Source organism: Carassius auratus, linkage group LG44F (genome assembly GCF_003368295.1).
Source record: "Carassius auratus strain Wakin linkage group LG44F, ASM336829v1, whole genome shotgun sequence".
Classification (NCBI taxonomy): Eukaryota; Metazoa; Chordata; class Actinopteri; order Cypriniformes; family Cyprinidae; genus Carassius; species Carassius auratus.
The window spans coordinates 2,906,370-2,978,458 of NC_039298.1; the positions used below are offsets into that span (position 1 = coordinate 2,906,370).

Below are 72,089 nucleotides of genomic sequence, written 5' to 3' on the forward strand. Positions count from 1 at the left end.
TAAAACCTTACAGATAATAATACAGTCACAACATGTATAAACGTATGATATTGGTATTATATAGAACATTATTATTATTTTTAAACAACAAAAGCTGAATCGGTAACCCGTGCATGTAACTCCTCATCAGTTGTCAAACGAAAGAACTACAAATCCTACAATCCTCAGCAGCGTCCGGTAATTACCCAGAGTTCCCTGCGACTGGGCAAAATGCATGTCTTTGACTGCCTGTTATGGTGACATGGAAAATAAAGGACAATGTTATTGCAAATTAAAAAATAAAATAAAAAAGTATGTCTTGCATGCGTGTGTTTGGAGCGGATGAATAGATCATGAATGCATGGATAAAACTAAAATACAAAGAAAAAATAAAATATATGTGTGTTTGAGCGTAGAGTATGTATAGAAATTAAACTATAAATCTGAAAGGTTTAGGAGACTGGAGATTTGAATGAATTTTGTCACATTGAATGTTATTTTAATAACACCTGGACTCCATCTGGATGTGGTTAAAGGAGACAAATGAATAGAGGTAAGACTGTTAAATGAGCAGTAATTGAAATTATTGTTATGATCCATGAATTTTGAGCTGGTGCATTTGTTTCCCCTTCATGTTAATATATATATTCTGAGACAGCAAGTGTTGGAAAATGAACACGGTTCCCTTGAGCATGGGAAGACCAAGAAATATTTCATAACTAATTGTAATTGTTACTTCCTAGGCTTGTGTAAGTTATAGAAATAAATAATCTATATGTGTGTGTGTATATACAGTATATAAATGTTCAGTGGGGCTCGAAAGTTTGGGCACCCTTTGCAGAATCTGTGAAAATATGAGTAATTTTCAAAAAATAAGAGAGATCATACTAAATGCATGTTATATTTTATTTAGTACTGTCCTGAGTAAGATATTGTACATAAAAGATATTAACATTTAGTCCACAAGACAAAAAAAAAAAAAAAAAGAAATGCTGAAATTATTAAAATAACCCCCATAAATAAAATATAACATTTAGTATGATCTCTCTTATTTTTTGAAAATTACTCGCATTTTCACAGATTCTGCAAAGGGTGCCCAAACTTTATATATATATATAGAGTAGATGTTGTTTGTTCACAGTTTCACAAAAATATAAAGCAGCACAGCAAATATGTGTATTAGAATGAATTCTGAAGACTGAGTAATGATGCTGAAACGCTTCAGAAACATGGAGCAGACGGCTCTTGTTTCCTGTTAAGGTACGATCATTGACCTGCTCTTTTCTGCTGCTCTGTTTGCTTGTTTTAGCACGTCACCATTGATTTTGTTGGATTTGAGAACAGCCTGTCTCTCAACACAATTTAAGTTGTTTGTTGTATGGCTCGCAAACAGGAAACTGTTTAACGCCGGAGTAATGGCTTCTAAAAAGCTTCCTCGTAGTCTGACTCCTCATATCTGACTCCTGATGTAAAGGAGCTTAGATGTCTTTAGGACTCTGACTTGCTTTTCATGCCACCAAGGACAGCAACAGAAAAAACACATTTGATTTTTTTGAATTACTGTAAAACAGAAGAAGAGAATCGGATTGGATGAAAGCCAAGGAGGCGTGGCCTGGCAAAAAGCCCACCCCCTCTCTGCTGATTTACTTAAACAACACGGCCAAACTATGACAGATATGTTTGGTAGTTCATTTGAAGTTATTGGTTCCAAACGACATATTTACGTCAAACGTAATCAAGATTTTGGACGCGTACTTCAAATACTTAACACTTACTGTTACATGCTGAGACTTTGCCGTTTGAGAAGCTGCAGCATCTGAAGTTGACACTTTAATCTGTGATTCGGCGAGAGTGAATATCACAAAGAAATATTCGGTTTATATTTCACCATAAAATCAAACTGAAATGAGATTTTGCATAAGTAATGGAGCCTTTTTTTTTGCATTATAACATTATTTTCATGACAAGATTACACATTAATGGAATGGAAATCGATTTAGAGATTATTATTATTATTTAATTGTATATCATTGAATAAAATTATAATAATAATGGTAATAAAAGGAGTACAACAAAAACTGGCATGATGTAAAAACACTTTTTAATTTTCATTAGTGTGAATGTGTAAAAATATTGTTAATAAAATAATGTCATAATGAAATTAATCTTGGTAACACTTTACAGAAAGGCGCCGTTAGCATATTTGAACTTAACTAAGATAGATAATATGCTGTGTAAGTGTTTTTCTTTGTTATTTCAGATTAACTGATGTAGGTAACTAGATGAACTCTTATTGTGAAGTGTTACCTGAAGTGTAATGGTATTCATTTTTCTTTTTTCATGCTAAATCTGATATGTTCTTGTGGAGATGTACAGCTACAGACAGAAAGCTTGGCGTGTATTCAGCAGATCTGAGTGGGTGGTTTGGGGAAATGTGTTCTCACTCTGGTTAAACATACCAGCTGGTTGTTTTCAGCAGGTAACACTGTGCAGCAAACACAGCAACGAGTGTTTAATACACAGATTTAGCTTTGAGAGCGTATTCCCTGGACAAAACCACAACAGAATTGTCAACTGTACTTTAATGTAAGGTTGTTTTTAAAAAGACGTTTTCGTATTACGTATCTTAAGTTCAAATAAAACCAAATGAACGTTTTAAAACTAATTCCATATAAAAAAAAATAAAAAAAATTGGAGTTTGAGAAAAGTTTGGAAAAGTTGGAGCAATGTGTTTAAAAAGATTGAAAACCATAAACTAAATCATTTAGAAATCGTGATAGCACTTTAACCATAATTTAAGGTATCTTGTAACTTTCCTGCAATGATTGAGACATTTCGTTTTGAATGACCCAACACTCTTCAGGATGACATTTATGAGTGTGAACAGCTGAAATCCATAAAAGAGAGAGAGAGAGAGAGAGAGAGAGAGAGTGTGTGTGTGTGTGTGTGTGTGTGTGTGTGTGTGTGTGTGTGTGTGTGTGTGTGTGTGTGATGTTCGTCCACTAGAGGGTAGTGTGTGACAGCTGTCTCTTTGGGCTTCTCTGTGGGCATGTGCCAAGATGTGGGAACGAACTGCATGTGGAAAGACCTTTTATAGATGTTGACCAGATGAATCCATCAATTCAAATCATATTTCAATATGAAGAAGAAGAAAAAACATGTTTCTATGCAAACATTTCTAGGTAACGTCTAATTAGCGTTTGGTTCAGCGATATATGCAGGGAGACCGCGATTCTCTGGGACTCAGCAGCGGCCGCTCGTTGTTTCGGGAGGGTGTCTCTGTGTCCTGCCAGGGGTCTCTATGACGCCACTGTCTCACTGGCGCGCGGATAAATGGCACCTCATTAATCAAATGTGCATGAGTTAACTCAGGTTGCCATGGCAATAATTATCAGAGCTGGCTAATTAACTTTCTCAATTGCTTAATGATATACGACCCTGTGAACTCCCCTCTGTTTCTTCCCTCTCTATATAAATCAGGCTGGGATTTTCATTTTTTTTCCCCTTTCTCTTCATTTTTTATTCTTTCGATTCTCGCTGTTAACCCATGACCACCATCTTCTGAGAATAAAACAGAACAGATTGGCAGCAACACTGATGTTAAAGCTGAGTCTGCTCCAGCTCGGTCTCTGCTACAACAGGTGGAGAAATACAGATAAAAAGAAGAAATCTATACTGTACATATCTGCAAATTACATATCTACCGAAGACTGGGGCTATGAACTGCCATTATCATTATTGTTAGTATGTACTGTTCTCTGATGTCAACTTATATTATTTACTTAATGTTAACTTAATGTTATTAAGATTTTTACATTAAAAAACAAAAAACAAAAAGATCATAATACAGAAGTAAGTGGCTATTTTCTGGCCTGTTTTGACCCCTCATCTGTACGCTCTGTTTGTAACCGCCCACACAGCTATGATTACAGTTGTGTATGTTTGAAAGCTACATCCTTCATTGATGGATGCATAATTACTCAGTTCATATCAAACGGTCTGTCCATACAGAGCAATACTGAGCACGTAACAAAACCAGTAACTCACACTTGTGTGGTGTGACATTACTGTCAGATCCAGTTGCACAGCATCATCTTTTAGTTTCAATCTTTCTGAAAATCCTGCGTCGGATTGTGCCTTGCTTGTTAATGAATCCAAGCTGAAATTAAGTGAGCAAAGGACCGAGTTCTTACTGACTTGCGTCAGGATCTGGATCTTCATTAAAAATAAACAGGCAGTGATGTAGAATCGGAAGGCGGAGCTAAACATGCAGTGATGTAGAATCGGAGGGCGGAGCTAAACATGCAGTGATGTAGAATCGGAGGGCGGAGCTAAACAGGCAGTGATGTAGAATCGGTGGGCGGAGCTAAACAGACAGTGATGTAGAATCGGTGGGCGGAGCTAAACAGGCAGTGATATAGAATCGGAGGGCGGGGCTAAACAGGCAGTGATGTAGAATCGGAGGGCGGGGCAAACCATGTAGTGATGTAGAATTGGAGGGCGGGGCTAAACAGGCAGTGATGTAGAATCGGTGGGTGGAGCTAAACAGGCAGTGATGTAGAATCTGTGGCAGGAGCTAAACAGACAGTGATGTAGAATCGGAGGGCGGGGCTAAACAGGCAGTGATGTAGAATCGGAGGGCGAGGCTAAACAGGCAGTGATGTAGAATCGGAGGGCGAGGCTAAACAGGCAGTGATGTAGAATCGGAGGGCGGGGCTAAACAGGCAGTGATGTAGAATCGGAGGGCGAGGCTAAACAGGCAGTGATGTAGAATCGGAGGGCGAGGCTAAACAGGCAGTGATGTAGAATCGGAGGGCGAGGCTAAACAGGCAGTGATGTAGAATCGGAGGGCGGGGCTAAACAGACAGTGATGTAGAAGCAGGTATTGATCTTCTTCTGTGAAGGCGGGTTTTAGCCACACTATTTCATGATAGAATGACACATTTCAACCTGTCGTTTAGCAGATTAGCTTCAATATAAGCTCTTTTTAGAATAGGGCTGCGCTGATAAACAATATCATATTGAATCACAATAAAATTTATGTAGATAAAGATGACAAGCTCTGGACATTTTTACTTGATATGGATTAATCTAAGAGCCAATCACACAGCAGAAATATGCTGCAACAGCCAATCAGCATGCAGCTGTTAATGTGCACATCAAGAACAAAATCCAGTTCCTACTGCATTTTGTAAAGCAAACTCGACACAGGAACGACAAAAAAATTAGTGGAAGCAGCGATGACAAGGAAACTAAAATTGTCGGTAAACGGTCTATAAACACAACACAACCAATTTATTCCATCACCTAAAAAAAGTATAATCTCAGTGACCACACTGAAAGCATGGAAATGCGGGCCGATGCTGCTCCGTCAACAAGTAGGGAAAGCAGCGGGGCTGGACCAAAGCAGAAATCGATCTCGTCGTCCTTTGTGGCCATTACCCCTTATAAAAGGTTTTCTAAAAAGATCAAGGATATGTTTCGGTCACCGGCTTCATCTAGCCATTGGTAATTAATAAGCATCTAACATAAAAAAATAAAACTTTGTTAACTAGCCTTTATTTAACTCAGAATTGTGGGATAAAAAGACAGCCCTAGTGTGTGTGGTCTAAATGTAGTTTCTCATTATGCTGATTGAAAATGGCATAACACTGTAATTTATCATCATAAAATACTTTTTATCATCGCGAACAGAAGCAATTTTATAATCATCTTTGCCTTGTAAAGTTTCTAAACTTGTGTCTATATACTGTTTTCTTCATCATCAGAGGGGAGTATGAGAGACCAGAGAATCCAAAGAGCCATGGGTGTGTACAAAAAAGTGGTCAGTGCTCTTTTTCCTTCTCATGGAAAAAGAAACGAGAACTAGCGGTCACTCAAGAAGAGCTCAAGTTGATCACAGAATCACCCGCCAGGTGGGGTCTCGCCGTGCAATGATCGCACGAGTGCTAGAGCAGGAGAAGGCCATTGCAAAAGTTTTATCAGCTGATAAAAAAAAAAAGGCACTTGGCTCGCTCATGGCAGGACATTGATTCCCTGGAGTCTGCTTGAAAGGCTCTAAACCCACTGGCTGACTTCACTGATGTCCTTTCTGATGAAGTATATGTGAGTGTGTCGTACCTGAAACCTGTACTGCATCTCTCAGTGAGGAGGTCTCGAAACCTGTCGCTGGTGACTCAGAGCTCACCAAGACCATCAAGACTTCTGTCGTCAGCTATCTGAATGAGAAATATGACAACGCTGGCACTGATGACCTTCTGAACATAGCATCCCTTGTTGATCCTCGTCTCAAGACTTGCTACATCAAAGATGACAAGGTTGAGGCTGTGAAATCCAGAGCCGTGGGTTCAGATGTTGGATGAATGTCAGAGCGCATCGCAAGCTACTCCTGCATTCATCCACTGCACTGGGAGGAGGCAAAGGTGATGGTGCTGCTACACCCGCCAAACTGTGAGAAGACGACGACACTGGACAGCTTTTTCTAGCTAAGTCCTACACTGAGTCTGCTGCAACATCTGATCTCACAAAACAGCAGGCTACTGAGGCTGAGCTAAACAGCTAGAGCGAGACCAACCCCCTGGCACGGTGGAAGATCAATTCACCAGCACACCACAGAGTGGGCCTCCTGGAAAAACATCACCTGTGTATTCCTGCAACCAGCTCACCCTCAGAGCGTGCTTTTAGCACAGGTGGAAATATTGTGTCCTGCAACAGGGCAGCTTTAAAGCCCTATTTTTCTCACACAGTACACTGTAAAAATTATGTGATCAGCAAGTCATGTCAACATTTTGATTTTATATACAGTACAGACCAAAAGTTTGGACACACCTTTTCATTCAAAGAGTTTTCTTTATTTTGATGACTATGAAAATTGTAGAGTCACACTGAAGGCATCGAGGGCTATTTGATCAAGAATGAGAGTGATGGGGTGCTGCGCCAGATGACCTGGCCTCCACAGTCACCGGACCTGAACCCAATCGAGATGGTTTAGGGGTGAGCTGGACTGCAGACAGAAGGCAAAAGGGCCAACAAGTGCTAAGCATCTCTCGGGGAACTCCTTCAAGACTGTTGGAAGACCATTTCAGGTGACTACCTCTTGAAGCTCATCAAGAGAACGCCAAGAGTGTGCAAAGCAGTAATCAAAGCAAAAGGTGGCTACTTTGAAGAACCTACAATATGACATATTTTCAGTTGTTTCACACTTTTTTGTTATGAATATAATTCCATATATAATTACACATGTGTTAATTCATAGATTTGATGCCTTCAGTGTGAATCTACAATTTTCATAGTCATGGAAATAAAGAAAACTCTTTGAATGAGAAGGTGTGTCCAAACTTTTGGTCTGTACTGTATATATATAAACCTAAAGTAGTAAAGACCTCTTAAATATAATTTAAGTTAATTTAATACAAAACTTTAAGACAGCAATTGAACTCAAGTTAGGGTTAGATTTATTTATTTATTTATTTATTATATTAGGGTTATTTATTTATTTATTATTACTATTATTATTATTATTATTATTATTATTATTATTATTATTATGTTTTTTTTTTTTTTCAAAGTTGAACAAGATATAATTCTTAACTAGGACTGTCAAAACAATTAATCACGATTATTTGCATCCACAATTAAAGTCTTTGTTTGCAAAATATAAATGGGTGTGCTGTGTATATCTATATGTATATATAAATACACACATACATGTATGTATTTAATAAATATTTACACATACACACACACACATGCACACATGTGTATTTATATACATATGCATATAAATATACACAGTACACACACACACACATATTATGCAAACAAATTTTTTTTCTTTTTTATTTAATTAATAGATTTGACAGCCCTAAATTTAACAGTGTATAAATGGGACATTGCACATAAAAATATTAGCAGCCTGTATATTTTTGTCTTCTTCTTCAAGCAATCATAAAATATTTGGGACCTATGGCATCAGAATGTTTGAAAACTCCCACCACAGAGAACTGGCCCCTCTTTACAGGCCCCGGGCACAATGCCAACAACACTCAACAGTCTAAGGTGAGTAAAATCAGATATCATGCACGTTGTTTCTGGCGGACAGCTTGTTATACTTCTGAAACAGTGTGTTGACAAGCTGAACCTATTAAATGTTCACTCGCAGAGCTGCACAACTGCCGTTTAAATTACTCTGTGGTAATCGACAGTATTTCACACATACGCACAGACACTATAGCTTAAAATTACCCTTTAATATTCTAAGAGTCCTCTTATGATATCTCTGAGATCTTGAATCTCTGTGAATCTCTGTAACTATATGTGTGAATGAGTGATGAGTGCCCGGGGCTGCAGGTGACCTCGCGTGACAGGTTGAGTGAAGGGGCCGGCGAGGGCCTGTCATCTCCTGTTCACTCACTCAGTGTCTGACGCAGCCAGGCAGAACTCTGCACAACACCTGCTGACACCCCACTGGCCCCGTGCCTTCATGTCATACACACCGCCGTCAGGATGCACTCGTAAGGTCACACACACACACACCGCTGCCAGCACCGCTCACGACACACTTATCAAGCCTCCAACAGTCTGTAATATTCGTTTGCATGTATTTTCCTGTCTTTGCTTTCCACGGCCAGAAACATACTGTAAGTAAATATGCAGATGTGAATGCCTAGGGAGGGGATGATAGTAACCTTAAAAAGTTGGAGCCATTAAACCAAATACACACACATACACTGCTACATTGTTGAATTTTTATTTCCCACTTAATTTCACAGAATTGTCACTAATTTGACTGCATCTTAAGGCGCACATTAGTCAGTCAGCCACCTTAGCCGTGCTAAATCCGATTTTGTGCACATACTTTTGGAATATACATATATGATCATATTTATCAACAAAAATACATAAATCAATAATAATAAGATACACATAAAATATGATTTCAAGCTACGTTCAAATGTGGCTTGAAATACTCTTCAGATGCCATTTCTGCTGGTCTACACACCTCTGAGTTTTGAGGAAACGGCAGATAGACGACAGCATGGAATAAAGTCACGCATTCCAGCTTAATATGCTTCTTCTGCTGCCTCATAAGATGTAATAATGTTGCCAACATGTTGTGAGACAACATCTGCATTGTAAACCTAGTAGCATATTTTGGTGGAAGCTAGTGAAACTGGTAATATCATGGCATCTTTTAGGTTCTGATATACCAAGTTGCCATTGATGATTAGCTGTGAATATTGAGAAATATTTAGATGAATGGTGCAAATGACCAATTTTAGAATTATGATCAACTGATCCTTTTAAAAGATGATCAAGTATGATCAAGTGCTATGTAATAATGCCTGTTATAACGCAGTAGTAGTGACTATCCAAATAAGTAAAGGTGCAGTCAAATTTACTGTTGTTCTGCAAATTTTCATGGGTAAAATCCAGTCATCTGAATAGGAATCCACATGATTGGATCAAAAGATTTCCCCATGCAAATTTTGCAATGAGTTGTTCACATGTATTTCGACCCATCAACCAACAGAAAGCTGCTTCTAAAAAAATGTACCATGCACTTTCTCCCACTTAAGTTAGCACCTTATGGTGCACTCTGTCTGTCATTCACTTTGAGTGTTCAAATGTACATGTCAGTGGGTTAATTTGGTGAAAATGGATATCATCAGAGCATCTGTTGTGGTCTGATATACAAACCCAATTCCAAAAAGAGTTGGGACACTCTACAAATTGTGAGAAAAAAAGTTATGTAATAATTTACAAATCTCATAAACTTATATTTTATTCACAATAGAATATAGATAACATATCAAATGTTGAAAGTGAGACATTTTGAAATGTCATGCCAAATTTTGTCCCATTTTGGATTTCATGAGAGCTACAAATTCCAAAAAAGTTGGGACAGATAGCAATAAAAGGCCAGAAGAGTTAAATGTAAATATAAGGAACAGCTGGAGGACCAATTTGAAACTTATTAGGTCAATTGGCAACATGATTGGATATAAACCGAACCTCTCAGAGTGGCAGTGTCTCTCAGAAGTCAAGATGGGCAGAGGATCACCAATTCCCCCAATGCTGCGGCGAAAAATAGTGGAGCAATATCAGAAAGGAGTTCTTCAGAGATAAATTGCAAAGAGTTTGAAGTTATCATCATCTGCAGTGCATAATATCATCCAAAGATTCAGAGAATCTGGAACAATCTCTGTGCGTAAGGGTCAAGGCGGAAAACCATACTGGATGCTCGTGATCTTCGGCCCTTAAACTGCACTGCATCACATACAGGAATGATACTGTAATGAAAATCACAACATGGGCTCAGGAATACTTCCAGAAAACATTGTTGGTGAACACAATCCACCGTGCCATTCACAGTTGCCGGCTAAAACTCTATAGGTCAAAATAGAAGACATATCTAAACATGATCCAGAAGCGCAGGCATTTTCTCTGGGTCAAGGCTCATTTAAAATGGACTGTGGCAAAGTGGAAAACTGTTCTGTGGTCAGACGAATCAAAATTTGAAGTTCTTTTTGTAAAACTGGGACGCTATGTCATCCGGACTAAAGAGGACAAGGACAACCCAAGTTGTTATCAGCGCTCAGTTCAGAAGCCTGCATCTCTGATGGTATGGGAGAGCGTGTGGCATGGGCAGCTTTCATATCTGGAAAGGCACCATCAATGCCGAAAGGTATATCCAAGTTCTAGAACAACATATACAGTATTGTTCAAAATAATAGCAGTACAATGTGACTAACCAGAATAATCAAGGTTTTTAGTATATTTTTTATTGCTACGTGGCAAACAAGTTACCAGTAGGTTCAGTAGATTGTCAGAAAACAAACAAGACCCAGCATTCATGATATGCACGCTCTTAAGGCTGTGCAATTGGGCAATTAGTTGAAAGGGGTGTGTTCAAAAAAATAGCAGTGTCTACCTTTGACTGTACAAACTGAAAACTATTTTGTACAAACATTTTTTTTTTCTGGGATTTAGCAATCCTGTGAATCACTAAACTAATATTTAGTTGTATGACCACAGTTTTTTAAAACTGCTTGACATCTGTGTGGCATGGAGTCAAACAACTTGTGGCACCTCTCAGCTGTTATTCCACTCCATGATTCTTTAACAACATTCCACAATTCATTCACATTTCTTGGTTTTGCTTCAGAAACAGCATTTTTGATATCACCCCACAAGTTCTCAATTGGATTAAGGTCTGGAGATTGGGCTGGCCACTCCGTAACATTAATTTTGTTGGTTCGGAACCAAGACTTTGCCCGTTTACTAGTGTGTTTTGGGTCATTGTCTTGTTGAAACAACCATTTCAAGGGCATGTCCTCTTCAGCATAGGGCAACATGACCTCTTCAAGTATTTTAACATATGCAAACTGATCCATGATCCCTGGTATGCGATAAATAGGCCCAACACCATAGTAGGAGAAACATGCCCATATCATGATGCTTGCACCTCCATGCTTCACTGTCTTCACTGTGTACTGTGGCTTGAATTCAGAGTTTGGGGGTCGTCTCACAAACTGCCTGTGGCCCTTGGACCCAAAAAGAACAATTTTACTCTCATCAGTCCACAAAATGTTCCTCCATTTCTCTTTAGGCCAGTTGATGTGTTCTTTGGCAAATTGTAACCTCTTCTGCACATGCCTTTTTTTTAACAGAGGGACTTTGCGGGGGATTCTTGAAAATAGATTAGCTTCACACAGACGTCTTCTAACTGTCACAGTACTTACAGGTAACTCCAGACTGTCTTTGATCATCCTGGAGGTGATCATTGACTGAGCCTTTGCCATTCTGGTTATTCTTCTATCCATTTTGATGGTTGTCTTCCGTTTTCTTCCACGTCTCTCTGGTTTTGCTCTCCATTTTAAGGCATTGGAGATCATTTTAGCTGAACAGCCTATCATTTTTTGCACCTCTTTATAGGTTTTCCCCTCTCTAATCAACTTTTTAATCAAAGTACGCTGTTTTTCTGAACAATGTCTTGAACGACCCATTTTCCTCAGCTTTCAAATGCATGTTCAACAAGTGTTGGCTTCATCCTTAAATAGGGGCCACCTGATTCACACCTGTTTCTTCACAAAATTGATGACCTCAGTGATTGAATGCCACACTGCTATTTTTTTGAACACATCCCTTTCAACTAATTCAACTAATTGCCCAATTGCACAGCCTTAAGAGCGTGCATATCATGAATGCTGGGTCTCATTTGTTTTCTGAGAATCTACTGAACCTACTGGTAACTTGTTTGCCACGTAGCAATAAAAAAATATACAAAAAACCTTGATTATTCTGGTTAGTCACATTGTACTGCTATTATTTTGAACAATACTGTACATAACATCCGGACATAATCTTTTTCAGAGAAGACCTTGCATTTTCCAACATGACAATGCCAGACCACATACTGCATCAATTACAACATCATGGCTGCGTAGAAGAATGATCCATGCACTGAAATGACCAGCCTGCAGTCCAGATCTTTCACCCATAGAAAACATAAAGAGGAAGATGTGACAAAGAAGACCTAAGACAGTTGAGCAACTAGAAGCCGGTTTTAGACAAGAATGGGACAACATTCCTATTCCTAAACTTGAGCAACTTGTGTCCTCAGTCCCCAGACGTTTGCAGACTGTAATAAAAAGAAGAGGGGATGTCACACAGTGGTAAACATGGTCTTGTCCCAACTTTTTTGAGATGTATTGATGCCATGAAATTTAAAATCTACATATTTTTCCCTTAAAATTATACATTTTCTCAATTTAAACATTTGATATGTCATCTATGTTGTATTCTGAATAAAATTGTGAAATTTGAAACTTCCACATCATTGCAATTCTGTTTTTATTCACAATTTGAATAGTGCCTTACTTTTTTGGAATCAGGTTTGTACCATGTTGTCATTAACGACAACAAATATTAGGAGCTATACAGCTGTATGGCGCAACTAACCATTTAGAACTGAGTGTTCTAGAGTGCAATGTTTAAAATGCCTGCAGCAGTTCAATGTTTGGGCAAAATCCAATAATTTCAATAGGACTCCTTGCTATTTTACCCTATGCACATGTTGTGATGCATTCACGTTGGTCACTTGGATTCGTCCCACCGACCAGCAGAAAGCTGCTTGATTTGAAAGTGACATGGCAACAGTATTCACAAAAGACAATGCCTGCAAAACTGTGGGGACATTTCTCTAATTTGAAAGAGATTTCAGACTGCAATGTAGAAAATCTAACCGTGTGCATATATCTGCATAGAGGATCACTCTTCCTCTCAGTTGTCTGCGACTTTAAGTACATCTCTTTTAGATTCACATCTGATCTTTTGAAGCCAGTAGACTAGGGAGGATTATCGTGGTGACACCCACTGAGGAGGAATGGTACGGGACATGCACCTATATCCCGCTTCCTCCTTGAAGTCCCCTTCTCAGCCGAGGGTCGAGATTAATCTCTCTTGTTGGATTTTTGCACATTAAATCAATCTCTTAAACAGTCAGATCCCCACAGTTCTCTGTCTTATCATATCGTCCCTCTAGTCCAAGTGCACTTCCAGATCTAAATCCTTCATATGAGCATATAAAGCAAGTGGCCATGTTCCAGTGTGGTTTCCACATCTTAAGAAGGATAAAAAAGAAACTGGGACTCAACTCGCATCGAAGCAGGAAGTATTAGTCAAAGTATCGCATCTTGCCAACCCAGAGGGAGTGAGCCCCAGCGCTCTCTCTTTGGACAGGCTCCCGTAGCCCCGAGCCAAACGCCTTTCCCTCCCTCCTTCCCTCCCTCCTCGCTTCCTCGCATGCGGTGACATTGGGAGGCCACACTGTTGGCTGTGTCCCAGGTGTGAGGAGGAGACGCATTCCTGGGATGGCCATCGGTTCTGCCGGGGCAGGAACGCCCAACCGCCCCCTCTCCCACACTTCCCCGCCCCACTCAGACAAACAATCTAAAACTATGACTTGTGTAACACAACACCAGCAAGCTGAAAGAGAGAGAGAGAGGAAGGAGGGCCGAACGTAAGAATGCCAGAGAACTAGGCAATGGTGAAGGGAACATGAGGACACGTCAGGAAGGAAGAATAAAGAATGAGAATTTAACACTTGCTAGATTTCTCAAATTTCTCTTATCCCACCTTAATAAGCAGAGATGACTATAGGTAATAATTTGTAGGTTGATTTCCTGAATCTTTGAACACAGAGCAGTTGTGAGGTGTTTTTGAAACATTGCTCTGTTGGGGAATCTTGACCAGCTAGACAGACACTGGAAACATTAGTGCAAATCTAAATGTAAAATATTGTAAAACGCTACATCCCTGCATGACACGTCACATTTGATGGTATTTTGTTTAAGTAATCATGTTTTGTATACTTCTGTTGTTGGACGAATGTTTATGACATCATTTAAGTGTTGTGTGTGTCACCATGATGGTGTTCAGTGTTTGCATGAATGACTGTGTGCACCATCCGTATACTAGTATATACTTCAGCTTGTGGAAAAGCCGCTTATAATGACCTTTCTTTCTTCTTTTTTATTTTATTTTTTGTATCACCAGCATTGTTAATGTGGTTTTCAGTATACTGTATGTTAACTGTAGGAAACAGATTTTAGTAGCACTGTGTGTTGTTGAATTTATTGGTTGAAAATGAAATTAGCTTGTTATGTGAGTTAGAGTTTTATACTTTAAATTGTACAAGTTGTTACAAATATGCATACAATTTTGCTGGATTGTTTACAACATTTCTGTGGCAACCGGAAAAAACCAAAGAGTCTCTCTTTATGCCTTAGTTTAAACAGGTATCCGACTGAATAAACCAGTCAAATTTCATCACAAAATAAAAAATCAGTCCAAATGATTGGATCTGAAAACTGCAGTGTCAACAACGCCTCATACATTAGTCAGGTACATCCATCAGTGTAAATCTGTTTTTTGTTTTAGGTATCCGTAGCTCAAAATAAGCGCCAAAGATTGTTCAAATCACTAATCCAAAGTATAAGCAACAGCCCTAATTAAATGTTCAAAAGAGAGTGTGACAGAGACACAAATAGAGGAAGAGAACAGGAAGTGGGGTTGGGAACAATGCAGTCATAAATCTAGCTGTAAATCATTTTAAGCATATTTATTTGATGCCCTAGTTTTGTCTTCCTGTGTCGGACCCCTGGTTTGAGCGCAGTGTAATCTCACTGACAGAGCTCTAATGTGAGCGCTGAAGGCCCGCCTCAAACCCAACAGCAATCGCATCTTTACTTCCTTTAATTTGCTGTCAAAAACATTCTCGATCACCTCAGTGAGCGCATGTGTAAGTGTCAGCATTAGTGAGATACAAACTAAACAGCTGAGAGGAGCAATTAAAGATGGAAGATCTGCTATGCAGTGATAGTGTGACGGCTCCTCAAAGCTCAGCAGAGTTCATTCATTCACAGATTTGTGTTTTCATACACAGACGAAACTTACCAGAGACATTATACCTCTGTACATGAATACAATGTAAATTCATGTCTTGTGCACTTTAATACCCTTTAAATTGAACATATACGCTCTCTTTGAACTGGAATCATGGCAGCATATCCAGTGATGTCCACTTCGCAGGGCCCTTACAAAATGAGCAGAGCAGTGGTACGTGAGGACTGGGATTGAGGACCACTGAGCTTAATGATTGCGTAAGGAGGAGGGGTTTGTAGATCTCTGTGAATGATGTTCCTTCTCTGTGGGATCTGCAGGTGGGCCCTCTAATAAGCTTAGATCAATGTAGTGAGACAGGATCAAGTCTAAGCTTCTTTACCACACGGAAAAAGGAGTTTAACGTTTAAGTAGCGAAATCACAATTACAAATGAAGTTGGGAAGGTGGGTCACATTAGATTAGCCACATTAGCCAATAGCATCAGCTACGAAAAATGTCTGACAGTCAGGCGTGTTGGTGTTTTCCAGAAATGTTCAGGGTGCAAACTAAGGGTGCATCAGTCATGAGCTACACAACTTTCAACAACCTCTCTATAATTTCACATTTCAAGGACTTCTGGAAACTCCTCTCCACATTAGGAGCTTGAAATCTTTGGGGTATGTGGCACTTTTACTCTGGGCTTGCCTTGCCAGAGTCTGTACTAACCACTAAACCACAGCTCTGACAGAACTTCCACTTTTATAGTGGAGACTAGAGCTTTATACTCCAGTCAGTGTTTTTATTTGGGAAAATCAAGTTCTGTATGAAATATATATTAAAGCCTACACTGTTAAACCATTGAACCACTGTTATTGGCCTTTTCTTTTCTTTACTCTTTTGTGACAAAATATGGGGGCATGTTGTCACACTTTACTGGGAACATGGGAACACAAAGTAACCTGCCAATTAAAAATAAAACAGCACAAGCTAACAAACAAATAAATAAATATATAGACATGTTAAATGTAATATAAAAAAAAAATGATTTTTTTTTTGCCCGACTTGACATTTATGAAATTAGCCATTATCAGTTTTTTTTATGTATTGATATCTTGATTATATAATTGGCTGACCTACTGAATGTATGTTACTGTACTTTTATTGTGTTTACTTGCTTTATGGTTATACAACCGCAATAAAAACATGATACTGATATTTTGGGTCGATGGATAGAATTCTCACAAAGTTATTATAAGTGAAGGTGTTTTGAAACCTTGGTACTACACCACATCTATAGTGAAAACTCACATTTGAGTAAGTGGACAGCCTTGTGACAACTTGCCCCGGTCTCCTCACAATCCCAGCACAGGGTCTTATGTATTTGCTCTGGGCTCTCACAGCGAAGACGAATGCACCATTAAATGTGTTCAGCTGGCTCAAGCTCAGTGTTTTCATTCCGTACTGTAGGAGTCACACCACATTCCTGTTACGACTTCATTGTGGCGCATAAAAATCTCTTTTCCAAAACCACAGGCCCATGTGTTGTGAATTAAACCTCTGTTCGTTCTCATTTACAGCATTTCTCTCTCTTATCCCCGTCTTCCTCTGCATGTACGTCTCGCTCTCCCTCTCTTTTCCACATGTTGTGTTGTAAAAGCAGCATTTAATCAGGATGAAAGCATTCCACTACGGAGCACTGGAGGATGAGGTTGCCATTGACGACCAGCTGTCAATGGTCCACCGTTACGTCACCGTTGGGGGATTTTCCACCCGAGAAGGGGGTTACGGCTTTTATACAAGCAGATTGTTACCGCCCACCTGTGCCACGGGACAGCCAATGAGCGCGGAGCATGTCCGCTAGCCCCGCCCTCCTGTCAGGTTCAATAGGCTGGCGGCGTGGGCGGAATCCCCTCGGTCAATTTATCAGCGAGTCACACACACACACACACACACTCACCCGCGTCCCGCCCACCGCACTTGTTCACAGACAAGAGAACCTCTTGCCAAAAGCCTTCATTTCCAAAAGAAGCGCACCCCTCCTCATCCGAAGCACGCTCGGCAGAATGTTTTTGGCGCTGTAGTGTCTCTCATGGATGATATGATGTCGGGGTGGAGATTATCTACTGACATGCATCCATGAATAGATGCTCCCGAGCGCTTTTCATGGGAACTGTCATCACGTGGGCAGTAAAGCCGTGTTAAACGCGTGTATGGCGGGGATCTCACGCGCTCTGCTCACATCCCTCCGCCTCACAAAGCAACAGGTTGCATTGCATTTCCGAAGACGAACGCTGACGAGTTCTATTATAAATAAATTAATTGCAAAATCTGGAAATATATAGCAAGCTGCTTGGACATTTAATTAAATTCAAGTTTATTTGTATAGCGCTTTTTACAATATAAATTATTACAAAGCAACTTACATTAAAAATTACATTATTCCACACAAAACAATAGTGATTGGTATCTTTTGAAGTTTCACTAATATTGCTATCTAATATGTATTCAATATTTCATAAGTAATTATTGCTCAGATATAGGCCTAGCACTTTGCTTCAGATTATGTCTTGCTATTATGCACCTAACAAATGACTTTTTTTTTTTTTTGCTATTAATACATTTTATACAGATCCCCATATGTATTCCAGCTGACTGTATGTATTGATTTAAATACAGACTGTTCCAGTTGATTGAACCTATAGTATACAGATGCTGAAAATGAACCACTACCAGGCTATCTTATCCTGACTATTTAGTTGTATATGTTTCAGTGTTCCTAGTGCTAAATGAACAGACACTGTACTGTAAAAAATGTTTGTGATTTTAACAGTAAAATACTGTAAAAATGCGACAGTAAAAACATGTTAATTGGTTATCAGTAAGTTTCCATACTATACACGGTGAATAACTGTGATTGCATGTAATGTAATTTTACAGTAAAATACTGTTAAAATCACGGTTTTGGAAGTGAAAAATAATAATGTATTGTATAATTTACAGTGAAAAAACGTAAATTGACACTCCCAGTATTCCCTGCATGACACTTCATATTTTATGTTTTTTCTTTGAAATAACATGTTTCTTATAGTTTTTTTTATCGTCTCTGTTGTGCACATTAGGATTTTATCTTACATTTCATGTGTGTTACCATAATGGTGTTTATTGTTTCTTTGTATAACACTGTGCACCTATATATATATATATATATATATATATATATATATATATATATATATATATATATATAACTTTTATTCATCATGTGACTTTCTCATCACCACCTGTTTTTGGTGGTTACTAGTATTGCAATGGTTAAAACAGATATTAGTACTTGGGTTTATTAACATTACATAAGTTATTTAAATACGTTTTTTGTATTGTGAATTTAAGTTAAGTCTGTAAAACCTAAAATGCTGCTACCATATTTTCAACGGTGAAGTGCTGCCGACCACTTTTTTTTTTTTTACAGTGTACATTACAGTAGACACCAATTAATTCTGTTTGTAAATAGCAACTTTTAATTTTCATCTCATTTATTTATTTTTTTAATTGAATTATATTAGGCCTATATTGGATTCAGTTCAAGAATAGTGCATAACGATAGTGAAACTGAAAGTTAAAAGTTGTTAAAGTAGGATTACTTAGTACCCTAATTGAAAAAAAGTAACCAAAGTACAATAAAGAAACAATATTCACATTGAAACATCTAGTAAATGTCACAGGTAATTACAAAAAAACAAGTAACACATTAAAATAAATGTGAAAATTGTATGTAGAAAAAATGAGATAGTTAGCAAAAACATGCTGCAATAATATTTATTTTATCGTCTACTTCGAAAATATTTTTTACAGTGTACTCAGAATAAATGCTAAAAAGACTTGCCATTAGAGGATGGAAAGGAAATTCTGCACATGTAAATCTTTCTAAAGAGGCAGGAATGTTGTGTGGAAGATGCGCGTCCCCCGGATAAACCTGTTCTGGAGGGAGTGACTTGATTCAAGCGCCGTCCAATTATCTGATAGCAGCATTTATCCGCCGCTACAGCCCCGTCTAGTCATCCGCAAACAGGCGTGAACCGATGTGGAAGGAATGTTCGTCTGAATATTTGATCTAACGCAGAGAAAAGGAAATAAAAAGAGAAAAATAAAAACGCATGGGGAATTCAGAATCGGGAGAAGACTCGGCTGACTTGTGCGGCTCCATTAACGCGACCCTATTTTTAGGGCGCTCGCGCCGTGTCTAGTCTACTATCAGTAATAGTGGCTGTGCTCGCGTGAGAGACCGCTTACAAATCTACGGAGGAAAAAAAAAAGAAAGGGACGGGAGAGCTCCAGACAAACGGAAACTGTGGCCAGACTCCAGAGGAAGTCAATTGATTTCGCCCTTCTTGATGTGATAGATTTACAAGCTTTGCCCAGCGTGTCTGTCAGACCGTCTGTCAAAGCAATCAACAGTTGGTGCGAGCGCGCGATTAAAGGGACTTCGCATGCACGAGACGCTTCAGTGATGGGTGTGTGATTTCAGCACCTCAGCCCTATGGACACCCGCTTGCGTGTGACTGAATTGTTCAGTAATATGGAAGACAGACTGTTGCACATCGTGATGCATTGGATGCTTTTGCGTCTTTAGTAACCTACATTACAGCAGACTACAGACACGAGAATGAGCAGTCTCTTCACGGCTCCCGGTGCTTTTGTTTTTATCCACGCTTTGCATTTGGTGTAAAAAAAAAGACTACAGACAGAGAGAATCCTACACACTCCATCCTTACTGGATTTAAGGGCGCATTGTTGTTTTCCCCTTGACCTTGCCTTGTGACGCTCAAAAGCAGCATGTTAATGATGGAGAGCGGCGGCGTAGACGCGCATCAGGTTGAACTGGACGCCGACTATGAGCCGCACTGCCGCCCGAGGTCGTGCACCTGGCCGCTGCCGTGCCCGGAGGAGGAGAGCCGCGCGCTGCCGGTGAAAGTGGAGCCGCGCAACGTGCCGGCGTGCCGGAGCGGAGGCGCGCCGACGGAGTTCAAGCATCCAGCCGGCGCCCCTGCGCCCATCGCGGCCGCCCCAGCGTGCATGTCCGGCGCCGCGCTGGATGTGGCCGGCCAGCTGCGCAAATCCAAGTCGTCGCGCCGGAACGCGTGGGGCAACCAGTCGTACGCGGATCTGATCACGCGTGCCATAGAGAGCACCCCCGAGAAAAGGCTCACCTTATCACAAATCTACGACTGGATGGTGCGATTTGTGCCCTATTTCAAGGATAAAGGAGACAGCAATAGCTCCGCCGGCTGGAAGGTACGGTTACCACCTGATCGTCTATGTTAGAATTGCATGTTCTGCGCTCGGCATGTAGGTATCTCGCATTTCACAAAAGGCTGTTCTTCGCTCGTGCCAGATACCTGCATGCTTTTGACACGTTGTGGTGAAGGCTGTTCCCTAAAGCACGCATTTGAAAGGTTTCCACAGGGAGGCGAGCAGACGGGCTAGAGTTCAGTGAGTTCATTGCTCTCACAATGTTTTAAATCTACAGTATTGACCGTCTGTGACGCAACAATGGCGTTTATCACGCATTGAGCTCGATCATAACGCCGTCAATGAGATGAGCTGGAGTGCGCGGGCCGTGCTCGTAAGGCAGGTCACCTGGGGGACACGCACGGGTCCGGTCAGCTTCCCCGCGCGTCAGGCACGCACGCACGCAGGCACGCACGCACGCACGCCTGTCTGTCTGCTCTGAGATCTCCAGAACGCACCCTCCTCCTCCTCCTTCTCCCTCCCTCTCTCTGCCGTCTCATATTCCGTCCTGACATCCATCCAAAAGACTATGGGAAATAAAATAGGCGGTGTAAAATTGTAATTAAAACATTACATAATCGAAGAAGGTTATTTAGTGAAGCAAATGCAACTGCATAATTGCACCACATTGGTTGGCAAAAGAATAAACCACGCTGAATGTTTCAGCTGTTCATTTTTGTGTGTGTGTCATATGGTTCAAAGGTTTTAATGAGATCAGGTTTGATGTTTTGAACTGTATGCACATGCTCTCACAGGCTTCATGGAGAACCCAAGGGACCTCTGTCTGTCTGTCTCTCCCGGTTCCCTCAGCACCAACATCTAAGTTAGACAATGATAGTCAGACACTGAATTTGAATTCTATTTCTCACTGTGGTTTGTGGCTTTCTGGCAAGCATTTAAGATCACCGAGATCACATCACAAAACATCCAGAAAGACAAACAATTACGAAGTGTCTTCTTTTATCAGATATTAGATAAAATACAAAACCTTACAGAATAAAAAGCCAGACAAACATTATATATATATATATATATATATATATATATATATATATATATATATATATATATATATATATATATATATATATATATATATCTATATATATATATATATATATATATATATATATAATAGAATAACAGAATAAATATTCTAGAATTATTACAGCTAAACTGTATATATTATTTTATTAATTATTATATAATAATATCAATGCTAATAAATATACATAAAAGTAATCTACCGCTGCATTTATTCTTGATTTAAGATTATGGCGTGCTCTTGTTTAGATTCATCTTGTCTCACAGAATGTTTTTGTTTTTCATATGTGTGCAATAGTTGATACACACATGCCTTTTATTACATCATCAAAACAACGGGAGTTTTTAATGTTTCTAAATGGGATATTTACCTCATGCTATATCCTCGTTTTCTCATTGGATGCAGAGGACAAAGAGATGGACTAAACTAATCTTAAGCCTGTAGTTTTGAACTGAAATTAAATCTGGTTTAATTCCGTTCATGACTTGTTTGTGCTGCCCAGGGATGCACAGCTGTATGTCGCTCATATGTTCCCATAAGTCCAGGGATTTGATTGGCCGGCAGGAGGAAAAAAATGGAGAAAAACAACTTGATTCAATCAAAATAAGGTTGTGGAAAACAGACCAAGCTCACACATGTTGGCCACAGAACATTTGGCGGCAGATTTTAATGCGCATTTAATTCTGACACATGCAGGCCTGTGTGCTACACACACAAAAACACACAAACATATTTACTTAGGACTGTGTAGAACCTCCTCAGCACACTCATACAAGATAGATAGATAGATAGATAGATAGATAGATAGATAGATAGATAGATAGATAGATAGATAGATAGATAGATGGATGGATGGATGGATGGATGGATGGATGGATGGATGGATGGATGGATGGATGGATGGATGGATGGATGGATAGATAGATAGATAGATAGATAGATAGATAGATAGATAGATAGATAGATGGATCTGAAGGTGGTTTGGAGCAGACAGAGATCACACACAGTCAGTGCCATTGAAACACTCTTTAATAGCTGTTGTGTAATCCTGTCCGAGAGTGACTTCTCTAAACTGTGGCAGCCGGTTTCGTGTCTCTCGGCTGGCCTGACTTGTCTTTGGCTTCAATTAGCTGCTGTTAATGTGGCGGCTGGGGTTATGGCTGTTTACGGTGGGCAGGAGGGCAGAGAAGAACACGCAGGGCTCATTCAAGTGACCAATGCTCGCGGTTCACGGTGGGACGCCGTGTCGGAGGGTTTGGCTTTCATCTTCGCATTCTTTTAAAGTGTCTCTACACATCTGTGGTGTAACATGAGGTTTTCAGATGAGCCCGCTGATGTGAGGCATCTCGTTTTAATTGTACACCAGGAGTGTGTCACATCCTGTTAGCGGCTGTTGAGACGTATGAAATCACTAATCAGATTCCCTCAAGCCTTCCAAGGATTTATTGCATTTATCTGTGATTTAAAAATAAGTCATGGGATGGGGCTTACTGTTAATGCATGTGTGTCTACAGCGGTTTACAGAGAATATAAACTGGAGCTTTACCTATAGGCAAAGTTCAATTCTACAGCTCAGAGGTTGCTTTTTCAAAGAACTCAATGGATGAGCCTGTCCTCCAACAAAAAACGACCATATAGGTCATTTGTGCAAGCATTTATTACGACCTATATTTATGTTTTAAAGTTAAGCGCCCTCTAGCAGGCTTAAAAATAATGACAGTATTGCGTTGCATCTGTCGTCAAGAAATGACGTATCACGTCATTACCAATCAAAACGCATGTTTATTTAAATCCAATATGTGGGCGTTTTACACCGATCTCACAGTATTTCCTACATATTTTACTAACACCTAACTCCACCCCTAAACCTAACCCTCACAGAAATCATGCTAAATTATGATTTATTGAGCATACACATTTGCATGCACGTCCGTTACCTGGGATCAAACCCATGATAGCATGATTACATATCAAGGAATAACGCAATAATCTACTAACTGAGCTACACGAAATGCAAATCAGAGTGCAAATAAAAGAGAACAAAACATTAATATGAAAACGACATTTTGCTGATAGGGGCGCAATTGTAGTATACGCTCTGATGGGTCGTATTTCAGGGATTTGGACAAACAACCTATACGAGCGTATTGGTTGGAGGACAGGTTGGTCTCATTTGTGATTGTTGATACTTATATGCATACCTATAGGTAGAGAGCTTCATTTCTGAGTTAACAACACTTGCTTTCCTTTTATCTTCATTGTTGTAACTCTAGAACGTGTCTTGAGCGTTAATGTGAGAGGCATAGGCACAGAAACTGTAGAAGAGGTATGAACACACATAGTATTGAAAGAGTGAGGAATAGACAGAGAGACATGAGCAACAGTGGCCGGGCTGACCGAGCTCCTCAGTGACCCCAGCGCTGGCCGGCCTGGACATTGAGGCAGATCTCAGTGCCAGGATATTTGGCCAGAGCAGAGGTTCAGTTGGACGCCTTCAGCTCTGGAGAAACACTGTCATTGTTACTCCCTCAAAGACTGTGTAGAAGAAGTGACTGCAACTCAGTCGGCCGTCCTGGCACCCAGAGGATGATCTGAAGAGCGCTGAATAGTGAAAACTGTGAAAACTTAGTGAAATAAATGATATGAGGTTTACGGAGATGAGAAGATATATGAAAGGAAAAATCATGAAGTCTAGTCTTATTCACATTAGTCTATGACCCATCTGATGCATGTCCATTGGGATTGGCTCTAGAGGTGCCATTATACCAGCATTAACAATAACCATGATATGTAAAAAATGAAATATCTGTATAATATTAGAGCTACATTAGTAACTTGGTAGCAGTAACTGCATCTGTTTGATTCTCCAACAGAGTAGGTGGCAGTATTGCAGTAAAATGCTGTTGTTCCCCATCATAAAAGTTAAAAAAAGAAGACACAATGTACTAATACATCCAGTAGATGACAGATGAAAGCTAATTAAGACAGATGAATGTTACTTAGAGCATCATAAATTTATTTCATTTCTACAGATATCGTGACAATATCGTTATCATGGACTCCTTAGTAGTGAAATCCTGTTTCTCTCCAGTCTTTTATTGTGTTGACACAAATTCCATCAAATTCACACAGTTCTGTACGTCACAGCCACATCTGTGGAGGGTTGTGTTACATGCCAGTTTTAGCCAGAATAAGCATGTAAAGGTATGCAAGAAAGCGTCCTGATCCACTGGCAAAAATACTAAACGTTGGTTGCTCTGTTGGTTTGACAGCATTTATTTGCTAGTTATTTACTCCTACTTTTAGCAGATCATCCATATTTAAAATGTACATTTCGCTTCCAGGAAAATGGACAAAACATCCGGGAGTATATAAAAATCTTTGTCCAGTAATGTACTCTATAGGATGAGAATATCTGTTTTTTTAATAAAAATTCATCCTATCTATTTTGTAGAATCAGGATATATTCTTATTGTGTATGGTGCATCTATGCATCATTAAAACAAACAAACAAACAAACAAACAACAACAACAAAAACCGATCTCCTAATGTTGAATCAGAATGTTAGAACTGGATCTTCTAGTAGAACAACAGACTCCTCTCTCCAATCATTTAGTCCGTTTAAACTCCGCCCCTCCAAATATACAACGTATTGGCCTCGTCAAGCCAATTTATTGGGTCTGTATGGGCTGTGATGCACTGACTGTTACAATACTGCCAGTGAACTTTGTTCCCTAAGACCATAACTATAAAAACAACAACAACAGAAACATAACTGTACAAGAAGAAGTAAAAACTCGAACTGATTGACATTCTATACAGATTATATACATTGACGTGTTGCACCACAGTGCTATTGTATAGTTGGAAACTATTTGTGCATTATTAATTGCATGTTCTGGAATTGTTTGTTTGCGTGTGAGAAACGGGATTTCACGTCCAGGGAGGTGCAGTTCTCGTTAATAATTCAGATGAGGCTCGTTATCACGGCAGCACAGATCCTGCTCTGATTCCACCTTAATTAAAACTCTACTCACACACACACACACACACACACACACACTCACAATCCAGGCCCTGCACGCTTAGTGTCACACGCCCGCTTGCACCTTTTTCCGTTCCTGTGCTTTCAGAAAAATGCTACAGTAATGTTGCCGCAGATTATGAGTTAGAGTCAGACTCCTTGGTGTTGCTTCCCACAGCAGTTCAGCATCAGAATCAAGTCAGTCAGATGAAATGACAGACGTCTCTGTGACCTCTGACCCCGACCAAAGAAACTTGCTAGAGCCTGTACGCGTTACAGACAATTGACTCTGAAGCCTAGCATGTGCTGCTATTATCAGGTGCTTACATATTTAATCAGATCTTCATAAGACCCCCCCCAGCAGAGCTCTGGGCAAACTGAGATTGATGAGCTGTAATGGGCGAGAGAGCAGCCATGATTAATGCATGCGCAGATCCACCGTACGACTGACCCTGGTCTCACAGCAGACTCTGACTGGACACACTGAGTCTGGTCCACTCTGTAGATTACTCCGGCTCAAAACACCAGCCTAGACGGGAAAGAGAGTGTGACATTTAAAGTGAGCTTTTGTCTTTATGTGCTGGATTCATTTCAATTGATTTTACTACAATTCTGAACTTTAGATCATGCAGAGTTTACGTTTAATTTGGCGCAAAAGTCATGAGATGTTTACAAACTGTTGTACAGAAATGTATGCATTCATTCAGCAGTGATGCATGTCAGCAGTGATGCATGTTACAAAAGATTTCAGTTTCAATGTTCAGTATAAAAAGGGTTCTTTTAAATTTTCTATTCATCAAAGAATACTGAAAAAAATTATATATATATATATATATATATATATATATATATATATATATATATTAATACAAATATTATGCAGCAACTATTTTCAATAATGATAATAATCAGAAATTCATCTGGACGGAAAATCTAGATTATTTCAGAAGGATCATGTGACTGAAGATCATGTGACATCCCAGGAAATTACATTAGAACATATATTCAAATAGAAAAAAAAAAGTTTTCAATTGTAATAATATTTCACAATATTACTGTTTTTATTGTATTTTTATTAAAACAAATGCAGTCTTAGTGACCCCAAATGTGTGAATGATAGTGTCTGTGGGATCTGTTATCGGCCGTCAGGTAAAAATCTCATACTGAGCTACATAATATGAGGTATAATTTAAAAACAAAATTCCTTCTATCTGCTCAAGAAGAAAAATGATTTTCACAAATGAGCAGAGTTATGCGTCATTCCCAGTGCTCAGTCTGACTTCATCTACACAATTACAGTCTCATTCAGAATAATATCGAAGAGTTCTCTTCACGTGAGGTAGTTTCTCACAGGTATTTCTTGTCATGGAAAGAAAATGCAAACTGTTTGTCTCTCCACATATTTCATTCTGAAAACACTGTACTTAAATATTCACTTTCTGGCTTGAATATTTTATTTGCATTACTAAATGGGAGATACGCGTGTGTGTCCGTGTGCTGATGTGCCTGTGTTTTGTGGATTTTGTTTGTCAGTTTGATGAAAATGGGTCAGGATGCAGTGTTTAATATGCTGCCCGTGTCACTGCTAACTCTCAGACACGACACATAGCCTGGATTGAACCCTCGTAGCAAGCCTCGCTCGCCGCTCTCGTTCTCTCACAGCTTCTCTCTCTCTGGATTCTCTGCTTTCTCCTTTTTATGATTTATATTATGCACAGATCTATTCATATTTCCCGTCCGCTCTTTTTCTGAAAGCTCATAAAGGATCGTATAGATAATTTCTTTTGGATTTGGAACCAGTCCTAAAGGATTCTATTGAAATCAAAGGAGAATTCTGTGAGAATCCAAGATGATGGACTGAGAATTCCAATTGTTGTTGGTTTTTTCTTGACTTCATCAGACTATCAAGAGTGAGGATGTTTTTATCGGATGTAGGTGGTCAGTTGTAATCCATTTAGTCTGAAATACGACAGTTGCACGGTGACCCTAACATCTGATACTGATAAGCAATAGTTGTAAATGACACAGTCAGAGTTGCCAAGTCCGCTTCTATTACGCGACTCTGGGCTTCTTTCATTAAGATGCATGAAAAAATCCAAGGTCGCAGGTTGCGCTTCTTTAGGCTTATTTGAAAAAAATATGGTTGCTTGTTAGGAAAAGTGTCATTTCTTTACACTTCTCCAGTGCATTGATTGACACCCTGTCAGCTCACAGTAGCCAATCAGTGCAATACTATCCACTCCGCCCCCTCACTGGAGAAAAATCATGAAGGCGCGTGACGATAATCCAAGCAATGATAGCAGGAGCGGGGTGACTTTCATTAAGAGAGTACATTTTTCATTTTTACAATGTCTATGTAATGTATTAATTATCACATGCTACACTAAAAAAAAAAAAAAAAAAAAAGTAGGCATATACTAATCTTGAGCATATTCCTTAAAGGGACAGTTACTAGTATTGGTTCACATATATTTTATTATGCTGAAAATATGTGACTGTGTTACAGCTCCCTTTTAAGCTCTTGTCTTTTTCTCCTTTTCCATCTCTCCAATCTTATTCTGCTCACAGGTGATTGGAGATGAGTGGATAGCGCACGCCTCCCACTTTCTTCGCTTATTTTTCTAAAATAACTTCTTTTTGCTTTTCAAATAATAGAGTGGTTTCAGTTTAATATGGTGTAAGCTCATTTATTGCTGATAAATAATTGATAATGAATAATATTGATGATAATAAATAATCAAATAACATTGGGCTTGTTTTTGAAGCTGCGGTTGCTTATTTGTCTTGTGAGAGTTGGCATGTGTGCACAGTATGACTCTGACTTTAGAGAATTCTTTAGGATTAGTTTCAAATCATTATAGAAAATCCATTAGGAATCTTGAGCATATTCCTTAAAGGGCCAGTTCACCCAAAAATGACAGCTCTGTCATCATTTACTCCCCTTCACGTTGTTTTCAAACCTGCGTGGATTTATTTCTTCTGTTGAACACAAACAAAGATATTTTTAATAATTTTGAGAGATTTAGTGCCCACTGACTTCCACTGTACAGAAAAAAAAGAAGATATTTGACTAAATATATTTTTATGTTTCACAGAAGAAAGTCGGTCATGCTGTTTTAGAATGACAAGCGGGTGAACAATGATACAAATCACTCTCTTTTTTATCTCTTTAAGGATTTTAAGATGTCTTTAAGAATCTAGTGTTAATTATCTTTCTATTGCTCTAACATACACTTTCACACACTATTTTTTTAATTGGTTGAGTTATCATCTCTATTGATTTATAGCGTCACCCCAAATTTTGACTACATCAAATCCTGGCTTCCATTAAGTATCTTTATTGTCTTTGATGGCTTGCCATCAGACTCCATCAGTGTGTTAATAGTAACATTAATCTGCATATTAACTAGTGCCAAGGAAAGAGGGATGGAAAAGAAAACCATGAGGGAATTAAAAAAGAGGAAAAAGACTGTCGGAAGGGTTGAAATGAGACAGACATGTACTAGAAACAGTCCTTTTTTACATTTTGAAATGATTTAAATACTATCATTTCATTCAATAACCTCAAATTATGACTTTTTTTTCCACAACAAAATATAATTATCAAATATTATCATAAAAAATAAACAATAGCTATGCAGTCAGATAATCTGAATCTACAGCTCCACATTATTTATATTAATAATATAATATATCCTCCTGTTTCTTGTTGTTGTTGTTTGACCAGTGTAGTCCAGTTCACAAATGTATAACTCTTTTCTTATTTCTTTATTTATAATAAATGGTAAAGTGACTGTTGTAATATAATATAATAATAAATATAATATAATAATGCATACTGCGCAGTGAACACTCTTTGCCTATTATTTTTTTTTATAAATATTAAATTAAACTGTTGTTGTTATACAATGATAAATGCTTGTGTGTAGTGTCCACTTATTTTATTGGGGGAATTTTTTTTTTTTTTTTTTTTTTTTGCAAATTTGTATAAAAATATCTACTTAAAGCAGGCCAGTTAAAATAATGAGTGAAATTAAAGATGTCAAACGTGTGAGCGCAGTTCATTTTTTAATGGAAGCTCAGGTCAAGTGTGCTGCATTGAGGAACACAGTATTTCAAGCCTCCTCTGCTCACCAAAGCTGCATTTATTTGATCAAAAATACAGTACAACTGTAAAATATCATTCCAATTTAAAATTATATTTCAACTATTTTAATATATTACATAAAATGTTATTTATTTCAGGCACATTTTAAGCATCATTTCTCCAGTCTTCAGTGTCACATGATCCTTCAGAAATCAGAATAATATGACGATTTGCTGCTCAGGAATCGTTACTTATTATTATCAATGTCTATCAATCAATTTGTAGCAGTGTGTGAGTCTTTACTGTCATCTTTGATCAATTCAGTGCGTCCTTGCTGAATAGAAGAATGAATATCTAACTAAATATGCATACTGCAGAAATAATAAGAGTAGTATGTTAGTATGCTATTCTGAATGAGAGAGGAAAATAACCGTGATAAGGAGACACTCAAAGACATAAATTGAGATGAGTTTAAGAATTGGAAGGATATGTGGAGAGACGGATGTAATTGTGAGTCGGCCGGCCGGCGTTCTTCTCCTCTCAAACAGATAATGAGAAGCCCAAAGAATCACATACTACGACTACTCCTACTATTTCTGTATTATATATACTAAGACCAGTATGCAAAATGATGTATGCTCAGAACATCCGGATGACCTACTTCGTTTGCCAAAATGTGCAAAATATAAATATGTATCCCACAATGCAGTGGGGTGCCTGATGTGTTCCAGGGAACCAGAAGTAATACAACATCTGTGATTTCTAGCTTAGCTGACTTATTATTTTTTATCATAATACAGATGTTGGTATTTTAGCACAAAGCTAATTCAAAGAGTTTTAAAATTTCTATCATTGCATGGTGTTTTATATACTTCATAAAAATAATATTCATTATATATGCACGGATCCCATTGTGAACAAAGCCAATCTCTCTCTCTCTCTCTCTCTCTCTCTCTCTCTCTCTCTCCCGTCTCTGTTAATGATCCTCTCGGCCTGCCGAGCTGAATCTGAGCGATGCCCACCGACAGCACCACTCAGGCAGAAAGACACACACACTCACACACAGACATATAGAAGAGAGGAAGATCGCAGCCCAGCATTTATCCAGAGTATATGAACAAACCCACACTGACACACAGTCTCTCCATGCATCACATGTGCAGAAGCTAGAAAACACACACGAAAAGCCACACATAGAGTACAGAGAGCAACGTGAAGCAGTAGCACAGTGATAACCGACATTGACTCTTTCTGTTATTGTACATGTTCCTTAGTGTTCTCAATGAAATGTATGGCAGGGGTCAAAAGTGAGGTCAGATTGTGTGTATATATGTGTGTGTGTGTGTGTGTGTGTGTGTGTGTATATGTGTATATATGCCAACTCTACATTTATAAAACCACAATATCATACACTATTTTGAAAAAATATTGTCGATCGGTCTTGAGGAGTCTGTCCAGTCATAGATGTATATTAAGTGATATGTGAGTGTGTATGTGTGTGAGGCTCTTGAATATTCACACTATGTGTGTGTGTGTGTATAGACTTCAGCTTTTTAATGAAGTTCTCTGTTAAGTCTCCCAAAGACTTTGCATTCCTCAACCCCCCCCCCCCCCCCATACACACCCCCGAGCGTACACACACACACACACACACAACCAAATGACCCCTCCCCCCATTGCAACACACACGCTCCTGCACACAAACACTTAAAACACACATTCCAAGCATCCTCATTAGCAATTCATGAGCTGAGTCTCATTAGACACTAAGTTTTAGCGCGGGCCTCTGAAGTCGATGGCTGGAGCTGTTATTAATATTTCATATGTCTTCCCATTGAGGAGCTAAAAAAAAAAGAGAACTTGCTTCGCTTTGGCTACAAAGTCACTCGAGCTCTCGTCTTTTACCCCTCTTTCTATATTTCCCTTCTTTCTTTCCCCCCTTCGTTAGACTGCTTTTATGGACTGCCTCGCTCCATCTCTCCACCCCTCTCTCTGGCGCACAGACCCTAACTCAAACTGACTTAATTGGGCTGTCTTTGTTCGAAGAAATGTGGACCTACCTTACGTTTTCCCATAGATTCAGAGCAAAGATTGAGATGAAACCCATAGGAAAGAAAAAAAACTCAAAAAACAAATGAGCTCTCTTTAATATCTCAAAAAAAAGTCCTCTAAGATGTGTCTCCTCCAGCGTATCAGAAAAGAGCTCTCAAATGTCTCAAAATGTTTGGCAAGATACCAAAGTCTGCAATCAAAAGTCATTAGAGATCTAAAATGAACATTTGTCATCAGATGAACTGAGCTGCTATCCACATTCATTATATTCGGCTGTTGAATCTGTTCTGCTCAGAGTGCGCTATTAAATCCCAGAAGAAATGTACAAACTGTGCTAATATACACTCACTCCCGAAAAATCTAGATCCTAACCTTTATCTCCATACTGAAATCTCAAGTGGCCAGACAGTGATTCATCTATTCCGAATCATTAAAATATTGGTATATGGGACGCCACTAGCTACTATAACTCTGATGGGTTAGTTTAAATGAAAAGTGCTTGTGAACGACTAGTAGTATAGGCTTGGGCCTGGAAACAGTATTCAGTATGTCAAACCTTAACAAGCGGATAGCTCTATGCTCTATGTCTTGTATGTGCCTGCATTTCTTTAAAGGAACTTTATGAGAAAGGTTGTAGACAATTTGTATGTCTGAGAACTGTTTTCGGGATAATTCCTACTTGTACTCCAGCCTAATGTGCAGTGGCAACGTTAAACAAGCCATTGAAACAATGTTGATTTACCCCCAAAATATCAGTGGTGCATTCAAAACATTGCTCTTATTGTTTGAGAATCTTGACCAGGGCTGAGTTTCCCGAAAACATTGCAAGCAAAAAGTAGATTGTTGAAACCATTGGCTAGTAATGCAGTGGTCTCAACAATCAGCCTTGACTTACAATGCTTTGGGAGATGAAGCCAGCTCAAAAAATGGTGCGGGTTTGGGGCTGGTCTGTCTGCTGACGGTCGCATATTTGAAAATAATAATTATTTTTGCAGTTCCATTGCATTCGGAAGAATGAATGAAGGTGGAATAACAGGTCTCTATTGGGACGAAGTCAATGGCAGACACAGAGCAGAGCAGCATTCATGTTGCATTAGAGAGATTCAGCTAATGTGGGAGAATCCCAAGTGAACCCTATAACCCCTGTAAAGAGTTTGGGGGGAACAGAGGGGCTCGGCAGACACGCTGTGCTCTGGAAATAAACACATGCATGAATAAGTCAATAGTGGTCATGTCTCGAAATGTGTGCATAAACAAATGAGCGAATATGTGCGTGTGTGTCCATGCAGGCCAGACTCGCATTCTCGACAGACACCACATTCCCTGTGAATGAGAAACAGACCCGGACAGAGAGAGAGACAGATAGATGTCTTTAACAGCCTGATTCGAGTCTGTGCGCAGCTGAGGAAAGAATGAGGAAAGGAGCCCCCTCCTTCCCAAACCAACTTCATTCCCACTTTATCTGTGGGAGAAAATGTGCCAGTGCTCCTCTGTCTCTCATTTAAACAGTTCTGTCACAAGAGCCATAATCAAACCGAAAACCTCACAAAGGCAGAAGAGCAAGGCAGTATGGAACCAATTGTGATCTGACGGCAGCCAAAAAACCCATTTACATCTGAGACAGAAGATTCACTGGGTTTCTCTCCTTATTTGACCCTCTTCTCCTGAGCTTGATCAATATCATCTCCTTTTCTCTTCGTCTTCCCACATTTTCGGTTGTCGTCTTGTTTCAGGATGTTGCTTCCACATTTTGCAGGGGTGTTGATTTGTTGCGATGCTGTTTCTCGCGTCTCTCCTGAATTTGTGTTTAATGAATCTTTTGCGCAGTGCAGCACAATTAATTTGTATTCTGTCACGTCTTTTATCCGACACACCTGTTATGACACGTCGCTTATATCAGGTGTAGATTTGATCAATGGGAGCTGCGATGTGCTGTAGATCTTAATGAGGAAGCACGGAATCCAGTGTGCGAAACTTCCCAAAAGCCAGGCGAGTGTTAGGCCGGGTCGCTTTGTGACACAGTGCATGCTGGGAGGTGGCGCTCGGTGCGCTTTAGTGTTCGCTAGGAACAATTAGAGGTAGTTTGCGGCCATCTTGTGCAGTCGCTGGCGGACTTGCACAATAGGACGCGACGCGGTAAGCCGGCGAGTTGTTTCATGGGAAAGAGCGCCTGAAAATGGTGCTCCGGAAGGCGCCCTCTCTCAGTCTCTTTACAAGCGCCTCTTTTATTTTTCCTCTTTCGAACTCTATCAATTTTCCCTGCACATTCTCTCCCCTGGTTTTGTGGTTTGTCTGCCACCCCTCCTCCATCGCTACCCCGCTTGCTGTGTTCTTTTTAAAGTCTTTCTCTTTCAACATCATACCCATAACCCCTCTTACACCCCCAACACACCCTCACACACACTCTGACTCTCCTACATTCAATTCCCTGTCTTCCTTTCTTTCGTTCTGTCTTTCTCTGCCTACTATGGTCAGGTCTCATGGGGAAAGACAGTTGGCAGGAAGCAGGCTTGCTGCCATAGCAACAGGATCACTCCCTCTCCCACAGGTCTCCTTAGCAACCGGTAGCTTGGCATTGTTGTAATGAGCGGACCCTGTGTGCCAGGCTAACAGAGCACGAGTGTGTGTGTGTGTGTGTGTGTGTATTTTTATGCTATGTCTTATTGTGAAAATGTGCAGTGAGATCCAAGGCATTTTTGTCTGTTTTGTGTATTGAAATCATATATTTCATCAACTTGCATATTAAAGGATACATCTCAAACACATTAATGTAGCAGGTTTTAATTAACAATCATGTGACCAGGTGCTTCCCAATCTGTTTGGGGTTTGATTAAAGCGATCAGCTCATTCCACGCCCTGCAACCGAAATAATTGATGCGTGACTTAATTAATGATTTACTAATTAATCGTGCATGCTCTGCCTAGAACAGAGGATGACTTTGTGCTCGATGATAAAGTCAGTCATAGTTGTGCACACTCGTGTTTTTGCTTGCGGAGAGAGCGGCGGCACAAAATACTAAAGAAATCCCATTTGTTTGTTGTGAATCAGCAGGCTACATTGTTTTCCACACATTTCTCACTTTTATTTATTCACTTCAAAGTTGAAAAGTTAGTTAATTTTTTAATGATTCAAATGTAATTAAATTACTCTTACATCAAAAATAATTGTATTAATCTGTATTTTTGTCTTATTAGCTGGGTTTCCATCCAAAGTTGCAAATTTAATTTATGTGCAAAATTGGAATATCGAACAAAACATTTGCGAACAAGTCCTGTTTCCATACAACGAATCGAAGAGAACAAAACCATCACTTCCTGATAAACTCCCACTATACATCACTAAGAAAAGTAGAAGAAGCCTACTGGTTAGTCAGGATTTACTTTCCCATTGCACAGTCACATTACTTTTTTGAAGCGCTTGGAGGATTTTAATCACAAAATGCATTTTTCCATCTCCCATAATGCACATTAACGCTTTTTCTCACAAATCAAAAACCACCTCAAGCGAGCGTAAAAACTTTTTTTGCGAATGAAGGCATTTTTAATTGAAATTCAGCGTTTCATCACTCAACTCTGATGCAATACTTCAAAATGAGCATAAAAGCAGGGTGATGGAAATAAAGTTTCAGTAAAAAAAATCTAACAATCTTAGATAAACATTAATAGTAACACTTTATCTTAAAATTTTCAATATTAATTAGCATGCATAACATATTGGCAGTTTATTAGGGCTTATAAAGCACATATTAATGCCTTATTCTGCATGCTAATATTATAGACCCCTTAACCCTACCTAGACTTAACAACTACCTTAAAAACAGCAACTTAGGCATAATAGTAAGTCAATAGTGAGAATTGGGCTTTTAAAAAAAAATGTGAACAAATTTTTCAGACCATTTTAAAGTGTTTTTCATATTTGGTTATATTTGTACTTAACACTAGAAGAAAAACATGGCCAGTGGGGTAAGCAAAATAAGTTTTCATAGTTTCTTATGCAATTTTGCTTCTCATGTGAATTTGATCTTTCTTTGAGGGTATTCAGATTTGTTTAATAGGGAAAACAAAAAACAAAACAAAACAAATATTTATTTATATATGTAAAACTTTGTACAATTATTATATATTAGTGTATGTTGTTTTATCGCAGCAAGGAGGTGTGCATCTGTGGATAGGACACAGGTGTAAGACAGTCTTGTGAGTCTGGGCGATCTCCCACAGGTGTCTGTACTCTCCACCTGTTGTGTGAAAGCTTAGCTAGGGATCGTCATCATTTCAGGCTGATGCTGCTCTTCGCACTGCCCCAGTCTGGGCTGGGTGCCATGCGACGCGTATGCCAGGGGGCGGCTGTGCTATGCCATGCTCTGCGAAGAACTGGTTTTTATGCCCTGAAGGTCTGGTCAGCTCTGGCATGCAGGGTGGATTTTCCGATCCCCTGCACCGCTCTCAGATGCTCCTTAATCTGCCTGCTCTATTTTTAAACCTCCCTCCCGTCTTTTTGCTCTATCCGTCCATCCTTCACTTCCTCCCACTCTCCCTCCCTCCTTCAGGCTCTCCCCGTTCCCAGGGAACTTGGCCCAGCTCGCCCAGCAGCTCCAATTAGAGCTCGGTACAAGGGGATGGAGCGCACTAGCTGGCTGCTCCCACCTACAGGTCCCCAGGGGCCCCGGCTTCTTTTCTGTGCCCAGTCTACCTCTCTCAGGTTAGGCTAAAGCTCCAGACGCCGCCCCTCCCTTCCGCCCTGGTCCCTCTGGTGGGTGGGCATTCCGCAGGGAAGAGAGCGGAGAGAGAGAGAGCCTTCTGTCGCCAAAGCATTGGCTGTAATGATGGCACTGCTCTGTTTTTAGAATATGAATGATGGGCCTCCATCATTAGCAATGTCTAATTTGAAGACAAAACTGTTTTGGTTCAGCCAAAAAATTGTATTCTGTTATTTACTGTTATTTCCCTATGTCATCTTAAACTCAAATGCTCTTATTTTTTCCCCAGGGATCACAAAAGCAGGATTTTCAAGATATTATTATAAAGCTCTTTTCCATATCTCGACATTTTATGGGAAACAGTGACCATGATGGAAAAACTCCACAGCAGCTTTCACACAGCATTTTTAATTTCACATTTTCAAACTGGCACACCATGTTCAGTTATGACATGCAACTACCAGTAGGGATTTGGGAGTACTGTAATGATGTCAGACTTTGTGTGACAGGTCAGTTTGGCACTTTAGTTGAAGATTATGAAAAACGATAAATAATGACTTAAATTTCAGTATGTTCCCCATACAAATCTATATCGCATGACTTAAGAAGACACTGAATGTAGCATGTTAAAGGGACCATTTGATGCTCTTTTAAAGACCATTATTTTTGGTGAAACAGAATATGTTGAAGTGCCAGATTGTCATAGCAAAGTCAGAATTACCTCTTCTCCTAAGTTCATGAAACAGTCATCCATAAAATGTGTTGCTGCTCTGTTGTAAGTAATCGTAAAAAAAAAAAAAAAATGGTCATCTCCCTGACATGGCTGCTTCAACACTAACTGTGTTACTGAAACCACGCCTCCTTTCTTTGAGTGAACATTTGGGTGGCATTACGCATTATTTCCACATAGTGATGTAGACATGTGGGGGCGTGTTTAAACAAGCCGTTTTAGGGGGCGTGGCAGTTTGTTGATATAATTTCCATTGAAATGGGAATTTATGGCTCATTCCTTGACTTTTAGCCATTAGTGTTTGGTTTATATCGCAGCACAGCAAAGCAGCACTTGACAGCTTGTGACAGACACAGTAAAAAAAAAAAAAAAAGTCTAATAGATTCCCCCTTTAGCCGAGCCGAGCCGAGTCGAGTCGAGCTGGTACTCGTAATGGAAAAGCACCATTAGATTTAATATAGAATTGTTACTACAAGAAAACAATTATAGCCATAATTTCAGTAATGCAGTTTGAATAACATGTACTGTAGGCCTTATATACAGTATGTTGGCACCAGTGTTATCCTCATCATTGCTGTTTATAATGCTCCATCATGGTTTAAAATACAACATTCAACATTCAGTTTAGAATTCAATTGAGTTTGAGATGTTTTTTTTTTTTTTTTTTTGGTCCATCCCCTTTTGCACGTATGATCCGCTCTGCAACATTTTGTCTCTGGACTGGAGCACACTATATGCACTGTGGTTCACCTGACAAATCTGAAGCTGAGTGCAGAATGATGTCGTCAAAATCGTTGATCCATATTGGTTGAAGTGAAAGTTTGTAATGCTTATATCATCTAAATGCAAACTTTGTAAATGTTTTGGAGCACACAGGCTTACTGAAATGAATGAGGCATTTAACATATTCATAGTATAAAGCAAGAATAAAAAAAAATAAACAAAACCTTCAATTTAGATTTATTAATTGGAACTTTAAAGCACTAGGTATTGTACACTTGTCCACTTTGTAAATAGTTACAGAAGCAAAACTCGGCATCATACAATAATCGAATGAGGACCACTTACATACTACTGAATTTCAGTTAATTTCAATCACAACAAACTCATGCAGAAACACATGCCTTGTTGCTAGGAGACACATGACAAATGAAAACAACATGTCTTATAAAATCGGCTCAAAATAGCAAACATGTTTGATATCTTCTGATCAAGAAGCTAAAAAATGGACTCTGTGCCCATCATACACCATGTGATTTTCCAGGAAACCTGTCAACTCAAATCTGCAGACTGGTTCTGACTTTCGGTAACTGGCATCAACTTCTCCAGACTGTAAACAGGGATAGAATCTGGGCAAATGTTGTGTAGTGTATTCCAGCCTTTAGTCGTATGGAGTGTTTTGTAACAGACGTGGCTGGAACAACATGGGTGCCTAATAAAGACTCACATTTTTGAGTCAACTGAGAGAACAACACAAACTCGGATAATGTTTTACTTAACAAATTAATGCATAAAACACATTCCGTATTAACCAGAAATAATGTTGTTAGCAAATATCTGTTAGCATCATTATCAGGATTGTTCGATCCTATTACTGTATTTCATATTGCTCCATCCGTCATATCGCCCACACCTCTATCTGCTCTCCACTATTCCCATTAATCCCGGTGAGTTCTTTCTTTTCCTCCAAACAGCCAAGCACCGCCCGTGACATCACTCACAGGAAGTGCATCTTTAGCGTTGGCTAATTTCCATCGATTGCCTCCAGACAGGCTTAGCAGACGCGCCCTGTTCCCACACAGAACTCTCATTTTAAGTCTCCTCGCCTGCAGGAGTCCTCTCTCACTCTCTCCCTCTCGCACAATGAATGCAGTCAGCGCTTTTATCTCCTACCCCACTTGTGCTTATTATCAAATAAATGCGAGGCAGAGAGATACCCATTGACAGTAGCATGCATAATGACTGCTGGCTGTGTGAAATGGATTAATAAATAATGGGTGAACGCGGCTGAAAACAGCTTTTCCAGTCCTGCGAGCGCGCAAGAATGCTCGACAGAACAATCCCCCAACACACGAGCCGTGCGTTCTGGACCGCATCAAATGGAACACTGGGCAGAATGTAAAACAGAACGTTCCCCTGAATACTCGGAGGAGTCTGCTCAGTAAATTAGAACGCTCTTTAAAATGAAAAACAGATCGCTTGGCAAATGCTACACGGAATAGTTCGCTAAAACTTTGAGGTAGATAGCATCTTATAATCCGTCTTTTATTTCCACTGCTGTAGCTATGGGCTTTTTGTGCTGCTCAGAAACAGAATTAAATCTAAGGTACTTAGTGATTTACATACCTTGCATGAAAAACGAGCCGTGATCTTTCCAAATCCCATTCATTTCCCATTGTGAAGTTGATCCAAGGGCTCTAATCCAAGGCCTACATCAATGAATAGTAGACTGAAACACTGTATCAGAGCATCATTTGATTAAAGTTTCTTTCTGGATGCACTTTGAATGGATCATATTTTTGGGTATTCATCAATAGGTGCTTTAGGGAAAAGATTATCTGACAAGGGAGCTAATCAGGGAACAGGCCACATCTGTCTTTTTCAGATATGTTTTATAGTATGACATCTTTGTAAACCCTTTCAATATGTTTGACTCTCTGGACACAATCACAGATTCTCCCTGACTTTAAAACAAAGTGGTTTTAATAAACCACTCTGTTAATGTAAGTGTTGTAGGCCTTGCTTTCTTGCTGTATGATATTTTGTTGTTAGTGTGTCAGAGCAATTGTTAAGGCGGAACTTTCCATGTAAAAGCAGCCTTTTTTATGACTTGTCATGGGCAGATGTGCCTAACACGAAAACAAGAGGGCGGAGGAGACCATTGGCGCCAGGCGGTCAAATTCATAGGTAATGATCTTGGTTCATAAACCTCAATTTGACAAAATGTACCAAGCCACATATTAGCATAAAATGATAAAAGATAGTAAAAATGAGAACAATGTCATTTAGTTGCTCCTTTACCACAAATAGGCTACAAAATTAGACTTGAAAGTATAAAAATTCTGTCAGTTGTTTTATTATTTTCTGCCAGAACGACCATAGCATTGCAAGTAACAAGGTTCAAATTTAGCCTTGTACAGTAAGATGCCAAATGTTGGTTTGCAGTTATTAATGAAACAAAGTTTATCTGTGGAATGTGCCACTTCTTTAACGAAGCATTAGTACTGCAGTCTATTTAGTTATGTAATTAAATCTCCTAATTTTTCATCTTGATTTCATTATCGATTATTACACCCGTCATCACTCTTCCTCTACACACCTCCTGCCTGGCCAACATCCCTTCAATCCCTGTTACTTTGTGTTCCAGGGGTTGTAGTCAGCTAAGAAGCCACCAGATTTAACCAGGAATAGCCCTTGATTTCTCTGGATTATGCAGGCTGGAGTGGGATTAAACCTGATTGCCAGATTTTTTCTGGTTTGCTGAGCATTTTTGAAAGTGTCTGTATATTTAGATTTACATTTAGTCATTTTGCAGATGCTTTTATCCAAAGTGACGTACAATTGGGAATACATAAAGCGATACTTCTTAAAGAGGCAAACAGACACAGGAAGTGCATGTAATACCAAGTTTCAGTTATTATTCAAATTAGTACAAGCTAGAAAGGGAACGAATAAATTAAGAGAAATGAGTTTTTATTTGTATTTATTTGTATTTATTTTGGATGAAGTAGTGTCAAAAAAGATGAGTTTTCAGAAAGACCATTTGAAGTTTGTCGCTTGAAAATTGTCAGGATATCAGCATTATGTATAAGGGTGGGAAGACCATTCCACCAGCCTGGAATGGTGAACGAGAATGTTCTGGAAAGTTATTTTAAGCCTCTCTGTGATAGTACCATGACACTAGCGATCTCAGACTTCTGGAGGAGATCTAGATTCATACTAGAAAGTGGAAGTAGGTGGGTGCTGAGCCTGTGGCTGTTCTATATGCAAGCATCAATGTCTTGAACTTAATGCGAGCCATAACTGGTAACCAGTGCATGGAGATAAAGAGAAGTGTAACATGGGCTCTTTTGGTCGTGCCACTGCATTCTTTATCATTTGTAACGGTTTGATTGTGCTTGATGGAAGTCCAGCCAGAAGAGCATTGCAGTAGTCCAAACTAGAAATTACTAGTTGTGCAGCATGCTCCATTAGAAAGTGCCTAATCTAAGGTATATCAGGTTGTGTTTGAATGTAGAGTGAGTTTGTGTGTTTAAATGTTTTCTCCATTGAGCATACTGTATTTGGAAGCTCAGCCTTCAAGTATGTGTTTGACTAGCAGGGTGTTTTTAAATGCTTGTGATTTAAATGCTAACTGTTTGGCCACTAGTAGACATTACTCAACTGCAGTATCCATCTGTATCAGGTGGCAGTAAGCTTCACTTCATTGTTTGCCGTTGCACTGCCAAAATGCTGTTGCTTACTTTATATTGCCAACTATGTTTGGCAATGAATCCAAGTTTTACTTTCATTGCAAATGACTGTCAGATGGTAAATCAAGAAGTTGTAAATTCAAAATGCCATGCGTCTGATGACTCTACATCTCATCGTTGCAGAATACAAAAATCATTCACTGGTGAAACATCTATTATAATAAATAATAATAAACTTTTGTGTTATAATTCACCAATAATTGTGTAGCTGCAGCATATACCAGCAAGGCCTAACTGCAGACACTAAACCGCTAATACTGTTACACCTCGTATTTCACAGAGCGGTCATCATTACTGCAGATTTACACTTGGACTTTATGTAAACTTTGATAATCGAATATCAGTTAGGTTCAGAGAGTGTGTTTGGGTGTCAGAGAGAGCCAAAGCAGGTCATAAGCAGACGGATACATGGCTGGCCAGTGAATGACTCAGAAGGCAGAAGAGCTTGAAGGTGTCTGGGTAAAATTCCTAACCACAGGCCTGCTATTTATACCACTCACCACAGGCCACAGCAATTGTGACTTCATGAATAATCTGCTTTCATCAAACACCCAGTGCTCTACCTCCCCCATCTTAATGGAGACACTAAGGGCAAAGAGCGGATGTTATCAATGACTAAACGACAACTTGTGGCCTTTCAAGTCTGAGAGTTGTCATGTTTTAAAAATACAAGTTTCCTACAACAAGCTCATGTGTGAGCTCGGTGAGCTGATCTACGGAGTGGCGGGGTGCTGGTAGCTACTGTGAAGTCATGCAGCCTATAGTTGACTTGCTAATCACTGTTCCTCTGAGACAACTCGAGCGACGGTGTGACTGCCGATGATTGAAGCTCTCTTGCGAGTTGGGCGAGTCATCTGACTGTCAGAGATGAAAGGATGTTTGCAGTTTACCTGCAGCATCAAACAGCATCTGCCTTTCTCTTCCCCCTGCTTCTCGCACGAACCTCCTCTTTTCCCGTTTCCACAGTAGTCATGGTTACCCCTGCATCAGAGCGCTTGCCGGAGCTGTCAGGGCGTCGCGCTCAGATCACCTCGTGCAGGTCGTTTCGGCACGCAGTTCCCACTCGTGACAACGCGCTTCAATTTAGCTTTGATTAAGTCAGCCCAGGAAGCATCTGGCTCTTTCACCAGCACGGGGGCTCGGGTAATTTGGCAGAATAACCGAAGGAGAATAAAACCCCTTCCTGGGGGGTAAGGGGACGCAGATACATCTTGCTTATCCAATTTCTCACCGCTCTGAATGGGAGCGGAGCAAAATGCAGCAAATCTGCCACTGGTGTTGGGGGAAGAATTAGCCCCTCAGGTGTGAGGTGACACTGAAACAGCATGCTCTCCGAGATTAGTCTGCTTTACAATCGATATCCAGCTGTAGTGTAAATTTTGCCAAGGTAATTGGCTCTTTTCACTGACTGATATCTGACCACTCATGTGAGCGGTAATGGTTCTCAGAATCACTACGGAAAACAAGAGGCTGCTTTCCGTAAGGGGGAGCAATGGAGGATTATAGAGTGTAGATGGGCTGATAGACGCACTTGAAGTGTAATTGTATTGTGGATGATTGAGGGAGAGAAAGTAGATTTGTTTTGTCTTATTTGCATTTTTTCTTCAGTCAGAACAGGTGAATGAAATTAGTAGTGTGATTTGTGGAGGGATGGAGAGTGAAAAGAGAGTGATAAACAGATGCGGGACACGGGGAAAGAGATGAAGGAGTGTCACAATGAGGGAATCTGAGTGAAGGAAGATGTGAAGAGGCTATGCAGCTTTGAGATTGAAAGATGGTGTGTAATTGTAAGGAGTGAGGCTTGAACTACATTAATGGTGCCATGTACACATGTCAATCTATAATATGGATTGCTGGTAATGTTGAGAATTTGATGGACTGATGATTTTCCTGCTGGATAAAGAGAAAGAAAGAGGGAAATGGAGGTCAGTTAAGAGGATCGGTTGAGACTCTGAATGCTGTGTACCATGCCCATCATCCAGAATGGACAACTAGAAGCATTGTCCTTGGCCGTGTGATGAGGGCCCTTTATGATATAGCCTATTCATTGCATCTGAGAGAGAGGGGACCAAGCATACATATTTTGTCCTAGGTCCCATGAATTTTAGGCATGACCATGTGAGCACCACCTTCCTGTTGAAAGAGCATGCAACAGGGAGAAGCAGTTTAAGGGATTTGGCCCTTTTCTTTTTCTTTTCTTTTTTTTTTGGGATGGTTAGGAACATGCTGTCCTATTCTGTTCTGAGTATCAAAACTGTACTGTCTCAGACTAGTTGGCCTCATTCTTTTTATTTATCTTTCTTATGATATCTTGTAACCCTAGACTATCATCAGCTTTATTCATAGGAATTCATTCCAACCTCAGAAGAATGTTTCCTGCTACATATGTGTGGAGGTACTGAATAAATACATGCTATTGAGAGTACAACCTTTACACTGAAAGAAAAGTATGCTATAAGGTATAGGAGACCCTGCAATTGTGTGAAATATAAAGTTCATTAATAGTCAAGATGCACAAAAGAATGTTTTGAAAAGCTTGTGCTTTGACTTTATTTACTATATAGCCTTTAACATTTATAATAAATAAAAATAAAAATAAAAATCATATTTATCAAATCCTGAAAGTTATTATTATCAAAACAAAAAATAATTTTGATTTATAGTGGGCCTCTGTAATTTCTGTGCAGTAATTTACACATAACTACTGTACTTTGTGAACAGGTGTTTCGTGTCATAGTTACTATATTGCACTGCTGGATTCACAACAGAGACTGTAACTATCATTAACAATTTGAACTCTTTTGTTGTTGCACGGCAAAGAAAGAAATGCTTTTGTACTACTGAAGCATTTCCCTCTCTCTCTCTCTCTATCTCGCTCTCTCTCTCTGGTTTCCTTTGTCTGGTGCTCCTCCAGAATCGCTAGTTTGCCAAAATCACGCCTCGCTCTCGCTTCTTGTCTCACTCTCTGGCTTTCCCTCATATTTCCCCAAGACTGCAATCGATAGAGGCGTCTGTGATCAGGTTGCCACGTGTGATTCATTTGGGTAACCTTGACTACGGTTTGATGTGCGTGTGGACTTGGCTTGGCTAGCTGCAGCGTGAGTCAGAGAAAGTGTGTGCCGTGCAGGAGCTGGTCTGCTTACAGTATTGATTTGCCTGAGCAGCCAAGAGGGGTTTCACCTCTTCCTGCAATGAGTGCTCCAAACTGCTTTTGAGTTGTTATAAGAACTTGCATAATTCTTGTGAGATTAGAGCCCTGAATGGTCTTATTATGAACATCTGTTGATTTGCATGGTACTTGCTTAATATACAAATATAAATTCTTCTAAATTCTGCTTTTCTGAAAAATTTCATAACTTGAAAATGTCTGAGAATAATCCTTTTAACAGTTCAGGGTTTTTCAGCACAGGGTGTCCATCTATTAGTGTTTGATTTGAAAAAAAAAGGAACAAAAAAGTGTGTTAAACAATGATTCTGTACATCATTAATGATTATTTTGGCTCTGTAATGTATTTATCATAATAAAGTATGAAAATATATTAACATGGTTCTGTACGTATACTATTATAGATCAGGCCTAATGTTATGCTCAATTTTACAGAATATATAATAGGGAAACCCTGCCCATTTTCTCTTATCTGCCAGGGGGCCTTGGCCTGAAAAAAGGGTGTATAAATATCTTATTTTTGAACATACTAAGTTTAAGACAAACAATATAAATAAACCTCAATTCAAAATCACTAATGCCTCTATCTTATTTCTCCCTGTTCCCCTTATTTCTCCTTTCCACAGAACTCCATCAGACACAACCTCTCCCTACATACCCGCTTCATCCGTGTTCAAAATGAGGGAACAGGAAAAAGTTCCTGGTGGATGCTTAACCCAGAGGGTGGAAAGATGGGCAAAGGGCCACGAAGACGAGCTGTATCCATGGACAATGGCACCAAATACCTTAAGAGCCGAGGCCGAGTTAGTCGGAAGAGAGCAGGAGCTGTGGGAGTGGGCCGAGAGCTTAGAGGACCCGGAATACAGGGATCGCCAGAACACGGAAGCCCAGCTGGGAAGGGAGTAATGGGAGTTGGGGGTGAAGAGTTTGATGCCTGGACAGACCTCCACTCCAGAACAAGCTCCTCTGCATCAACGTTAAGTGGATGTTTGTCTCCTATTCTGGCTGAGACAGAACCTGATGAACCAGAGGAAGGAGGACTTTCCTGCTCAGCCTCCCCAAGACTCTACCCTAGCCCCACCAGCACAAGATCTCCAGCCCTGGGAACAGGGGGACACTGTCCATCTGTCGAGCTCCCGCACCTAGCTGATCTAACTGGAGCCATCAGCTTGGAAGAAGGCTACTCCCAGCCTCTACCACTTAAGCGCAATGGATATCACTATGGCCCTGCACCCAAAGGAGAGACCTCCTACTGTGGAACGGTCTATGGCCAACCATCCATGGGCATGCTTAGGCATCATACGCCTATGCAGACAATTCAGGAAAACAAGCCTACCAGCTTCCAGCGTGCTCTTAGGGCATACTCCGAGAACAGTGCCCTTGAAAGTCTGCTCGCTGGAGGATTACAATTCTGTAGTAAGGACATGGTTGTGGCTCAAGGAGCAGCATCCCATTCCCTTATGTCACAATCTAACAGTGCCGTACACTCTCACAGCCACAATCAGAGCAACAATCACAGCCAGAATCACGATCATAACCCAGAGCATAGCCACAATCGCAATTCCAGTCAGAGTCTTCACAACGGCCATGGAGTAACCCATGAGCAAAACCCAAGCCATCATCACAATCCCAATCAAGCTCATAATAAGCATCATCCAGGTCTTGAATACAATCACCACAAACACCACCATGGCCATGAATATGTTCAATCTCATGACCACAAACTCAACGCTAGTGCCAATCCCAACCACATGCACAATCATCTGCCGCTCAACAACTCCAGACAACCAGAGCTTGCTCCCAGGGTAAACAATGATATGTTGCAACCCTACAACCACAAATCACCCAGCCTTTATGGCTCACGTGCTCACCTTCCTTCTACTGCCCTGCCTCCTAATCCTGCCAGTGTCTTGGATGTACCCCAAGACCCATGTCGTCTGGCTTCAGCCCCCCACCCTCGCCATCAGTCCTACCCAGGTTCCCACCTCCACCAGGGCATGACAGAACCCTGGCAAGGCTATTACCACCACACATCACAGAACTCTAATTACCATGGCAACCACCAAGCTAACCATCACCAGGATCCTCACAACCGGTTGCAGTCTGAGATGGAAATGGATGTGCACCAGAGCACTCTGGATTGTGATGTGGAATCCATCCTCCTGAACGACTTCATGGACTCAACAGAGGGAATGGACTTTAACTTTGACGGGTCGCTATCACAGGGTGTTGGCATGGGAATAGGTTTGGGAATGGGAATGGGGGTTTTTGCAGGGCCTCAGCAATCACATAACAGCCAGAGTTGGGTGCCTGGGTGAACTGGGGCATTGAGGACCTACATTTAGGCAAAACGTTCAACCATACAGCCTTCTGAAGGGCAGCAGGTCAAGTCGGGAATTCAAATGAACAAATTGACCAAGATTCCCTTTTGCTGATGTCATATCTTGGACTCAGAGTTATCCCTTGCTCCATTTTCTTAAAATCCCCCCTCCCGTCGTCTATTCAATTTTCCCTCCTGTGGAATAATGTCATAGCGCCCTAACAATCCTTTCTGTGGTTCATGTCCTTCAGTTTGTGCTCAATTCATCACCTCCATGTCTTTCTGGGCAAATGCTCTGAAGCACTTTACATCACCATCTATTCCAATGCTGTAATGACCACCCTGCGACCTGGGAGGAATCACATTGTCCGCTGGCCTGGGTTTAATGTATGCAAACGACTTTGTTATCCTTCCTGATAAAAAAAAAGTTAATAATTAAGTGTTGGTGTTGTTTTACTAAACATGAGTACAGGATTGAGCAGTTGCTATAGCTGTCTTAGTGTCTGTGCTGTCATTTGTGTATCTGTCAGTGTGTGCGGGTGTCAGAGTGTGGATCTGCTTTCTTTGGTAAATGTGTGCACCTCTTCCCAAGTAGGTCTATTGGATGTCCCTTTATTGTGGGCCAGGACAGTCATCCATCAGACACACTCTATTGATATTCAGCATATCCTTTTTAATCTCCAAAGTAATGCACCAGCTATGCATCACTGTTGCAAATAGAATGTGATGCTTGGAGTGTGCAGGGCTGTTTTTCCCCCGGACACACAACGGCTTAATGTGTTTTGGCGAAAGTGATGATTAAAGTCACTCTGCAGTAAGTATGTGTGTGTGTGTGTGTGTGTGGGTGGTGGGGGGTACGGGGGTGGTTTTAGAAGGAGGTAGAGAGGGCAGAGATAGATAGATAGATAGAAGGGGAAAAGGAGAAATGCAAATATTATCACTATGCCCCCTTCCTCTCCATTCTGTGAATATATAAAGCTTTCCCTGTAATGAAATAAGGAACGATCCAACACTACCGCACATCCTGTGCAGGGCTTTCTCCTGGTTCACCTCAGCCTAGCTTCTCCATGGCAGCCTTCCTCTGTCTCCAACCAATGCACTGGCTTTATTCTGGCCACATTCTCATTATTCATCTTATGCAGTGTTTCCCTAGGTAATCAATTATGATTGATCAAATTTGAAGCAGTCAACCCTTATTAACTGTGTGTTAATGTAATACAGAGCTGGAATTGTATCCTTAATGAGTCACATCTTGACTAACCTGACTAACTATTTGATGGTAGTGCTACTTAAAGGTTGCAAAAGGGAAGGTGTCTAATATCTGGTTTTCCACCATTTTTCAGAGCCTTTGTGTCCTACACTAGTGAACTGTATACTGATTAATTCAGTCGGCAAGCAAAAAAAAAAAAAAAAAGAAAAGAAAAAAGGGTGCTATCTTCTCTTTGCAGACATCCCCTATCATGTTGCCCTTATCCAGTGATCTCCTAGACTCAAGTCATTTATATTTTCTCATTCTGAGTGTAAGATAACACCAAGGATCCAAACAAAAAAGACTCCTCTAATTATGACATGGTTTGGTGAGGTTAGAGGAAACATATGGGGTACATTTATGCACACATTGCAGATCCCAGTTGTCGTATCCTATTATGGCCACTAGATAGGGGTGGATAAAGAAAATAATGATAGCATATGCCAAACATAGTAAATATTAATTGGCAAATACAAACAGAAGTCGCAAGTGCTTTCTGACAATCGAAAACACACGAAGTACAGCATCAAAAGCTGAAGGCTATGTGAATCAGTACTTCTCTGACCAAGTCTTTACAGAAGGCATTTTCTAGCATCAGATGATAAAAGCACTGTTCACTTCTGATGTTCCATAATGACAGGATTATAATGTCTCCATGTACACTATTGAACAAATTCAAGAGTAATTTCATGGCTGCCAGTATAAAGTCACCTTCCATGGCCAACCACCAAATCAGAACATCTTTGAATTTTTATGTAAATTTCTGGAGCACAAAGATTCCACGCCCTTCATTACAAAAAAAGGTCTGTTCCTTAAACATTGCAACAAGTACTTGTTGTGAAGGAGCTCTTATCATTTCCTTGATATTTATATACTGTTTTGGTGGTTCAGGTTATTTTGTCCACTCTTTGTATCTTGTATTTGCTTTTGTCTACCATAACTGATGTTCCATATAGTGCACACACACACACACACACACACACACAGAGTTTTTTTTTTATATATATGCTGCCAGGTGCTTTCTCAGAGGCTGAAACTGTCCGCAAATACATGACTTGGAAGCAGCTTTTTGTTCTGCTTAAATTTTGATGAGAAAGAACGTACATGGAGAGAGAAATGGAGAGCGCAGTTAAAAATGATAAAGGAAGCTGACACAGAGTGAGTTGAAAAGGATGGCACTAGGTTGCTTGAAAGAAAAAAAAGCCTTCACAGGTAGAGATGGTGTGTGTGAGTGTGTGTGTGTGTGTGTGTGTGTGTGTGTGTGTGTGTGCATTAGAGAGAGAATCTGTCAAAGTAGCTTCCCTCAGCAGAGCTGTTTGAATCAGGCCAAATGTCAAGTGGCTCTCTACAGTGTTTCTTACACAGCCCGATCAGATAGCCATCCCTCTTTCTCACTGTCTCTCTATCTTGCCAAGGACAATGAGCCCTGTCTTCATCCGCTTTCATTCCCTTCTTTATGTTCGAGGTGGCCAGGAATCTGTTGTTATCCAACTGTGATTTTGATTGCTGGCCTATGCCTGCTTCAGTGCTCAGCTTCATGTGTGTGTGAGTGTGTGTGTGTGTGTGTGTGTGTGTGTGTGCGTGTGTGTGTCTGTGTGTGTGTGTACCACAGTGACGTAACTGAAATGATATTAAAGTGAACTGAAATTGTGCCCTGGTATTTCCTATGCCTGGCTATCAATAATATAATATACACAGTTTATATTTATTGGGTATAAAGATGGGCTTGTGGATGACAGTTTGGAGCTCCTGTATCCCATTCATCTATATTGCAAGATCATGATTCTATTACAGTTCATTTCTGTCACAATGTTGTACAAAAAAATCTGTATTGAGAAAATTGTATAATATTTTTTGACAAGCAAATATCAGTTTTATTTCTTTTTAAATGATGTATCTGCTCATCTTGTGGCCTGTAAAATAAAACAAAACAGAACTTGAACATTGTGAAAGTCTTTCTCTGCCAATATGTGTAACAAATCACAAATGATGTATTTTTAATGCTTCAACTGGTTTGGTTTAGACAACAATGCACTTACTTCAGAATTTTGAAGTATTTAAAAAAAAAAAACAAAAAAAAAAAGTGCAGGGCTTGATTTTAGTGCACTTCCTTGCTATCTCTAGCTTGCAAGAATATGGTGGTTGAAGGGGAGTAGCTAAGGATGTTGTGGCTAAGCTGTAAAACTGACATCAGAGAAGGAAAATCAAGTCACCTTTATTCATATAGCGCTTTAAACAAAAAAGCTTGTATCAAAGCAACTGAAAGTGAAAGTCGTCACATTTGAAAAGTATGGTAACCCATACTCGGAATTGGTGCTCTGCATTTAACCCATCCAAGTGCACACACACACACACAGCAGTAAGAAGTGAACACACACCCGGAGCAGTGGGCAGCTATAGACTGGAGGTACTCAAGAGTGCACCAGTCATGGGTATTGAGGGTGGATGAGAGCACTGTTCATTAACTCTCTCCCACCTACAACTCCTAATGCAAAATAACAATTAAAGCTGCAGTAGGGAACTTTTGTAAAAATATATTTTTTACATATTTGTTAAACCTGTCATTATGTCCTGACAGTAAAATATGAGACAGATAATCTGTGAAAAAATCAAGCTCCTCTGGCTCCTCCCAGTGTCCTACTGCCATTTGCAGAAACTCCATCGCTCCCGGTAAGAAACAACCAATCAGAGCTGCGGTCCGTAACTTTGTTTGTGTTCAAAATGTAGAAACATGTATATAATAAGCGAGTACACCATGAATCCATTTTCCAAACCGTGTTTTTAGCTTGTCCTGAATCACTAGGGTGCACCTATAATAAGTGTTTATATTCGGACTATTTTAGATTGCTTCGGGGGTATCGCGGCGGAGTAACCCAGTACCTTTGTGATTCTTCATAGACATAAACAGAGAGAAGTAGCTCCAGCTACGATGTTCTTCCGCAAGACGCAAGCAGTTCTGTTTATTAACCGCTAGAGCGTCAAAAGTTACCTACCGCAGCTTTAAATGCAGTTCATCATTGAATTCAGTGATGTCATCATTCAGCTCAGTTCAGTTTAAATAGTATATGTGCAATCATTTGCAATCATGTCAATGATATCACTGTAGTGAAGTGTCCCAAACTAAGCAAGCCAGAGGCGACAGCGGCAAGGAACCCAAACTCCATCGGTGACAGAAAGTCATTCCAGAAGGGAAGTAAATGTTCACATTTTGACTAAAGATTACAATATATAGCCAATATGTTTACCGTGAGAGTAAATTTAGTAGAAAAGAAACATCTGAGACAATTTAAATATTCAACCATAAATTAGAATTCAATTCTAATTTCTAAATTCTAATTCTAAAAGTCTCCTGAACTATGAAAGCATGACCCCTGAGCAATAAATGTTTCCTTTGGGATACCACATAGGTCAATGAGAATAATACTCATTCTGTGTGTTTCCATGGGAGTTTCATATGTTAACAACAGGAAATACAGTTCATATTGAGAATCAGCATTCAAAGGTCGGCTGCTTGTTTACTGCCTAGGCAGCTGCCTTCTAAGGTGACATGACTGATTTGAAATGCTTTTCATAGTCAGCAACTCCTCACACAAATCTGATTTCAATTGATTTTTATAGAGTTTGACAATAGCATGTTGCTAAGCTAACAATACTATTCTATACTTTACATAAAATACATATTTTTTTTATGTACACTTATAGTTTTCAGTACCGAATAAATTCATTTATTTAGAATTTATATTGTTCACAACTCTGCTATAACACAATTTTGTAATTCATTCTGAGATTGCCTTTTCTAGGAAGGACACATGCAATGCTGTCTTAGATTTTGACTAAGGTTATATGGTTATGCTGCCTACCTTTCTGGACAACCTTCATATTAGAAGCATATTTGTGATGTGGGCGTTTCAGAATGTGTATGCGTTAATGTAAAAGTGCATCAATTACTATGAGTGTGTGTGTGTGTGTGTGTGTGTGTGTGTGCGTGTGTGTGTGTGTGTGAGAAAGAGATAAGGCTCGTTAACACCCCTGATGCTGTTCCACAGCTGTCCTCGTCCCTATGGAAGTGGTCTCACTGAGGGAATGCCGGCATCTGCAGTGCCATACTGTTCCACATATTTCTCTGAGATTCACACACACACGCACACACACACACACACAGTCCAGTCTAATTGACTCCGCTCATCTCTGGCTCTGCCTCGCCTCCACAGACGACTGTTTGAGAGCAAGAAACAGACAACTGAGTTGTGAGAGAAAAAAGAAAGAGGGAAACGTACTGGAAACACATGCTCTCTCCGAACATGACTCCTCCCCTCTTCCCTTGGGAAAACATATCCATAATGAAAATTCTGTCATCATTTACTTACATCAGCAACCTCTTGTTGTTCCAAACCTGTTTGACTTCTCTTTACACAAAAGCTCCAAATCAATCTCCATAAACTGTCTGTCAAGCTCTAAAAATATAAAACCAACACCAGAACCACTATACTGTAGCAGTTAGTCTAGATAGCTTGTGCACTATAATGTATTCTTCCAGTGTTGTTAAATCATGCTATATCTATGTGTGAGAAGCAGACTGGAGCTCTTGGAGGCGTGCCGTGGGCGGAGCTACGGAGTCACAAGCACACAAATCTTTTGTGTAGCGATCGTCTGCAAGCTGTGACATCGACATAAAACAGGACCAAAACTTTTACTGACTTAAATGAACTATGGTGAAAGATCAATAATATCGCAATGAATTCCGTAACTTGAATGTAGCACGTTGATGGGCTGCTCTTGCTCTCGCTCTTATGGGAGAAGTGCTTGTACAAGGAATCCCACCCTCTTATGACATCATTCAGATCCAAACTCGAGAGAAAAACAAACAAACAAATAAATAAACTTCCCAATCCTGAAGGTGTGTCTTTGGCACAGAAATATGCATAATGTCATGTGTCCAACTCATTTTTTGAGACTCATGTAATAGCATTAGACCTCCCCTTTAAAGGTGTTTTTTTGTATGTTTTTTTTTTTTATGTCTATATATACAGTTTTTATTCATTTTTAGTGTTAATTCTTAGGAATTACTATATTAAATTAAATTAAATTAAATGTATGCATTTAGCAGACGGTCTTATCCAAAGCGACTTGCAGTGCAGTCAGGCTATCAATTTTTACCTATCATGTGTTCCCGGGGAATCGAACCCCCAACCTTGCGCTAGCTTGCTTGCTAACGCAACGCTCTACCAGTTGAGCTACAGGAACACTATATGTTAAAATTAAATAAGAAATGTTTCCTCTTTTCGTCAATTAAATTAAATTAAATTAAATTAAATTAAATTAAATTAAATTAAATTAAATTAAATTAAATTAAATTAAATTAAATTAAATTAAATTAAATTTAGGTATAATAACCCTGATCTCCACACTCAGAACATTATACAAGATTCATATAGTCTACTTTTACAATGCTTCATGTTTTTTTAAGAGAATCAAAGATGTTGGTCAAATGAGCTGTTGTAAATATTTACATTTATGCATTTAGCAGACACTTCAAATCATCAGAGTCAACAATTGTTTTAGTACAAAGTGCCAGTATTGCTATTAAAAAGAACTATGTTAAGATTCTTCAAAAATTCTCCTTTTGTGTTCCAAGGGGGAAAATATTTTTTTTTGGAACAAGACAGGGTAAGTAAAAATTGACAGAATTTTTCATTTTAAATAAACTGATCCTTTAAACCTTTGTCCCTTTAAGATAAGCTGTCTGGACAACGGATGGATTTATGATCTTTACCATTCAAAATATCAGGTAAATCTGAATATCAAGTAAGAATAAAATCAACGTTGTGTCCAGTCTCTCACGTGAGGCGCTATTACAGACCCCTGTCTCCACGTGCTCTCAAAGTATCAAGCGTACCCATTAACATCAGACAACAGAGGCTTCCGGATTCACGGCCCTTTTCATCCCTGAGAGCAGGATTTGTCAAAACAGCATGTGTTATTGAACCCGGGTTTCTCTCCGTGCTCAATGCAAATGAGAGCAGCCTGATTTATTCCCAGTGTTTGATGGATTTATTCTGACAGAGGAAGTGACAGCGCTGTGACAGCCAAGCCCCCCCAACCTTTTCTATTTCAATTCTTATTCTATAATGCATTCTATTCTGAACTCCTTTCTCCGCTCTCAGGGCTTTTTCTCAGCATCGTGGCGTAGAAAGGGCTGCATTATTCATGATCATATATTCATTGTCATTTCATATACCACCTCTGATTTGCATTCAGCTCCATTCCCGTACTCTCTAATAACTGCGGATACTTTGTAAATTCTGTGAAGAATGGGCTGATATGTATTTTCAATGACTCAATTTGTGGTTCATGATGTACACACCATGAAGGTATATGGACTTATTGAAATAGGGTTTAATTTGACGTGGCACATGAGCCTTGAATTCCATTTGACTGAGAGGGGGGGTGTTTTAATACTGAAATGTCGTTCACAACAGCAGTGATTTGCTGCAGTAAAACAACCAGAAGTGATTTATTTTTAATGATTTGGGGTGACTAGCGACCGTTGCAGATGCAACAAAGTTCAGCAGTTAAACTTTATGTAAATGAGCAGTAATGTAGGTACGCATAAAGTACAATGACGTATTTATGCTGAGAAACCCATGACAAGCAACTGGAAGTCATTCTATTCCAAAGAGAGTTGGTTACGTGACATTGCAATCGACAGAGATCGCTGTTGATGCAACTTTGTCTCCCATAAATATGCATGTGAATGAAGGAGACTGGAAACACAAGCGCAAAAACATTTAGCATTTCACAGCTTACAAAACTTATACATTCATATGACATATGAGGTGACCAGAAGATCTAAACACCATTGCATAGCCCTTATTCAGCCTGAGGAATCCAAAGCAACACTGTTAAAAATTGACCCGTTAAAAACAGTAATAAATTGGCAGCACGGTTTCCAGCAAGTTACTGTTAAATTAACGTTGTCTTGCTGTTACTGAAATGCACAGTTGGTTACCGTTTTTTGCGAATACAGTATAAAGCAGTTAGTTTCTACATTCACAGTACAATATTTTCAAAAGCACCAACGATTAATTAATGTTGATTTGCATTTCTTCAGAAGAGCTATATTTTAAGGTTTTTCTGTAAACTACATACACAAATACATGTTATTGTATGTCTAATGAGCAACGGACTGCAATAAATAAATAAATAAAGAGAGAAATAAAAATCAAAACATTTATTTTCTTTATTACCCTTTTAATAAACTTCAACAGCAAAAGAGACATTTAAGGAAAAAAAAAAAACAATTCCAGCCATAAAAAAATAATTATGTATGCACATGTGGTGTGAGTACAGTATGTGTGCAGTGTGTGTTTGGGTTCACTTATATGAAGTCCCACTCAAACTCTATCAGTTTTTAAGAAGCGTTGCGGCATTGAAATATATTTTTGTGACGACCTTCTCTGTCCGCTTTGATAGGATCAAGATTAATCCCAATGTGTACAAATGTGTACATTCAGATATTGTGTGTCGGGGGGAAGTAAAATAAATACAGCAAAGTGTATTCTTGTATCAAGAACACTGACCTTTACTGTTTGGTGTAGGTAATGTTGCTTGTTAGGTGTTAGACATTGTCACCTGTAAATCCATATTTAAACATAGTTCAGTGAAAGTAGTGGGGTCATTGAAACATGCATTTCATTTTCTATACAGCTACGTTGAAACAATATGCATACAAAGAAACATGAATTGAATGTTAGCATCTAAGCATCTAAGTTCTTAATGAATTCCATCATGCTTACTTTCAGTTTGTACTCCATGTTGAAATGGTGATAAGTACAAAGGACAGCAGAAGCCCAGATAGAAAAGATGGCTGGAAGCCCTCACAAATGATGTGCTCCTCAAGGCCTTGTCCACACTAGCACGTCTTTGTTTGAAAACGCATCTTTTTCTCGTCGTTTTGGCCTTCAGTCCACAATGAGACGGTGTTTTTGTCAAGGAAAATTACACTTATTGAAAACGCTCTCCAAAGTGGATAAATGTAGTGTAAATGTAGTGTAGACTGTGAAAACGGAGGCTTTTGAAAACGACAACACGTTTAGTCATGTGACGCATATTGTACAAATAGACATCTGTGTTTATACAGGTATTGTGCCTTCTATGTGCTATTCTCTTTCACACTTTTGCCAAAGATGCTACTTTGTTCACTCTTTATATATTGCAGTCAAACAAAGATGACAGGATATTTATTCATAATTGCTGTCATGTGGCAAAACATGAGGGTTGTTTTATACAGTATATCACACCTGGTGAGTGAGCGTGACCTGGATGCATCAGGGAATGATATTTTCTTAAAAAAATAAAAAAGAATAATAATATTCGGCCAGAAGAATTGCATGAAAATGTGTCTGTTCGATCTGTAGCATCTCAATGTGCTTTTATGAGGTTTTACACATGCAAATTTGACATTTTCGGATGTTTCGGTGTGGATGAGAAACATTTGGAAAACGCTTGAAAATGCTAATGTGGACGAGATCATTTTAAAATGAAAAAAAAATATCAAATATAAATATTATTACGGATCAGTGTTGTAATTAGAACTTAACCACTGATTTCTAGTCGTGTCCTCTTTTGGAAGACAAAACAAAGTATTTTTGCTTTTACAATGAAACACACAGCGTCTCCACTACATAGCGGCGGCAACAAGACTACAGCAAAAATCAAAGTTACACCTTCTTTCTTTGCGTAAGCATTTGGGGCGGCATTATGCAAATCTTCCCACACAGTGACTTAGACATGTGGGGCGTGGTTAAAAGAGGCATTTAAGGGGGTGTGGATAACTTTTAAATAGAATATCTCTTTGGGTTTGACACTTTGCAACTTTAGGGATCTTATGTATGCACCAATATCTTGTAAAACTCCAAAGTGAAAGGGCAATTTGAAATTGCATCACATGACCACTTTAAGTTCCTTTTCAAAACACAAATGAAGATATTTGTAATATTCTGTCATAATTTCACCCAGTGTAAGTCCAGTCAAGTCCATGGTAAATGTAAGCTCAGATGTGCTTGTGTGACAGGCGAGAACAAACCTCATTGGTTCTCACTTTTCAAGAAAACATAGAGCTTTTTTGCTCTAAGTACAGTATGTGTGCTGATAAATGTTTATGGGTAAAATACCTAAATGCCAAAATTTTATTCATATGGCTTTCGTTTACAATGTTATTAACTTTTTTGAAGCATCAAAGTTTTGTTGGACTTTCAGTGGATGGACAAAAATTATGAGTCTATAATATATATATATATTTATTTCTTGCAAATGTATTTGGTCTGCTGACGAGAAACAGAAAAATAACTCATAGTACAAAACAGATGAAAATCCACATGTGCTCACATACTTTTCTGTTCCCAAAATACTGTAAGGTACTGTTTTATTTCCTTTGAGTAATACATACAGTAAAATGCTATTTTATCCTCTTTACGTCATTCCACCAACAAGTAATGTACTGCTTTTAAACAAAGCAGGTTTACGCTGTTAAAAACTTTAACCGTAAATTAACATCAATTTCTAACAGTGAAGGCAGTGAGGGATAGAAGTCCACTTCCATTCACTATTATCGTGCACTGAATGGGATGTCAGTCGCTCAGCTGTCAAAACACACAACATGTGGACTGTTAAAATTAGACAGAGCATAGATAGGACATTATTTTCTGGTAAGAATAGTGCATTGTCTTAAGTATATACAGGCTATCCTATTAATTCTAAATTAGGATCCAACGATGCCAACTTTAGTAAATATTGTTTCACAAGATTATTGGCATAAACACTGACGGTACTGAACCTTCTTTAAGCTTTCGTATAGTCAAGGTTCTTGAAAAACTTACTGGAGAAAAAAAATGTTTGGAACACACTTGCTTTTTGTAATCTACTCGAACTGTAGACAATTTTTTGTTGCCATAAAATATCATAATACTATATTAATGTCTTAAAATAAAGGTAAACATGCTCACTAAGTTAGAAATGATCAATTAGCCAAGGGGTTAATATCCAGTGCTGATGTATATGGACAATGCAATATTCCAATGTCCAATCTAATGGTAACAGTCCAGGATGAAGTATCTGCTGCTGTTAAATATAAAAATAAACATTAAGGTGTTATATTAGATGTGCTTTGTTTTACTTACGTAACTCTTATCATGATATTTGCATTCTAACAGTGCCATTTTATGCACTTCGTACCTGCTAACAGACACATATCAACTCTGATGAATGGACATACTTAAAATAGAGCACATCAAATATTGTAATCAGATGAACAAACACAAGACACGCAAGAACAAACGTCACTGGTTCTTTCCAGAAGCGCAAGCGTAGGTGCATAAACATGTGAGAACAAACTTTGATACTGTGTTTGCTTGATCACTGAATAACAATCAATGTAGAATGTCAAAGTCCTGACTAATGGCTCTATCAGCTTTTTAATAAAACAGACCAGATGAGTGGCTGAGAGCAGTAAAAGCTCCACTATCCTCTGACAAAGCAAATACACCTATCCTCAGGCCTGCAGAGCACAGTAATGCTGAACTTGTGCTCCTGCTGTAGGCCGCTGGACTGTCTGCTATGATAATGATGATGATGATGATGGTTTGAAGGTGATAATAGCTGCCGTCTGCGTTAATCCTCCAGGGTCGTGCTATGATGGATAACATCGGAGGTGTTTCGTAACATGCCGGACGTGGGTGGAGGTCATCCCTGCTGCACTGATATAGCTATCTATGCAGGATCAAAAAATATCATGCGGTTGGCTTAACTAGTCTGTAATAAATATGTTTTTTTTTTGGTCTTTTTTTTGGATCAGTTTGGCTATTCAGAATAGCAGTTGTGAGGGGTGTGTGGTCCCCCGCTGGCTGGGGTCCTGGCTGTTTGAAGCACGTTGGCTGATCAAAACCAGCGCTGGATCTGCGAGATCAGAAAGTGGATCAGGAGCTCCCAGGGGAGTGTCATTTACACGTGCCTCCTACTGAGGAGGGAACCAGCAATTATACATTTGTCGTATCATTGCCCCTCCTGACACACATTCATTCACTCACTCACTCACTCACTCACTCACTCACTCACTTATTCACTCACTTACTCACTCACTCACTCACTCACTCACTTACTCACTCACTCACTTACTCACTCACTCACTCACTCACAAAGGCCATTTTTTTGGCCCACATTTCACTTTAAAGGAGAATTATGAGCTAAACTTGCAGTATTGGATTTAACATCATAGAATCACTAACCCACCCAGTCTGCGCAAAGATAAATCCAGTCTATCAACTCGAGCTAAGAAAATAAGCTCGGCATTTGTGAGGAAGAGGTCTGAAAATGAATCATGGTCAAAGCTAATTGGAGGATTATTGTAAAGTACGTTTTGATGTAACATGTCTAAATATACATAAGAAAATATTAAAACATTGTATTAGTATAGTAATAGTTTTATTAACTATTACTACAATTAGTTATAACTATAACCCCCCCCACACACACACACACACACACACACACAATTTCACAAAGTAATATTTTAAAATATATTTTTTTCTTCATTTGCCATTTTTGCCATGTGTTTCTGAGTCCAATGCCCTCCAACTTTATTTCAATTAATTAAAATGATATCATTTTTAAAATTATAGACAATTTATCGGGTTTTATTTATTTGCAATTGATTTGCATTCTCCATAGCACTTTCCATCTTGTTTTTCTTTCTTGTTTTATATTCTGTGATGATGGACAGAATGCCAGTAGTGCTGAACCCCCGAGGAATATGTCTTTTAAACCCGCCTGATTTTCATAGATATTCTCCAGATATATAAGACAGCCTCCAAACAGACACACATCCACTCTCAGCAGCTGACGATGAGCTCTAATGGAAGCCTGAGCTCAGAAATGAGTCAGATGATCTGTCAATCACTGATCATGTGACTGCTGACTGACTGCCCATTAGTGTCCGTGGCTGTGTCTGCATGTGCTTATCACATCAGTAATTGTGTGTCTTACTCTGTCCATATGTGTGAATGTGTGAGCTTGCTTGAACTGATAGTGTTATTAATGATTTACATTTTAACACTCCCATCAATCACAGCGTGTGAAGCCATGTGTGAAAGTGCAAGTCACACCCTCCGTTTTTTTTTCATGCATGTCTGCCCGTGCACTTGAGAAATTTCCTTTAGATGCAGCCCTCTTTTCATCGCCATTGTTCATTACCTTGCAGATATTTACATTTGGCTAAACCTTAGGAAACATTTGTGCATGCAATTTTAGGAGTTCAAACACATTAATAACAATTATTAATAAAACCGTATCAGCACTATTATTAATGTTTTAAATCAGCACAGGAACCACCATTAGAGGATGTATCCCCTAATATTAAGATTAATGGTCAAAAGGCATTTTTGCCTTTCCTATATGAGCAATATCACACTCATAGCCACGCGGCATGGTCTGTGTGACCAGTGATAGGTAATCACAGTCTTGCCGATATAAAGCAAGAAAATATTACAGATACTGCAGTTGTACAACAGTTCAACGGCACAATTTTATAAATAAATAAGAAGATCCACGGAGTGTCTCAAAAAACAAATTTGAAAATGTCACTTTAGATTTAGTAATGAAGGAATATTGAGTGGCTTAATTAAAAGCTTATTGCATCACTGTATTAAAAGCTTGCTGTATTATGAGAGAGAGATGGATTGAGCGAGTGTGATCCCATGCATCTGATACAGCGTTCATTCTTTGACTTAATCTCATATTCACAATAAAACGTTAGTTTGAATGTTCGCGGAGGAAAGCCATGTATCTTCGTCGTACTAGTTTTCATCTTTTAGGGGGATTTCTCATGAACACACTGGGCAATGCATTTGTTGGTTTCACAAAGTGTCGTTGAAAGTAAGAAATAATGTCCTTGTTTATAATCTTGTTTTGGTCCCTTTCAATATAAAGGTGACTCACTCATAAAGACAGTCTCTCGTAATACCAAATACCATTATTAAACACTACTATTTATTTAAAATATTATTTACTGCATTATTTATTATTTACTGACTGATTGGCCTGTGCATCGCTGATTCGAGTCGAACACACCTGAAGTCAATTGACAGTATGCAGTTTAGAAGTCCTGGCAAGGACATGGCTGACTTAAGACAAAAATCGGCTATGTTTAGCAGGATATACTCACCTAGTTTTGTGCACATTGGTCACGAGATGTGAAAGAGAAATCAGTTCTGGCCAGGATCTAGCTTTTCTGCAGTAGAAATGCACTGAATGGTTCAAGAACAGACACAGGTTGGGAACTTGCACTGGGACCGTGGTTTCATCTGTGTGTGTGACGCGCGAAACAGTGTGCAAATTATGTCTCTTCTTGCACTTAAACGGCTTAAAATCACATTAAATTAAATGTGAACACAGGAATCATTAAACAGACTTGAAAAGCACATGCCTTATCGAATACCCGGTTCTTGAATATTTGGAACCCGTTCTAAAATGGAACCGGTTCTCAATACCCAACCTTAGTTATGATATAACCAAATGTTACACCCCAACTCTTTACGAGAAGTGCCATGGGATTTTTAATGACCGCAGAGAGTCAAGACCTCTGTTTAACGCCTCATCCGAAGGACGGTGCTCTTTGACAGTATAGTGTCCCCATCACTACACCCACACAGACCCCAGGGTGAGCACCCCCTGCTGGCCTCACTAACACCTCTTCCAGGTACTGACCAGCTCAGCCCTGCTCAGCTTCAGAGGGCACACAGTCTTGGGCTGCAGGGTGATGTGGCTGTGGCATGGTTTCTTTGTTCAAGAAACCAGTTTGGGACTGCTTTAATTAGCCATCACTAGATGGGTATACTGTGGTCTTAAAGGGATGGAGATGGTCAGCAACAGTGCTCAGGAAGGCTGTGGCATAGAAACAATGCTCAATTGGTTAAAAGTGTAAAGAAAATACAAAATGTGATGCACTGTATGTTCTGAGACCTTTCTATTGTGGCCAGCAATACATTTTTCTGAAATCTGAGCTACAGCAGCTCTTCTGTAGCAGCTCTTCTCTCTTTTTTTATTATATGTGTATATATATATATATATATATATATATATATATATATATATATATATATATATATATATATATATATATATATATATATATATATATATATATATATATATATTGAATTCACTTGGACAGTTTTCAGTTCATGAGACACCAGCTCTGGTAGCGCCGTCACTGTGCCTTTATCACATCAAAATTGCAGCTTTCTAATGTTTCGTGTTGGAGGGAATGAGATTTTACATAGAAGGGAATCAATCATGCCATAATCAGCTGTTAACCAAGTCTTTCTTCTTCCTTTCTTTCTCATTTTTTATCGGTATCTTGCTATTCCCGAGTTCGCAGCATTATCATATCACTGCCAGATTTCATTCATGGTTCAACTCACTGAGAGAGAGAGAGAGAGAGAGAGAGAGAGAGAGAGAGAGAGAGAGAGAGAGAGAGAGATGTCTCATTACATTTTCATGTGCCACTAACTGCCCCGTATCCAGCAGCTGGTCACGTGGAAAGAGGCGTAGTATCATCCATGATTTAGGGAACTGTTCTGCCAGAGGCAGACGCTCGTGCTCATGCTCCTGAACGTTAATTAATTTCCCGCTCGTCACTTCACACTTCCCTCCCTGCAGCCGTCTTCCTCTGCTCTGTTCCAGGTAGCATCTTGTGTGTCTGGGATTGTTTAAGGGTGCTTTTATATTGACAAGTCAGATCCAACCAAAGTCTAGAGGCTCTAAATTGTCTTGTTAGGGCTTCAGGAAGCTAGTCTACAGATGAGAAAGTAATCCCCGGCCACAACACGACACAGGCTCATACTTAAATATAGAGCGACTACTCTTTCATTCTTTCTCAATAAACTGCATGTGGAGTTTTTCATGTCTAGACGAAAATGTGACTTTTCATTCATAGTTCAGGGGAATAAGTTATGTTGAGCCAAAATGAAAGCATACTGTGCATTATTTACTTGAAGACTTACTTTCTTTCATTCAACACTAAATGAATGTCAACACTGCTCTTTTTGATACATTTGAAGACGGACACTATGGATCTCCAAACATTTGAACTAAGACTATATGACTGGGTAAAAAGTCTTAAGTAATATATGACAGCTGGAGAACAGTCCCGAATATATGAAAATCATGCTCCAAAAACATATCTACAGTATCTGCACAATTAACTGCAGTTTACAGCTGAAATAGTAGTGGCAGATTATCGATCAATAAAGTCTTGAACAAAACTATTTTATGACCTCAGTATACTTTTGATATAGTGTAGGATTTGTAAACTAATACATTTAGATGTTTTTAGTCCATCATCCACTCTATATGTGTGGCTATTTCTGACGTAAACTTGCTTGGTAGTGCATTGAACATTGCTTGAGATGCCGAACGCTCGAATAGGAGTCCTGGGAATCATGATAACACTATGTGAAGACTTGTAATAGCAAACTAACATGGCTTGGTTGTTTCAGGAAATGCATTTTTATCTCTTATTTGCTGTTGTCAACACTATCAGTTTAGTGTTTAGTGTAGGTGGTTCATTCATTTTCAAACTCAATAGAGCATTAACCTTTTAGCACCTGACAATTCATTTTCAGATCACTGGGATGCATACAACGGCCAGCAGAATAAAATATTACAGGATTCACGTTTATCTGTTTCAGACACACCTGAATGCACTTTTAGCACCGCTCTGAACATTTCACTTTGAAAGCCCAGCAAAACCTCCAGGTATAATCCTTCACCTTCAGTATAATAACACTCACAACTGCTTTGAACTTCTGCGTATTCAGACTTGCTGTTCCTGATGGGTCACATGACAAATGAGAACCAGTGACACATTTATGATCTTTATGCAAAGTATTTGAATTACAATGGTGTTATTTGCTAATTGTAGTCAATTACTAATTACAAATTAACCCTTTAACTGCCCCACCAAGAAAAAAGCATTTTTTGTTTGCATTTCTTATCTCCTTATGTCATTAGTTACCACACTCAATGTATTTTTTTTCCAACACGTCCCATAATTTTTAAAACATTAGCTTAGCTTTTCTACGTTTACCATAAAGTGACAAATCAACCATTTGGTTGAGCACGTTTTTGAAAAATTATTGAAAACATACTAAAGTTTTTTCATGGCACCAAGTAAAATAATTTTGTAAAGTAGTGTAATATGTCAAAAAAATATGCTTACCTTGCAAAATTTCACCAAAAACAGTTTACATGGTAGGAGTGATTTCTTTCTCTCTGACATCCATCAAAGAAGAAGTGTTGTGACAAATGCTGTTGATTTTTTTTGGCTTAACATACCTCTACCAGATGGTAGAGATGGCTCAATCAGCTTGAATTAAGTTAGGTACTCCTCTCAATAAAATATAGTGACTCAAAATGTGCTCAACCATTTGGTCGAGCGGCAGTTAAAATAACAAAAGTTGTAGTTAGTCGTAATCTATTGGAGTACTAATTTTAGGTAATGTATTTTTAGGTAATGACCAAACTTGTTTATCACAAAGATTTGCATAGGATTATTCACGCTGTTGATTTTATGAAATGCATTAAACATTACATTTGTACCAAGTTTTCCCAAACTGGTGTTAATGAAAGAACCGCAGGGGGTTTGGGAGTTAATTAAAAGCTAATGATTAATTAAATCATAAAATTGTACAATTAAAATGCATAAATTATATGAAAATGAAACCAATAGATATAAAACAACAGGATACCGAAAATAGAGTTTTTTTTGTTGTTTTTGTTTACCAGGATGTCAATGTGAACATTAACCAACATGCAAACGTGTTGTTAAATTATTATAATAATCATTTAAAATGTCAGGGGTCTACAAAGCGAATATATTAGAACAAACATGAAAACGGTTAAAAAAAAGTCAACATGAAATAAAAATGGACCTTATTTACTTTCTTAAAACATTTTTAAGGTTTTATTGTGAACAATGCATTGTTGCAAAGAAAAAAAAAATGTCTTGGTGTTCTTTCATCAAAATGTAATAACGTGTTCCAGCTCTGAAGCAACATTCCTGTTTGGCTTCCTAACTCCCAATTTCACAATCCAATCCTTTCTGACTAGATAAGATCAAACCACAGCCTGCATTTTTCTCTTTGACTATTTTGCTTCTAGATATATCGCATTATGGAAGTAAATACTTCATGTTGACTCAAAAGTCTCAATCTGCTCTCCGAGATTTATATGAGAAAGGTTTGAGCTATTAAAGAGATAATTTGTAATTTTGCTCTCCGATGCGGAGGTGCTTACCATTCACCATGCATTGGACAGTAAAAGCTGACTTTCTTGTGCAACATTTCACGGAGACATGAACAGACACGCACAAGCGGAGCCCTGCGGGAGGTTTGAGGAGATGCGAGAATCAGACCCCCACTTGCTGGAGGGTTTGGGGTGTAACCACACACACACCTCCACTCACCCGCCACACTACAGCAGTTAGTCAGGCTGTACAGCCCCACAATATCAGCTGATTCAGGACTACACACACATGCATTAGCAGGCTATGACATTCTTAAAGTGCATATTGCAGGTTAGAGGACCAGAATTTTTATTATTTTTTAAATTAAATTTTTTATTAATTACAAAATTAATTAATTAAAAAACTGTCATTGCGATCCATATTATCTGTATTAGGCATAAAATGCGATAACAGATTTAGTATGCAACTATAGGTCATTCATAAATTGATATCAGAAGTATAAATATTGTCTTTATGCAGTGTTTAACACTGCCTTTCAGAAGTTTGGGGCTGTTTAGATTGTGTTCGGTGGATGCATTTAACTAAAATGAAAATAATTTCTACTGTAATATGTTTTGTGTTTGTGAATGTTGTGTGGTGTGATTTGTGTGTGTAAGAGTGTGTGAAGAGAGCTGGGGTTTCACACACTCCGCATACAGATACGTTCAATTAAAGGCAGTCTATGAATGCTGAATCTGAAAGGAAGCTGACTTTTAATTATCCTGTCGTTTATCTGTGTTTGTGTGTGTGTCAGAGTCTGTGTTGTCTCTGTGGTGTGTACTCTCTTCTGGAGCTGTGATCGCCTCTGATGAGCTCTGGGCTGAATAATTGATTGGCGGCTCTGAAAGTTTGATGCTTTTGCCTGCTGGCGGGATTAACCTGCAGTCTGTCTGTCACACACACACACACACACACACACACACAGCAGACACGGCCGGGTCGTATCACCACCATCTCGGTGCTCATCCACAGAAGCTATATCTACACCCTGTGGCCCTCATTGAGAATGCACCTGCTGTTCACAAACCCATGTTTTGATCATTTATTTACACATTTTCATACAGGTTCTCAAATGAATGTCATTTTTGATGCTATAGTCCAGTCAGATTCGTTTGTTTTAGTTGGCCTTCAGATTCGTACAAAGAGCTTTTCTCAGAACTAACTTCACTTTTCCGAGCCATTTTTTCAATGGCTTTTGATGTTTTGGAGATTTTTAGTGAACGTACAGTATGAAGTAAGTTCTTCTCTAAACCCAAATGTACAGTTCTGCTTAAATTATATCAATTGATAGCTACACTTTAAAAAATAAATTAATGGAAAAATTTAAATTTTCTGCCAGGACATTTTTTGTCAAATTTAATGACATTTTGGTCACTTTAGTCACCAATTCTCACTATTAACTATGACGTTTTCCTCCTAATTTGCTGCTTAGTAATATTTAGGAAGTTGTTAAATTTAGGTATGGAGTGGATTACGGGATGTAAAATATGATCATGTAGAACAAGGCAGTAATATGTGCTTTATAAATACTAATAAACAGCTGACATTTCCTTTAACGCTAAAACACAACACAATCAAATATGCTAAAAACATCTGTGAAAAATGAATATGAGAAATTTCTTCTTATTAACACAAAACAGTGGCCTCTATTTTAACAGACTTTTCTTAAATAGTTTATTTTTTAAAACAATTATGCCTCTTCATAGATTAAGTCATTTCTGTGCTGCTAATTGCACAAATATTGACTGTTAATAATCTAGCAGGACTCTTGATCACTCCGCCAGTCTGCCATTGGCTGGACAAACAGATAGTCCCGCCCCAAACTCACGCCATTGGTTGAGTCATTGCTGCTGTGTTGGTCTGGCAGATACTCAGATAATTAAACGACAAGCACCACATTGATCACAACCTGTAGGGAATCATTCTCAGTTATGGATGGAAGAAAGTATTTAAAAAAAAAAAGTACTCATGTTACAAAGTTACACTTTAAGTATATTCAAGGTCAGTAGTCTATAGTGTACTTAACTAGACCACGTTATCAGAAGTGTGGCTTGACCGAACTAATTTTAAATTAAGGACAGACTGACAAACAAAAGTTTCAAATGACTTTCTCCAACACTGTTGTGAACACCTTTTTTTGATTTCACATGCATACATAGTCATTGTAACTGTCCTTTAAAAATTGTCTTATTGTATTCTTTTCCCATTGCAATAATACCTGGTTCTCTCTCTCTCTCTCTCTCTCTCTCTCTCTCTCTCTCTCTCTCTCTCTCTCTCATATTTTGTTTCTTCTTACTTTTGTCCTTTCCTCTTGTCTCCCCATCCTGACCTCATTCTGCCCATCGACCTTTCTGCTGCTTTAACTGCCCTCACTGTAACATTTGCCAGGGGTCTTGAAAAGTCTCTCTCTCATTCTGTGTATTTGTCACTTCGCTGATATACGTCTGCTGATTTATTCATGATATGACACTTAATATTATTCACCATGAGAGGAGTCTGCATTCCAGAGTAACTCTGGGCTGTGTGTGTGTCTGCGTATCCGGCATCAGGCTGTTTTCAGGGATTATATTGGAAAATACAATGAGAAATTTAAAACAATCTAAAGAAAACACAGACAAATGTAATGAATAATTTTTTACATTACTCAACATTTTTGGTTTAAGTTGAAGTACTATACTAAAATAACTAAAGTTAATTAAACTAAACTTGATAATAAAATTAGTAAACAGAAAAATTACAAAAGACAAAAACGCGTCACACTTACTAAAACTTGAACTAAAAGGAAAGAGAAAAATATAAAATAAAAATAAAATCTAATTAAAAAGGAATATTAAGAAAAGCTATGCGGAAATGTAATATATGATGTATATTGCCCTATCAAGGGTGATATTGCCATATGTTACCTATAAAGTGATTCATTTTCAAATATGTACATCATCTCTGGGTCGATGAAAATATGTTAATTACATATATAAAATATTTATATGTACATATGTTGATAATATCTATATGATATTATTAAAACATACATTATTATGTTATTTTTTTATTATTATATGTAGCAACCATACTCTATGTGTCAACAATATGCAACTTTACTAAAACAACGTATATACAATATTTTTTTTATATGTTTGAATATTTTATACTTATGGGATATCAACATATTCTGACAGGTTTTATGATTGATATATATATATATATATATATATATATATATATATATATATATATATATATATATATATATATATATATATATATATATACATTTATATGGGTATGTATGTGTTAAAATATGAAATCATCCCAAAGTGCATATGTTTTTACAACATCTGACGATATTTTCAAATGTAATGTACTTTTGTGTATGGGGTGTAGTATATCAGTGATACTAAAATAACACTGATTTGTACTGAATAATGAATGAAAAGAAGGCAATGCATGTCAAACATAACTCTTTCAATATTGTTCAGTTTGGTTATTAATAAAGAATAAGCAGGTGTTAACAAACCATTTACTGGTAGTGCATCTATAGTTGCATCTAGATACATTCTCACAACCAGTAATAATAATAATAATAATAATAATAATGATAATAATAATGCATTAGTGCATTAAACCCAAAACATAGGAAGTGTATAATAAACAAATGCTCATATCTTATCAAAACACACATGTGTTAGTACTAGTAGCAGTTACAGATGAGACGCATGAAGAAAAACATCTGAGGTGTGTCTTTGAATCACTCATGACTGTTAGCATGTTTAATGGGATGAGTGTTTGTGTGTGGGTTTGTGTGTGATTTTAAGACGACCTGAGTGGGAGGATGGGTGCTTTTCTGAAGGGTTTTTATGTTTAATTGAGCGGGCACTAAATGCAGCACTGATGTGCATGTGACAGTGTGTGTGAGCTTCCATGTGCACATGCATGGAGAGATGCTGTTTGTGTGGGAGAAACAGTTAGTGTGAGTTAGCGTGACCCCCGTATATTGATTATGAGGTCACGCCAAGACAACACACCAGCCAATCAGAGCCATCTGTGCGTTCATATTTTAACCATTTGTTCTCTTTTTTCCTCGAGTTGGCAGGAAACAGAAATTGTGATCAGCTTTTCCTCCACATCGTGGCATGAACTTCTTAAATGAGATGTTATACGCGTTTGGAATGACATAAGGGTGAGTAAACTTGGATCTTATACACATTTCGGGGTCCAGAATAAGAAAGATCAGTCGTTATTGGTTGAGGCATCTGTCACGGCCTCATCATTTTTCAATTCAATTCAATTCAAGTTTATTTGTATAGCGCTTTTTACAAAACAAATCGTTACAAAGCAACTTTACAGAAAATTATGTTTCTACAATATTTAGTAGTAGCTAGTAGTTTGTGCACATTTGACAGGATTTTAGAAAAACTAAAAAATAATAATAATACAAGACGTAGTCAGCTAGACGATGAACTATCAATATTATTAATTAAGTTATTATATGATTAAGTCACACATTTAGGAATAATTGTTAGTTCTGTTTGTTCATTCAGGGTTAGCATCATCTGAGGTCCTCTGAGGGTCAGCATCATCTCTTCTCAGGTGTTCTGGATCCAGACTGGAGCTTGTGTAAATCCTAGTTACCACGGGATGTGAATCCCGTGGCAAAACATAGAAACAAAATACAGACATCATTAGCATAGCTGCTGATCCAACAAAGTAAAATTAGTTTAACCCAAGCTAATGAATAAAAATGCACCTTTGATCAGATGCAACTACACTCACAATTAAAAAGATACATTATTTGAATGCTTGGCGAAAGAGATGTGTTTTTAATCTAGATTTAAACAAAGAGAGTGTGTCTGAACCCCGAACATTATCAGGAAGCCTATTCCAGAGTTTGGGAGCCAAATGTGAGAAGGCTCTACCTCCTTTAGTGGACTTTGCTATCCTAGGAACTACCAAAAGTCCAGCGTTTTGTGACCTTAGGGTGCGTGATGGGTTGTAACGTGGTAGAAGGCTAGTTAGGTACGCTGGAGCTAAACCATTTAGGGCCTTATAGGTAAGTAATGATAATTTGTAACTGATGCGGAACTTAATAGGTAGCCAGTGCAGAGACTGTAAAATTGGGGTAATATGATCATATTTTCTTGACCTCGTAAGGACTCTCGCTGCTGCATTTTGGACTACCTGTAGCTTGTTTATTGAAGAAGCAGGACAACCACCTAGAAGTGCATTACAATAGTCCAGTCTAGAGGTCATGAATGCATGAACTAGCTTTTCTGCATCAGAAACAGATAACATGTTTCGTAGCTTGGCAATGTTTCTAAGATGGAAGAATGCAATTTTTGTAACATTGGAAATATGATTTTCAAAAGACAAATTGCTGTCTAATATAACACCCAGATTTCTGACTGTAGAGGAAGTTACAGTACATCCGTCTAGTTGCAGATTGTAATCTACAAGATTCTGTGTAGTGTTTTTTGGTCCAATAATTAATATCTCCGTCTTATCCGAATTTAATTGGAGAAAATTCTTTGTCATCCAATCTTTTACATTTTTAACACAATCTGTTAGCTTAGATAATTGGGAAGTTTCATCTGGTCTCGTTGATATATATAGCTGAGTATCATCAGCATAACAGTGGAAGCTAATTCCGTATTTTCTAATAATATTACCAAGGGGCAACATGTATATTGAAAATAGAAGGGGACCTAGGACGGATCCTTGTGGCACTCCATATTTTACTGATGATAAATGAGATGACTCCCCATTTAAGTAAACAAAATGGTAGCGATCGGACAGGTAGGATCTAAACCATCTTAGAGCCTGCCCTTGAATACCTGTATAGTTTTGTAATCGATCTATGAGTATGTCATGATCTATGGTGTCGAACGCAGCACTAAGATCAAGTAAGACTAGAAATGAGATGCAGCCTTGGTCTGACGCAAGGAGCAGGTCATTTGTAATTTTAACAAGTGCAGTTTCTGTGCTATGGTGGGGCCTAAAACCTGACTGAAATTCTTCATACAGATCATTTTTATGCAGGAAGGTGCTCAATTGAGCAGACACAACTTTTTCTAAAATTTTAGACATAAATGGAAGATTTGAAATAGGCCTATAATTTGCCAGTACACTAGGATCTAGTTTTGGTTTCTTAATAAGAGGCTTGATAACCGCCAGCTTGAATGGTTTTGGGACGTGTCCTAAAGATAACGACGAGTTTATGATATTGAGAAGCGGTTCTTCGGCTACAGGTAACAGCTCTT

At 38.9% G+C, this 72,089-nt stretch overlaps 1 protein-coding gene across 1 annotated transcript; it reads left to right on the plus strand.

Annotated features, from left to right (window-relative positions):
- The first annotated feature begins 19,236 nt into the window (after positions 1 to 19,236).
- Positions 19,237 to 50,423, plus strand: LOC113068329 (forkhead box protein O6-like). The gene is made up of 2 exons (XM_026241043.1): positions 19,237 to 20,657; positions 45,555 to 50,423. The coding sequence occupies exons 1-2, from the start codon at positions 20,199 to 20,201 to the stop codon at positions 47,244 to 47,246; spliced, it is 2,151 nt and encodes a 716-aa protein (XP_026096828.1). The 5' UTR covers positions 19,237 to 20,198; the 3' UTR covers positions 47,247 to 50,423.
- Positions 50,424 to 72,089: the final 21,666 nt, after the last annotated feature.

What these genes read in the sequence shown, in the direction of transcription:
- LOC113068329 (XM_026241043.1), top strand. Translation starts at nt 20,199, where the DNA reads ATGTTAATGATGGAGAGCGGCGGCGTAGACGCGCATCAGGTTGAACTG. An exon ending in ATAGCTCCGCCGGCTGGAAG is followed by an intron (nt 20,658 to 45,554) that starts GTACGGTTACCA and finishes TCCTTTCCACAG; the next exon opens with AACTCCATCAGACACAACCT.